The 60,948-nt window shown below is 66.9% G+C and overlaps 1 protein-coding gene across 1 annotated transcript; it reads right to left on the bottom strand.

The window, feature by feature from the left end:
* Window positions 1–1,441: 1,441 nt before the first annotated feature.
* On the bottom strand, window positions 1,442–37,936 carry KCP (kielin cysteine rich BMP regulator). The gene is given in 39 exon segments (XM_074942750.1): window positions 1,442–3,850; window positions 4,303–4,603; window positions 5,307–5,471; window positions 5,675–5,776; window positions 5,977–6,088; window positions 6,560–6,732; window positions 7,069–7,211; window positions 7,895–7,997; window positions 8,566–8,654; window positions 9,231–9,330; window positions 10,357–10,439; window positions 10,929–11,049; window positions 12,397–12,479; window positions 13,288–13,455; window positions 13,779–13,872; window positions 15,722–15,904; window positions 16,368–16,541; window positions 16,698–16,780; window positions 17,664–17,840; window positions 18,015–18,185; window positions 19,780–19,873; window positions 20,445–20,527; window positions 21,709–21,882; window positions 22,749–22,842; window positions 23,415–23,521; window positions 24,469–24,621; window positions 25,047–25,140; window positions 25,450–25,490; window positions 25,493–25,534; window positions 26,142–26,241; window positions 26,637–26,726; window positions 27,226–27,310; window positions 28,225–28,304; window positions 28,774–28,867; window positions 29,619–29,701; window positions 31,709–31,791; window positions 33,910–34,006; window positions 35,461–35,536; window positions 37,927–37,936. Coding segments are annotated over 37 exon segments (4,428 nt in total). The 5' UTR covers window positions 33,998–34,006; window positions 35,461–35,536; window positions 37,927–37,936; the 3' UTR covers window positions 1,442–3,632.
* Between the last annotated feature and the right edge of the window lie 23,012 nt (window positions 37,937–60,948).

Raw genomic sequence — 60,948 nt, 5'->3', positions numbered from 1 at the left:
CGTGTGTGTGTGTGGGGGGAATCATACCTGGTGGTGGCGGTGGCTGTGTCAGGCGCCCGGCTCCCTGGCTGCTGGCAGCTCCTCAATTATGCAGGGGCACCAGGTGTCAGGTTCGGGACATCTGAGCTGCAGTATGGGGGTTGGGCGGGGGGGGCCCATCTCCCTTCCCTGCCTGTGGCTGTGCCAGGCGCCTGGCTCTTTGGGGCAGGTGCCCTCCTGCCCCCATCCTGGCACAGAGGGTGCCCCACCCCAGTGTGCAGCCTGTGTTGCTGGGGGGTGCCAGGCCCTGGGGTGGGACGTGGCCACCCGGTGAGTGTCTCGGGCTGGGTGCTGTGATGGCCTGTCTGACCCAGTGCGATGGGCACAGCTGGGCACCTGCCAGGGAGTCTTGGCACTGGGCTCTGAGCCTGGCATGGCTCTCCCCCCGCCTCCTGGCACACAGCCACTGCCCCCTGGCTCCAGGGCATTGGGTCCCTGGCTGAGCTTCTGGCTGGTGCCTGTCCCTGGGGCAGAATGGCCCATAGGGCCAGGGGGATGAAGGGAATCACCCCCCCCCCACAACCCAACCCTCAGGGCATTTCGTCAAGGACCCTCCGGTGAGGTGGGGGGCTGGGTAGGAACAACAATCCTGAGCAGGTCTATAGCAGCAGCCAGCCCCACTGCCCTCCCAGAGCTGGGCAGAGAACCCAGGAGTCCTGGCTCCAGCTCGGCTCCTGGTGGCCCACACTGAGGCTCAGGAGAGATCAGTTCCCCCCCTCTGCAGATCTCCCACCAAGCTGGGCTCTCCTTTGCCATCACGGGGCGCTGGGCTGACGGCAGCGTTGCTCCGAGGGGCTGGGCTCCGTCTGTGCCAGCTGCAGGCAGCCTCCCCCCAAAGCATCAATGGAACCCGGGGTGGGGGGGGGATGGAGAGAAATGGGGGGAGGTTACAGAGCCAGTGACAAGCCCCCATCCCAGGGAGAGGGAGCTCCGCAGGGTGCCAGGCGGCATCCGGAGACATGCAGCTCGCGGGCACCACTAGTGATTTCACAGCAGCAGGGCCTGGGGGCGTGGGCGGGGCGGGGCAGGGCCGAGTGCCCTGGGAGACGACCCGCTGGCTCCTGGTGAGGATCTGGAGGGCACCTGGGAAGACATGGCCCCAGGTGCCCAGAGCACTGCGGGGGTGCGGGGGATTTCTGCCCACAGAGAGCCCCTGCTGCGATACAGATGGGCATCGCTGGCACCTGGCCAGGGAGCTGCACCCCAAGCCTTGGGGGCCAGGTGGGCAGCGGGGAGCCACTGCTGCCAATGCACCCCTGGCAGACTCCTGGGCAGGGCCACGCAGGGACTCTGAGCCAGCTGAGCCCTGCCACTTAGCTGCCCCCGCACCTGGTGCGACTGCGCCCCATGGGGCGAGCCAGGCACAGGAGGGGCTGGGCTGGTCGCGACCCCGACTCTACGGGCCACACTGGGTCGTGGGCCACGTCGCAGGGCTGCCTGCGCAGCAGATGCCCAGGTGATGGGCCACAGGCCCCCACTGGCCAGAAGCTGCTGCCCAAGGACCAGACGCTTGCCCATGGTTACCACGTTTATTGCTATGGGCACAGGGGGTGAGGCCTGGCCCAGCCCCCACCGCACTAATAAATACACCTGCCCCTGCCCAGCCAAAGGGGGCACAGGGGTGGCACAGTCTGCACCTGGCACCTTGCCCCAAGGCCAGGGGGAATGGCCAGCCCATCTGTGCCAGGACACAGCACCCCGTGTGACTGGCTGATGGCACCTGCAGTGCCCCCCGGCACAGAGCTCGGCCACTGGGTGTTGGGCAGCGCAGGGTACGGACGGGGTGGATCCAGACTGGGGGGGGCTCCATGCCAGCCTGTGTGCCCAGCAATACTAGTGCCAGGGCACCGTTACCCCCAGGGGGCCTGCAGGACTTGATGCTAAGGGCATGGATGGGACACCGAGACCTAGGGGGTATTGGGGATAGAACCCAGGAGTCTGGGCTCCCCACTCTGTGCCGCCGGGGCCGGTGTTCAGGAAATGGTCCTGAAGCCATTGCAGCTGGGCTTGTGGGAGCCATGCCCAGCCTGGCACCCTGCCCAGGCTGTACTACTGCGACCCCCATGGGCATGGAGCTCGGCCTGGGGACAATGGGGAGGGGGCTCCAGGCCTGCCCCACACAGAGGCACTGGTGGGGAGGTGGCAGCGCCTGGCATTTCCTGCCCCTCAAGGCCACTCTGAGCCTGGCCGGGGCAACCTGGGGGGGGGGACCCTTGCCTCCTCCCTGTGGGTGGGGGAGGAGTATTGGAGCTGCCAGGCTCCCTGTGGGTCCCCCACGGGTGCTGCAGGGGTCATATCTGGGGCACCAACTGGGAGTGTGGCTGGCCCTGATGCCATGGCGGAGAGTGCAAATGTGATGTTATTGACATGAACTGGGCCCGTATAGATCATCGTTGCAACTGTCCTGAAGTGGCACCAAATCTTGTATAAAGGGGGTCAAATGAGGTGTCTAAGACAAGGTTGGGGTTTGCTGGTTATGATTCTGCTGTCTGCTTGTGTGTATTGTTTTTGTAGCAGAAATTATGAATATAGGCTCTCTACTGTCTGTAGTTCAAACTTGTCCTATGCTTCTGGGGGACACCCCGGACACGTTGGGGTCAGCTCTGCCTAGCCGGTTGGATGGCCCACGAAGGACCATCTGCTACACACCTGACCCATTGAGAGAAGGCAGATACACCTTGCGACTCAGCCAGGTACGCAGGCACCTGCCTATGGCCAGACCTCTGAGGGTTTTCCAGGCCGTGTGAGGGGCAGCTTGTCTCTGGGACAAGGAAAGCAGAGACCACATGGCAAGAGACTGAGAAAAGCTGCGGCAGCTCCTCCACCTGGTCTTCAATCCTGCTTCTGCCCTCTGAAGGGACTTGGCTACACGGAAGCTCTGAACCAAGGACTGAACGACCCCTCCCAGCTGGGGACGTTCTCCAGAGCCTGGATTTGAACCTGCCGTTTATTCCATCACTGCGACAAGCCTGAACCAAGAACTTGGCCATCACTGGATGTCATTGATTCCATTTCACCGATTCTAGCTCTCGTCTGTATCTTTTCCTTTTATGAATAAACCTTTAGATTTTAGATTCTAAAGGGTTGGCAACAGTGTGATTTGTGGGTAAGATCTGACTTGTATATTGACCTGGGTCTGGGGCTTGGTCCTTTGGGATCGAGAGAACTGTTTTTCTGCTACTGGGATATTGGTTTTCATAACCAGTTGTCCCCATAACGAGTGGCCCTGGTGGTGATACTGGGAAACTGGAGTGTCTGAGGGAATTGCTTGTGTGACTTGTGGTCAGCCAGTGGGGTGCACAGAAACCCCAGCCTTGGGCTGTAACTGCCCAGTTTTCAGCAATTTGTCCTGAACTGGCACTGTCAGTTGGATCCTGCCAGAACCAGCATCGTTACAGTGGGCGTCCCAGGGGCTGTGGGAGGGACCGTGGCTGGCCCCGGGGCCGTGGCGGAGGAAGCGGGCGTCCCAGGGGCTTTGGGAGGGAGTGTGGCCGGCCCCGGGGCCATGGCGGAGGACGCGGGCATCCCAGGGGCTGTGGGAGGGAGCGTGGCTGGCCCCGGAGCCATGGCGGTAGGTGCGGGCATCCCAGGGCTCAGAGGCTGTCGTAGATGACCCGGGGACAGGCCTCGGGCAGGATGCAGTGGGCCTCGTGCTCGACCCGCCCGGCGGGGCACTGGCACCCGGGCACGCAGGGCGTGAAGCAGCGAGACTCGATGGCCCCCAGTGGCGCATCCTTGTTGTAACAGGTCTTGGGGCAGGGCGGGCCGCACTCGTCGAACACGTAGCCCCGGTCCTTGGGGCAGCCGACGGCTGGAGGGAGATGGAGGGGTCAGTGCCAGGGCTCGGGGGGGGGGGGGAAGAGGCAGTCCTGGGATCTGCCTCCCCCCTCAGCTCAGGCTCAGCCCTGAGGGTGAGAAGCCAGAACTGCCCCCGTGGCCATGGGGCCGGCCTGAATTTCCCCCATGGGGGTGGGGCTGTGCCCACCACCTGCCCCTTTCTGCACCCCTGCATCTGAGCTAGCACAGGGCCTGCCCCCCTGCAGGGCTCCCCCCCAATCTGAGCCAGCCCATAATCTGCCCCCCAGGGACTCCCCCCACTGATCTGAGCCAGCCCAGGGCCTTCCCCCTCCCCGGGGCTCCCCCCCACCCCGATCTGAGCCAGCCCAGGGCCCGCCCCCCGACCTGTGGGGGTCACGGCCGGGCCCGGGGCTGCGAGGGTTCGGGTGGGAGGACTGGGAAGCCCTGGCCCCCGCCCCCCCTCACCGCAGAGCGTGGGCGAGCGCCAGCGCAGTGCCAGCCCGGCCTGGCGGCACAGGGCGGCGTAGGCCTCCAGCGCGTCGCACAGGCAGGGCTCGGCGCCAGCCCCGCAGGCACACAGGTCGTAGACGCAGGCGGCGAAGAAGGGCTCCGGGGGCACCAGGGGGTGGCAGGGCTCGAACGCCCCCGACTTCAGCACCTTACAGCGGGCGTTGGCCTCCTTGCGGGCGCGGTAGCCGGCCTCCTTGCAGGGATCCACATCCCGCCCGTCGGCACACGGCCCGCCCGTGCCGTTACCGCTCAGCACCTGCCCCAGAGACGCCGTCAGCCCGGGGAGGGGGGATCGCCCCCAGCACCCACCCAGCCTGGAGACCCAGCAGAGCCCGGGAGCTGCAGGGAGGGAGAGCAGGGGCTGGGGGGCCAGTGCCCTATGGCGGTGCTAGGGCGCGCTGTCCTGCAGTAAGGGGGGGGTTCAACAGGGGGCGTTCTCCCCTGGCAGTCAGTGCTGGCCCCAATGCCCCTATGTGGCACCAGGGGGCGCTGTCCTGCAGGGAGCAGGGGGCTCAGCAGGGGTCACTCTCCCCTGGCAGTCAGTGCTGGCCCCCATGCCCCTATGTGGCACCAGGGGGCGCTGTCCTGCAAGGAGCGGGGGGCTCAGCAGGGGTCGCTCTCCCCTGGCAGTCAGTGCTGGCCCCAATGCCCTGGTGTGGCACTGGGGGGCGCTGCAGGGAGTAGGGCAAGGGGGGCTGCCCGTGTCCTGGCTACCTCCTCCCCATGGCTGTCTCCCTTCTGCATACAATTCCCCCTAGTTGGGGGTCGCAGCCCTCACTCCAGGGCACTCGGGGGTCGTGACGGGCACCCCAGAGGGATACCGAGGGGGAAGGGAGCCGGCTGGGGGGCGTGATGGTGGGGAAGGGAGCCGGGCGGGGAGGGAGTTATGGGGGGGAAGGGGGCTGGGCTGTGGGCAGCCGGAGGACCTGGCTTGCTGTCCCTGGGGTGCCCCCACTCACCCTCCAGCTGTTGCCGAAGGCGGCCTCGGAGCGGGCCAGCTGCCCCGAGCGCAGGCGGGCGTCGTCCTGCGGGTGGCCGTTGAAGTTGCCACACAGGCCGCACGTGTGCCCCTTGTAGGTGCCGGGCACGCTGACCTCCAGCTGCGAGCGCCCACTCCACAGGACCTGGGGGGAGAGGGGAGATGGGCAGCACCCCCCCAACGTGGGGCACAGGGCCCAGCCAGCCGCCGGTCACAGGTGCCGCTCTGCCTGCCAGGCCCCGGGCTGGATCAGCAGCCAGGAGGGGTCCGAAGTGCCTGCGTGACAATGCCCTCCCGCTGGCGCAGCCTGGGTCGGGGGGGCAGAGGACCCCCATGCCCGGCGGTTACCTTCACCCCGATGTTGGTGTTGAGCAGGACGGTGTTGGTTTGGCGCTCGATGTAGAGGTGGGGCTCCTTGAGGAAGGGCAGCGTCACCACCTGGCCGTCCACCTGGGAGGAAAGGGCAGGGGCTCAGCGGGCACCGCAGGACACCGGGGTCCCACCTGTGCGGCCTGGTTCCCTCCTGCCTCCAGGTGACCTCCCATAACCGCACCAGGGCCCTGCCCAGTGCAGGCTCCAGACCCGGCTCCGCCATGGGCAGAGGCTCGGGGTGCAGTGGGCGTCCGGCCTGGCCCTGTCGCCCGTCTCACCCTGACCAGCCAGTCCTGCAGCAGCTGCACCACGGTGTCCCCGACTCGCACCGTCACCTCCTTGGTCCAGGCCACGCCCGGGCGCCCCCTGTCGTCGTTGGTCACGTGGATGCTGCGGGCAGGAGACGGGCACAGGATTTGTGTGGGGGGGGAGGGCTTTCCTCGGCGGGCTAGGGACAGAGCTGGGAACAGAACCCAGGAGTCCGGGCTCCAAATCTCCAACCACTAGACCCCATTCCCCTCCCAGAGCTGGAGATAGAACCCAGGAGTCCTGGCCCCCAGCCCCCTGCTCTAACCCACTAGCCCCCACTTCCCTCCTAGAGCTGGGATAGAACCCAGGAGTCCTGGCCCCCAGCCCCCTGCTCTAACCACTAGATCCCACTCCCCTCCCAGAGCTGGGATAGAACCCAGGAGTCCTGGCCCCCAGCACTAACCCACTAGCCCCCACTCCCCTCCCAGAGCTGGGATAGAACCCAGGAGTCCTGGCCCCCAGCCCCCTGCTCTCACTACTAGGCAGCCTTTCCCTTCCCCCCAGGCTCCCCTCCCTGGGGCTGCTGCCCATGTCTGCTGCGCCCCCTCTCACCTGAAGTCCTCCCGCTGGCAGTCCTGGGCCAGGACGTAGGTGCAGGTGCCCTGGAAGTGCAGGGCGCGCCCGTCGAAGGTGCGGTAGTGGGGGTCGCCGAAGGCCAGGCAGGTGGCGGGGCGGGGCAGGCAGCGAGGGCAGCACGTGCCTGGCATCAGGGCAGGCGTCTCATCCTGGGCACACAGGGGCCGTTACGGGGATGCGGGTGCCAGCCTCTGCCCCCGTAATGCCCATGGCTGGCTGCCCCTCTCCCATCCCCCTCCTGGCTTCCACCCTTCCCACCCTGTAACGCCCGGCGCTGGCTGCCATCCCCCCCAGCATGGCTACGGGACACCTCCCAGGGTAACGGGGTGGGCGCAATGGATCCTGGCAATGGGACACTACTCACCCCCCAGTGGCCAAGGCAAGTCCTCAGGGGGGCCCCTGACCTGCCCCCCGCCATGGCTCAGCCAAGGAGCTCGACCCGCGGGGAGAGGGAGGGCAGGGGCCTAGCTGGGCCCCCCACTCACCGAGGCGCAGGCGGCCGGGGGGCAGCGCTGGCTCTGGCAGTGAACCTCCCCAGAGACGCAGGTGCAGGTCGTACAGGTGTCCACCTGCCAGCGCTCGCTGGCCGGGTACCGCTGGCCCTGGTAGGAGCAGGAGCCCTCTGGGTCTGAGGGCAGAGGATGGAGCCAGCGTTGTGGGGATCCCCCAGGTCCAGAAGACAGCGGCCTGGGGGCAGGCGCCGGGTCCTGGCAAGGTGGCAGGACTGGCATGGCACAGGCCGGTGTGCCGCCCGCCAGACAGTGCGGGAACGTGGAAGGCAGCGTGGCTGGGGGCAGGCGCCGGGTCCTGGCAAGGTGGCAGGACTGGCACGGCGCAGGCAGGGGCGCCAGGTCTGGCCCACCCAGCGCGGGGCCGGTGTGCCGCCTGCCAGACAGTGCGGGAACGCGGAAGGCAGTGTGGCTGGTGATTCGAGCAGGGAGAATCATGGGAGCCAGGACTCCTGGGTCTTACTCCCAGCATTCATCTCTGTGCAGCGTGCAGAGGGCCCCCTTCCCCTGCTCGGTGCCTCAGTTTCCCCACCTGGGACAGAGGGCTGACACTGAATAGCCTCACCGCACAGGCTGTGAAGTTTATCCCGCGCAGACTGGCACCATCTGTGCGTAGCCCCTTTAACCTCTTCCGTGCCACCTTCCGGGATCTGCCAGCGGGGGGCTGGCACTGTACTGGGCACCCCCTGGGGGAGCAGCACGCCCCTAGGGAGCCTGGCATTGCGGAGTAACTGGCCTGCCACCCCTCCCCTCCTGTGGCGTGGGCCCTGCACCCAGCCAGCCCGCCAGGAGCAGCTCCTACCTTGGCACTCATAGCAGCAGGAGCCGGGCATCCGCACCCTCCGCAGGCCGCCCTGGCACTCGACGGGCTCGCACGCTGCGATGTGGCACTCCACGTGGCCGCGCTGCGTGGCAGAGACACCGGAGAGGAGTGGGAGCCCGGCTCCACCCAGCAGCCCTCTGCCCCTCTCCCCCGAGCCGGGCAGCCCCAGGAGCAGAGGGCACCAGTAGCCAGTCTGCACAGGGCACGCCTGGCGTGGGGGGACTGCTCCATCCTTTCCACAGGGAGAGCCCTGCCCTCTGCCCCCCAAATGCAGCCCTTGGCCTCGCAGGCACACAGGTGGGCCTGCCCCCCCACCCGTTTCGTACCCTACGCCCGCTGGCCTGGGAGGGGGCAGCCCAAGCAAGGTGCCATATGGCCTGTCCGGGGATCCCTGCCACAGAGCCAGGACTCCTGGGTTCCCCTCCAGGCCCTGCTGTGGGGCCCCAGGCGAAGCCCCTCCCTGCCCGGCGCCTGGGGAATAGCTGGTTGTTTGGGAAGCGCTGGCTGGAGGGAGAGGGGTAGGGACACAGTCACGCCAGGCTGGGGGCGGGAACGGAGCCTCCAGGGCACAGACACACCAGGTGTGGGGGAGGGGATGCCCCAGGGCACAGCACCAGGCTGGGGTGGGGGCTGCCCCCGCTGGGGCTTACATGACAGGTGCAGCTGACACAGTCGTCCTCACTGTCCATCCAGCTCTCACCATCCGACACCCGGCGCTCTCCAGCCTCTATCACGCACTCTGCAAGGGAGGGTGGGGGTCAGCCGCTGCCCGCAGACCCATGGGGATGGGCGCTGGGAACTGCGTGGGCAGACAGCCGCCCTGTGACCAGCAATGCCAATGATGGCACAAGACAGTTCCTGGGGGGGCCACATGATGGGACGGGGGGATTCTCACACAGTCAGCCCTGTGCTGACCGGCACTTTGCCATCACTAGGCTTCAGAGTTATCAGTCCTGGGATGGGCGGGGCTCAGAGCTAGAGCTGTGCTGTCTGTCTGCAGGGACGGGTGCTTGACAGACAGACAGACCTGGGGGAAGCTAACCCAGCGTCACTGCCTCGGGGTCCCTCTGCTGCTGCTGAAGGGGCAACTGCCCTGTGGCCTCTGTGCGTGGCCAGCTCCGAGCACCCCAGCCACAGGGCTCCGTGCCCAGCTGGGAAGGGGGGGGGACTTGCTGCCTGGAACGCAGGGATCCCCAGATCCCAGCCCCCCGCTTCTTGGTGCCATGCCGCTCCCCCTCCCCCCCACGACGAAGCGTGCTCCGAGGGGCCCCTCGGCGAGGCCTCCGGGTGCGAGCGGGCGCTGGCTATACGTCACCGTCGCAGACGGGGCAGCAGGCGCCCTGGGGGGTGAACTGCTCGGCGGGAGGGCAGCTGAGCTGCGGGCAGCCCTGGTGCACGCACACCCAGGTGAGATCCTGCAATGAGAAGAGCGGGGGCCGGGATGCAGCCAGGGCACAGGGGGCAACCCGGGACGGCAACATGGGCGCACAGAGACCCGTGGGATGGGGCCGCGACTTGGGCACAGACACACACAGACAGACAGACAGACACATGGGACAGGGCGGTGGCACCCCCCCCCCCCACACACACACACACCGGGGTCAGCTGTGGGTATGGAGGCCAGCGCCCGGAGCTGGTCCCCCCCCACGATTCTCTCTCGGCCAGGCCTGCTGCTAATGGGATGAGAGGAACCTGGGGGGCCCGGGGAGGGGTCCAGCAGGGGAGCCATGGGGCGGACGGGCCACACCCAGCGTGCTCTCCATGGCCCCAACCCCTAGAGGGTCACTGGAGGGAGAGCTGGAGCCTTCCCACTATGGGGGGCACCCTGAAAATCAAGGGCCACGGACACCCCACTTCCCCCTGCTGGGCTCTGGCCCCATTTCATGCCACGCGGGGCTGGCCCTGGTCACTCTTTGGATGGGAGACCTCCAAGGGAGGCCCAGGGTGCTGCAGGGAGCGGGGTGGGGGCTCAGCAGGGGGCGCTCTCCCCTGGCAGTCAGCGCCGGGCATCAGTGCTTGCCCAGTGCGGCGCTAGGGGGCGCTGTGCTGCAAGGAATGGGGCAGGGGCGCAGCAGGGGGCGCTCTCCCCTGCACTCCGCGCTGACCCCATGCCCCAGGTTGGTGGTGGGGGTGACATTAAACATGGGCCGTGGGGGGCAGGGCGTGGGCACACCCTAAGGCACCGTGTGCGTCAGAGACAAGACTCTTCGTTCCCGGAATGACTGCGCTGTTCCACGGCTGCCCCGCCCCACCCCAGAGGGGGCTGCATGGCACAGCCCGGGGGTGCAATCTTGGGATGCGAAGGGCTGAGGGCAGGAGGCGTCCGCACCCCCCCGGAGCAGGCGCCGGCATGGGGGTCTGATCACACAGCGGGATCAGGCTCAGCTCAGCCCGGCAGCCGCTGCCCGGTGGAGGGACAGAGCCGGCCCCGGGGCTCGTACCTTGCACTGGCAGGTGTAACACGGGTCGTCAGCCGCCTGGAGCTCGTTCCCGGCCAGCTCAGCTGTGCAGTTACTCAAGGCCTCTGCAAGCCACAAAGGCAGTGGGGTGAGGGGCGGGGTGAGGGGCCCAGGCACAAGGGACAGCCCTGCCCCGCCCCGCCCTGCCCTGCCGGAGGGAGCCAGGGCCAGACGCCCGTGTGACGGGAACAGACTGACCAGTGAAACAGCCCAGCTCCGGCCTTGCCCGGAAGGGGGCACTATGGGGAGCGGGCGCTGGCCATGGGGGAGCTCCCAGCTGCTCTAGCCCCGGTCTGGCCCAGCAGAGGGTGCTGTGGGCAGCGCAGTGGGAGAACCGGCCGTGGGGGCACTCCCAGCGACTTCAGCCCCGGCCTTGCTCAGCAGGGGGTGCTGTGGGGAGTGAGGTGCGGGCACTGGCCGTGGGGGGAGTTCCTGGAGACTCCAGCCCGGCCTTGCCCAGCAGGGGGCACTGTGGGGTGTGTGGGGTAGAGCAATGCCCGCCCCGTGCCAGGCCCTGGCTGAGCCGCTCCGGCGTGTGCCCGCAGGGTACTCACGGGCACAGGTGGGGCAGCAGTGCTGTGGCCCGGGCGGCTGGATCTGGCTCCTGGGGCAGCCGACCAGGCGGGGGCACTGCCTATGGTAGCAGCGCACATGAGGCCCCCCGACCGCCAGCCGCTGGAACGAAAGGCAGAGGCCAGGCTGGTTACTGCCCCGTCCCCCCGACCCCTCACAGCACAGACCCTGTGTCACGTTATTGACAGAATCTGGGACCGTGTAGATCATTGGTGCAACCCAGGTCCTATAGTGGCACCAAATCTGGTACAAAGGAGGTCAAGTGGGGTGTCCCAGAAAAGGCTGTGATTGGCTGGGTAGGATTCTGCTGTCCGCATGTGTGTATCGTTTCTGTAATTGAAGTTGTGAACATTGGCTCTCTACTATCTGCAGTGCAAACTTGTGCTCTGCTTCTGGGGGACACCCCGGACACGTTGGGGTCAGCTCTGCCTAGCCGGCTGGATGGCCCATGACGGACCATCAGCGACACACCTGACCCATTGCGAGAAGGCAGACGCGCCTTGGGACCCAGCCAAGCACGCAGGGACTTGCCCATGTGACTCCAAACTCCATTTTGCTGTAATTTTCCACAGTACGAACAAAGAGGGGACCTGCCACCTGGAGGAGACTATAAAAGGCTGATGCCTCATCTCCACGTGGTCTTCAGTCCTGCTTCCCACCTCTGGAGGGACCTTGCTACAGACTGAAGCTCTGAACCAAGGACTGAACGACCCCTCCCAGCTGGGGACGTTCTCCAGAGACTGGGTTTGAACCTGCCGTTTATTCCATCACTGCGACAAGCCCGAACCAAGAATCTGGCCATCACTGGATGTCATTGATTCCATCTCACCGATTCTAGCTCTCGTCTGTAACTTTTTCCTTTTATGAATAAACCTTTAGATTTTAGATTCTAAAGGGTTGGCAACAGCGGGATTTGTGGGTAAGATCTGACTTGTATATTGACCTGGGTCTGGGGCTTGGTCCTTTGGGATCAGGAGAACCGTTTTCCTTTTTCTTTCACTGGGATATTGGTTTTCATAACCATTTGTCCCATAACGAGTGGCCTGGTGGTGATACTGGGGAACTGGAGTGTCTGAGGGAATTGCTTGTGTGACTTGTGGTCAGCCAGTGGGGTGAGACCGAAGTCCTCTCTGTCTGGCTGGTTTGGTGCCTTAGAGGTGGAAAAACCCCAGCCTGGGGCTGTAACTGCCCTGTTTTCAGCAATTTGTCCTGAATTGACACTCTCCGTTGGGTCCCGCCAGATCCAGCATTGTTACACCCTGCCAGTCCAGGGACGGGGGTCAGAATAGCCCCCCTCCCTGATGAGTCTCCCACAAGACTCCAGATGGGAGAGCAGACCCCCAAAGCCGCGGCACCCCCAGGGCGAGTGCACAGTGTGGGAGGCCTGGGGGAGCCCCCAGCCCGCCGCCTGGGAGGAGAGGGAGCAGTGTTTGCTCCCTGTCCCCTTACCTCACAGGTGCAGATCTCGCAGGGGTCCAGCGATGGCTGGAAGCTCTCCCCGGGGCTGTACGGCCGGCCCTCGAACATGCAATCTGGGGAGAAACCTGTCAGGGCAGTGGGGGGAGTCCCCATTCCTCTCCCAGAGCCGGGGACAAACCCAGGAGTCCTGGCTCCCAGCCCTGCCCACTCTAACCACGAAACCCCACTCCCCTCCCAGAGCCGGGGACAGAACCCAGGAGTCCTGGCTCCCAGATCAGCCACTAGTCATAGAAACAGTAAATGTAGAATCACTGTTGATAACACCTGCGGCCGACGCAAAGCCTGGGGGCGGGGAGGTAAATAATGCTGAGGAGGGGCCGTCCCATGGTGCCATCTGCCCTGCCTGGCATGCTGGGCCCGTTCAACCAAAAGGGGTCAGTGCAGCCGAATGCAAAGTCCCCCATGCAGGACCGAGGGACGCAGGTGCACAGAGCAGGGGCCTGTCCCCCGCAGAGCAGAGACGCTGGGCGGGATCCAGGGCTTGCAGTCGATCAGCGACTCCACACGTCCAGTGCCAGGCTGTGATCCTTGGGCACACACAGGGCCACTGGGCGTGAGGACGTCCCTCAGACACTAACGGGTGCAAGGCCGGACACTCCCATCGGAGCTCCGGCCCCCGGGGCCTGTCTGGGGGGCGCTTTGGTCACAGGTCTCTGGGCTCGATACGGGGGTGAGAGGGGCAGTTCTCTGGCCTGTGCCAGGCTGGGGGGGTCAGACAGTCCCGTCCAGCCTTTGACCCTACAACCCTACGGCTCCAGCCCCGTGCCCTCTTCTGCAGCAGCTGCCCACCTCTGAGCCCCCTGTGCCCACTCCCCTCCCCGCCCCAGTGTGGGCCTGGCAGAGCCGCACCCGCCCTCGCACCTGCGCACAGTGGGCAGCATTCCCCGGGCACCTGGACGGGCTGGAGGCAGGAGCCGAGGCAGCGGATCTGGGCACAGGTGGCGATGCCGTGGGTGCACAGGCAGGACACGCAGGGGGAGGAGAACCAGCTGGTGCCATCGGCGTGCTCCTGCCCATCGTACATGCAGCCTGCGGGCACCGGGAGAGCAGCGGGTCAGACGCACACCAATGTCACGCCTGTGCTCTCTGCACGGTCCATCATACAGGTCGATACGGACCCATGGGTGCCCACTACGCTAGGCCACAGCCTGCAGCTGCCTGACTCGGGGGGGCAATATCGGCCCAATATAGACCAACAGAGGTCACAGACCCCACATGCTAATGAGTCACTATCGATTGACATGGACCACTTGGTTGGGGCGGAGTTATGTAGATGGCCCGCCTCTCTTAAAGGGATAGGCCCTCTGCCCCCTGGGGGATATTGGGCGGGCAGCGGCCAGGGTGGGTCGTACCTTTGCAGCGGGGGCAGCAGTCCCCGGGCTCTATCACCTGGTGGGTGCAGGTCAGCGGGGGGCACGGGGCCATCACGCAGAGCACGTCCCCGCCCTGAGAGGGGAAAGGCAAAGCCGTCAGTGTGGGGGGACCCCCGGCTTGGGATACGCCCCCTCCACCCGGAGGGAAGCCATCCGGAGCACGAGCAGGAGCTGGAGATCGGGGCTGTGGAATGGGTAGATGGGGCTCTTGCCCCAGCGGCGGGTGCCGGCCCCCAGGGTCGAAGGTCGGACACTCTTCGTCCGGCCCGTGTCTTCGCTGACCAGCGGCGTTTGGGTGGAGAATTTACACCAAATCCCTGGTAGCTGCCACCGAGTGAAAAATATCCAGCAAACCCACCCCAGCCGGGGGGCCTGTCGCTGGGCCCCGGGAGAGCGCCGCTTTGGGGGCTCTGACAAACACCTGCAAAATGTGGCAAACCAATAAAATCCTGAGACCCACGCTGAGGGACCCACACATGCCCAGGTGGGGCCAGTACATCTGGGGCACAGCGAAGGGTCCATGGGGGGCTCTTCCCAGAGCAAAGAACTAGCTGGTGCTCACAGGCATTGCCCCAGGCCCATTGCACACACCGTCCCCGCCCCAGCCCCCCAGGAACCTGGCGGCCCCAGCCCACGCAGTGTTAGTGCCCGGCTCCCTGGGGAACGGGGTGGAGGTCGGGGGGATCTGGGTGGAGTGGGGCGCGGGTCAGAGGGGGAATGGGGTGGAGGTCGGGGTGATCTGGGCAGAGTGGGGTGGAGGTCGGAGGGGAGCGGGGTGGGGGTCAGAGGGGGAACGGGGTGGAGGTCGGGGGGACCTGGGCGGCGCACGGTGGGGGTCAGAGGGGGAACGGGGTGGAGGTCGAGGGGACCTGGGCGGAGCACGGTGGGGGTCAGAGAGGGGAACTGGGTGGGTTTCGGAGAGGATCTGGGTGGAGCGGGGTGGGGGTCGGAGGGGGAACGGAGTGGAGGTCGGGGGGATCTGGGCAGAGCAGGGTGGGGGTCAGAGAGGGGAACTGGGTGGGTTTCAGAGGGGATCTGGGTGGAGCGGGGTGGGGGTTGGAGGGGGAACGGGGTGGAGGTCGGGGGGACCTGGGCGGAGCGGGGTGGGGGTCAGAGGGGGAACGGGGTGGAGGTCGGGGGGACCTGGGCAGAGCGGGGTGGGGGTCAGAGGGGGAACGGGGTGGAGGTCGGGGGGATCTGGGCGGAGCACGGTGGGGGTCAGAGCGGGAACGGGGTGGAGGTCGGGGGGACCTGGGCAGAGCAGGGTGGGGGTCAGAGGGGGAATGGGGTGGAGGTCGGGGTGATCTGGGCAGAGCGGGGTGGAGGTCGGAGGGGGAACTGGGCGGGTTTTGGATGGGATCTGGGCGGAGCACGGTGGGGGTCAGAGGGGGAACGGGGTGGAGGTCGGGGGGAACCTGGGCGGAGCACGGTGGGGGTCAGAGGGGGAATGGGGTGGAGGTCAGGGTGATCTGGGCAGAGCGGGGTGGAGGTCGGAGGGGGAACTGGGTGGGTTTCGGAGGGGATCTGGGTGGAGCGGGGTGGGGGTCAGAGGGGGAACGGGGTGGAGGTTGGGGGGATCTGGGCGGAGCAGGGTGGGGGTCAGAGAGGGGAACTGGGTGGAGCGGGGTGGGGGTTGGAGGGGGAACGGGGTGGAGGTCGGGGGGACCTGGGCGGAGCGGGGTGGGGGTCAGAGCGGGAACGGGGTGGAGGTCGGGGGGACCTGGGCGGAGCGGGGTGGGGGTCAGAGCGGGAACGGGGGTGGAGGTCGGGGGGACCTGGGCGGAGCACGGTGGGGGTCAGAGGGGGAACGGGGTGGAGGTCGGGGGGACCTGGGCGGAGCACGGTGGGGGTCAGAGGGGGAACGGGGTGGAGGTCGGGGGGCTCGGGCGGAGCAGGGGGGCACTGCGGGCCGGCTCACTCACCAGGCAGGTGCAGGTGGAGCAGGGGTCCCCCCCCGGGGGGCGGAAGGTGGCCCCGCTCTCGTAGAGGTGGCCCTGGTAGGGGCAGGCACCGGAGCACTGCGGGCAGCACTGGCCGGGCAGGGCGACCGGGTTCCGGCAAGGGGCGGGGGAGCACGGCGCGGGCACACACGTCACGCTGCCATCCTGCGGGGCAAGAGCCGCTGGCATCACACCTGGCCGGGCTCCTGCCCTGGGCAGGCAAGGGACCGAAAGCCCCCCCCAGAGCCAGAACCCCGTCCCTGGGGCCTCCAGCCCCCGCGGTGCCCGGAGGCAGGGCCAGGCCATCACTGGGAAATCTGCGGGGAGGGGCTAGATCTGCAGGGGCACCTCCCCTGGCACTCAGCGCTGGCCCCAGGGCGGCACGCGTGGGCGCGGTCCTGTGGGAGAAACTGCTTTAGCTAAGCCCACGGTCCCGCCCATCTGTAGCTATTACCGGCCTGCTGGCTCCTGGCCCAGGCCCTGCCCGCTGTCCCGGGCCAGGCCCCGGGGTGTCCCCTGCAGAGGCGGCTGACGCCAGGACTGCGACCCCCGTTCCCAGCACTGTGGGGTGCTGTTTGCAGCGGGGCCCCTCCCCAGAGCTGGCTGCTTTTCGGGGGTGGACACTCACCAGGCAGGAGCAGAGCTGGCAGGCGTCCTGAGGGTCGGGGAAGCGCTCCCCGTTGCTGCACGCTCGCCCGTGGAAGCTGCAGCCGTCGCACACGGGGCAGTCGCAGGGGCCCACGGCCGGGTGGGGACACGTCACCCCAGGGCAGGGCAGGGGCCCGCAGGACACCTCTCCCCGCTGCAAGAGGGCAGGGAACGGGGGTGAGCAGGGCAGGCCCCCAGCCATGCTGAGCCCCCCCAGCGCCCCCACTGTGCCAGCTCGGCTCCCTGTGCCCCCTGGGGCTGTGCCCAGCCCTCTCCCCACAGGGCCGGCCATGCCCCCCTGGGCACGTACCAGGCAGCGACAGTGCTCGCAGCGCCCGCCGGGGGCCGGGAAGGTCTCTCCGTCCGCGAGGTCCTGGCCCTGGAAGTGGCAGCCTGGCACCGGAGGGGAGGAAAGACATTGAGAGCGGGGGAGAATCAGCCCCCCACATCCCAGGTGTCCCCCCTCCAGCACTTGGGAGATCTGGCCCCGATCCTGCGCCCAGCCCCATGCCCAGCACCGTCCCGCCGTGGAGACAGCAACGCCCCCAGACCCGGCCTGGGCCTGCTCTCGCCATAGGCACTGCTCCGGGGGCCAGGCCAGGCTGGCATGGCCTCAGGCTCCGCTCCGGGTGGGGCAGGCAGGGCTGGCGTCACGCTGGCCAGGCCGGAGGGAGGTTGAGGCCCAGAACCTGCCCAGGGTCAAGCAGGGCGTTGGCAGCAAAACCTGCTTCCTCCTCCCCACGCGAGCGCCCTGACCACTGGACCACCCTCCCCTCCCCTGGCACCTGGGCCTGCCGTGGGCACTGGGAATGGCCGAACCAGCTCAGCCCATCGGTACCCTGCCCAGGCCTGGCTGCGGTGCCCGTGAGGAACAGAAACGCTGGAGCCATCGATTGGCTCCACCCTGCCCCCTGGTTCTGCCCAGAGCTGGGCTAGAAGGGGGCTGCAGGTCAGGCGTGAGGGGCACCAGTGGGGTTGGGGAGGGGCAGAGCTGGGTTGGGCTAGCAGGGGGCTGTGGGTCAGGGGCACCAGTGGGGCTGGGAGGGGCAGAGCTAGGACAGCAGGGGGCTTCAGATTGAGATTGAGGGGCACCAGGGGGAGCCCAGGGCTGGGCTAGCAGGGGGCTGTGGGTCAGGGATGAGGGGCACCAGTGGGGCTGGGGGGCACTGGCCGTACCCCTTCATTTTAACAAGGCCTGAGGTTCCCCAGCCATGCCTGGTGGTGGCGGAGAGTGGCCATGCCACGCGGTGCCCACCCTCCCCCGAGCCCCACTTACCCTGGCACACGGGGCAGCACCGGCCTGGGGGGCTGGCGGGGTGGCGGCAGCCCGGTGGGTCGCAGGGCGTCTTGGTGCAGGTGACGAAGCCGTGGAGGCAGGCACAGCGGCTGCAGGCGTCCTGGGGGTCCGGGAACTCCTGGCCGTCGAGGTAACCCTCGCCCAAGTACTCGCAGCCTGTGGGGGCCGGACAGAGTGAGCCCGGTGCCAGGCACTGCAGAGGGGGCCAGGGCCCAAGACACCCCCCAGGGGCTGACCCACCCCCCAGCCCTAGCGCCCCAACTGGTGGAGCCCAGCAGCCCCCTGGGCTAGCCCAGCCCGGCCTCCGCCCGCACCCCATGCCCAACCCACCTTCGCAGACCTGGCAGCACGGCCCCCGGGCAGGGAAGGGGCATTGGAGCAGCGGGCAGGCCCTGGGCTGGCAGGAGACGCTGCCCTCCCAGCAGGTGCAGACGCGGCACGGCTCCGCGGGGTCCGGGAACTGCTCCCCGTTGGGCAGCTCCTTCCCCTGGTACAGGCAGCCTGGGGGCAGAGCGGGGGATGGCACCGGGCACAAGAGTGGGGCAGGAACAGAGCCGGGGTCCGGGGGGAAGTGTTCCTGCTGCAGGGGGGAGCAGAGCACGGGGGCTGGGGGTGCAGTGGGGGGTTTGGGGGCCCAGGTCACTGGGTGGTTTCAGGGGACCCAGTGGGGGGCTGGGGGGCCCAAGGGGTATCGTCACAGAAGCGGCAGCAGCCTTGCTGTGAGGGTACGTGCAAAGCCCAGGAGTACTGTGGGGGAATGCTTAGTGGACCCAGGTGGGATTCGAGGGGCCCAGGGGGGCTGGGGAGGCCCAGGGAGGGGGTTCTGGGGACCCAACAGGGGGTACCGTCACAGGAGCGGCAGCAGTCCCGCCGCAGGGGGTGGGCGCAGAACACAGAGGCTGGGGGGCCCAGCAGGGGCCTCAGGGGGCCCAGGGAAGCCCAAGGAGGCACCCGCGGGGGGCTCAGCAGGACCGGGAGGCCCAGTGTGGCCCGTGGGATGCCCAGTGGGGGGCTCAGTGGGACCAGGGAGCCCAGTGTGGCCCGTGGGGTGCCCAGTGGGGGGCTCAGCGGGATCGGGGAGCCCAGTGTGGCCCATGGGGTGCCCAGTGGGGGGCTCAGTGGGACCGGGGAGCCTAGTGTGGCCTGTGGGGTGCCCAATGGGGGGCTCAGTGGGACCGGGAGGCCCAGTGTGGCCCGTGGGGTGCCCAGTGGCGGGCTCAGTGGGACCAGGGAGCCCAGTGTGGCCTGTGGGGTGCCCAGTGGGGGGCTCAGTGGGACCGGGAGGCCCAGTGTGGCCCATGGGGTGCCCAGTGGGGGGCTCAGCGGGACCGGGAGGCCCAGTGTGGCCCGTGGGGTGCCCAGTGGCGGGCTCAGCGGGACCGGGAGGCCCAGTGTGGCCCGTGGGGTGCCCAGTGGCAGGCTCAGCGGGACCGGGAGGCCCAGTGTGGCCCGTGGGGTGCCCAGTGGCGGGCTCAGCGGGACCGGGAGGCCCAGTGTGGCCCATGGGGTGCCCAGTGGGGGGCTCAGCGGGACCGGGAGGCCCAGTGTGGCCCATGGGGTGCCCAGTGGGGGGCTCAGCGGGACCGGAGAGCCCAGTGTGGGCTCAGGGGGTCGGGGGGTACCGTCACAGGAGCGGCAGCAGTCCCGCCGCAGGGGGTGGGCGCAGAGGGCGGGGGCGCAAGGCTGGCGCTGGCAGGTGACGGTCCCGTTGGCACAGAGGCAGAGGCGGCAGGCGTCCGAGGGGTCGTAGAATTGCTGCGTGGGCTGGTAGGAGACGCCCGCGAGGAGGCAGCCCGCCGGGGGCTCTGGGAGGAGACAGGGGCGGTTGGGGGGGGCGCCGGGGACAGAGCGCCCGACTCCCCCAGGCGCTCCCTGCCCTTGGCCATGGCAGGGGCGGGTTTCAAGGCGGCAGAGGGTTTTGCTCGTGGGGTCAGTGCTGGGGGGCACCTCCCGGGAGCCCAGATGGGCCGGGCTCAGCTCGGCCCTGCCAGCAAACAGCCCCATGGTGCCTCCCAGCCCCCCGCCCGCAGACAGATGGGGGGCAGCTGCGAAGGGGCCGTGACCCCCCCAGACCACTCCCCCGGATCCGGCCTACCTGGGCACTGGGGGCAGCACCCGCCGGGCACCAGGAAGGGCTCCGCGCAGGGCAGGGGCGGGCAGCGCCGCGACAGACACTGCACGTGGCCATTCTGCAGGGGGGAGAGGCAGGTCAGAGCCAGCCAGGCACTGCCGGGGAAAGAACCCAGGAGTCCTGCCTCCCAGCCCCCACCCCACCCTGTGCCCCAGCACAGCATCCCACCCATCCCGTGACCCCCGCCCCAGACTGTGCCCCCAGCATCGGGCCTCTGCCCTCCAGCCCCGCCCTCAACCCCACCCAGCCCCCACTCAGCACAGTGTGAAAACCACCGTCCACTGCGACGCCCCGGCCCCTCGCTGTGGCCGGGACGGGGTTAAATGGGCCCCTCCCTTGGGGGCAGTGGCTCAGCCATTGGACTGGAGCCCTGGGCTCTAGTCTCAGCTCTGCCGTGCTTGCCTGCTCTGTGCCTCAGTTTCCTCACTTGTAACGCGGGGAGCAGGCAGAGCGGGGCCGGCGGGGGCGCTGGCTGCACGATCGGTCCCCCTGCCACGGGCTAACGAGACGCAACCGGCCCAGCTTCCCCCCGCAAGGCAGCAGCAGAGCCCGGGCTGGGACCCAGGCGTCCGGTGGGCCACGCTGAACCACCCTCGGGCCAGGGGCCCCGCTCGCCCCCCGGCACTTACGAGGCAGTGGCATTGCTTGCAGCGGTCCGTGGGGTGCGGGAACTCGGCGCCGTTGGGGTACTCCTTCCCCCCGTAGCTGCAGCCTAGGGCAGACGAAGAGGGGACACGGGGGGGCTAACGGAGGGAACCCCGCCTCTAAAATGCATGCTGTCTGCCCCATCCTCCCAGCGAGGGCCCCTGAGGAGCTGCCCAGGCCCCGTCCAGTGGGTCTGTGCCCAGTGCAGCAGCGCCCGATCCGCCCCCAGCCCCGACAGAGCCGTGTCCACTGGGGCTGGGGAAACTGGCCCGGTGGGGTCCCCCGTGGTCGGGGGATCGGGGTCGGGGGGACTGGCCCGTGGCCCCCGCGGGCAGGGGGTCGGGGTCGGGGGGACTGGGCATGGGCAGGGGGGAGGGGGACCAGCTCGTGGTCCCCGCGGGCAGGGGTCGGGGTAGTGGGAGACCAGGCACGGGTAGGGGGGAGGGGGACCGGCTTGTGGCCCCCGCGGACAGGGGTCAGGGTAGTGGGAGACCGGGCATGGGCAGGGGGGAGGGGGACCAGCTCATGGGCCCCCGCGGGCAGGGGTTGGTGTAGTGGGAGACCGGGCACGGGCAGGGGGGAGGGGGACCGGCTCGTGGCCCCCGGGGGCAGGGGTCGGGGTAGTGGGAGACCGGGCACGGGCAGGGGGGAGGGGGACCGGCTCGTGGCCCCTGCGAGCAGGGGTCAGGGTAGTGGGAGACCGGGCACGGGCAGGGGGGAGGGGGACCGGCTCGTGGCCCCCGCGGGCAGGGGTCGGGGTAGTGGGAGACCGGGCACGGGCAGGGGGGAGGGGGACCGGCTTGTGGCCCCCGCGGGCAGGGGTCAGGGTAGTGGGAGACCGGGCACGGGCAGGGGGGAGGGGGACCGGCTCGTGGCCCCCGGGGGCAGGGGTCGGGGTAGTGGGAGACCGGGCACGGGCAGGGGGGAGGGGGACCGGCTCGTGGCCCCCGCGGGCAGGGGTCAGGGTAGTGGGAGACCGGGCACGGGCAGGGGGGAGGGGGACCGGCTCGTGGCCCCCGGGGGCAGGGGTCGGGGTAGTGGGAGACCGGGCACGGGCAGGGGGGAGGGGGACCAGCTCGTGGCCCCCGCGGGCAGGGGTCAGGGTAGTGGGAGACCGGGCACGGGCAGGGGGGAGGGGGACCGGCTCGTGGCCCCCGCGGGCAGGGGTCGGGGTAGTGGGAGACCGGGCACGGGCAGGGGGGAGGGGGACCGGCTCGTGGCCCCCGCCGGCAGGGGTCGGGGGGTCACCGTTGCAGTTATTCGGGCAGCAGGAGCCGGGCAGCGGGCGGGCGCACAGGGCACCAGGGCAGTCCCGCGCCGAGCAGCTGACGATCCCGTTGGTGCAGACGCACAGCTGGCAGGGGTCCTGCGGGCTGGGGAACCGCTCGCCCGCCTCCACCGCGCCCCCCTCCACGCTGCAGCCTGGGGGGGGGCAGATGTCAGTGACCACCAACCCCCACCCTGTCCTGCCCCCCAGCCCGGCCCTGCGCCCACCCTGCCCTGCCCCGCCCTGTGCCCCCCTCCCATCTTGCCCCCCTGCCCCTGCCCTGCCCCCCAGCCCTATGCCCTCCTCCTGTCCTGCCCCCAGCCCGGCCCTGTGCCCCCTGTGCTCCCAGCCCAGCCCTGCCCCCCCGTCCTGCCCCACCACGTCCAGTGCCCCCTCCCATCCTCCCCTCAGCCCTGCCCTGCCCCCTGTCCTGCCTCCCGCCCTATGCCCGCCCTCCCTCCCATCCTGCCCCCCAGTCCTGCCCTGTGCCCCCTCCCATCCTGCCGCCACCCCTGCCCTGCCCCACCCAGCCCCACCCATCCTGCCCCCCAGCCCAACCTGTCCTGCCCCCTAGCCCTGCCCTGTGCCCCCTCTCCCCCCGGCTGGGATCAGCCAGCTGCTCAGTGTGATGGGGCTTCAGGCCCAGCCCCCCAGGGTTGGCTCCCTCACCCCAGCCCACCCCATTTGCAGCCCCTGCGGAGGTGCCCCTGCCTCCCGTGCCCCCAGGGAGCCCCGAGGGGGCCGCCAGCCCCAGGCCCCTCCCCCCAGGTCCGCTTGGCCGGTCCGGCGATGGACGGGGGCATCGGGGGCATCGCACGTCTGCCCCAGGGCAGTGCCCTGGGGTCACAGTGCCCTCTGGGGGCCACTCACTGCCTCTGCAAGGGGCAGCCGAGTCCCCTGGGGGGGGTATGGGGAGGCGGGGCGGGGGGCTCAGCGCCATCACCCCCGTTTGGGGCAGGGCCTCACCGGCAGAGCTGGGTGGGGAACCCAGGAGTGCCCAGCCCCTCAGCGGCACACTCACCCCGACACGTGGGGCAGCACTGGCCAGGCTGGCTCTCCGGGTGGGGGCAGCTGGGCGGGGGGCAGGCGACGGGCGAGCACTGCACGGTCCCGTCCTGCGGGCAGGGGGCCAGGTCACCAGCGGCTCCCGAGAGCCTCCCCCGACCCACCCCGTGGGGCCTCCGGGCCCACCCCCACCCTGTTCTGCCCCAGACCCTGGATCCCCCCAGGGCCTGCGCTCCCAGCCCCCCCCAACCCACCCTGTAGGGCCCCCCAGCCTGCTGTGCCCCTGACCCCGGATCCCCCCAGGGCTTGAGCTCCCAGCCTCTCCTGACCCACCCCATGGGACCACCAAGCTGAGCATGGCTCAGACCCTGCCCCATTAGTTCCAGCCCCCGGCTGGGCTCTGTACCCTAGGCACAGGTACCCTTGGGGGGAGCCCCAGGGCAACCCACCATGGGGGCATGCGGATCAGCCCGGCACTGGGGGGGGTCTGTGCCCGCGCCCCAGGCGGGACCCAGGGCCGGCTCCGTGCCCACACCCTAGAGAGGACTGGGAGGTCCGGCACCACAACCCTGGCAACTGGGGAGGGCGTCCCCACTGCCCCCCAGCGGGGAGGGGCTGCTCCGGGGGCACAGAGGCCCCGGTGGGCTGCCCGCCGCGCTGCCCCGTGGGCCGGCCCCCTCACCGTGCACTGGCAGCGCTGGCAGGGGCTGTGTGGGTCGGCGAAGGCCTGCCCATTGGCGTAGAGGTGCTGGTTGTAGGTGCACTGGGCACAGGTCGGGCAGCAGTCCCCTGGCCGAGGAGAGAGCGGGCGGGTTAGCACAGCGGGGCGCCCCGATCGGCCCGTGGCCACCCGCCCCACGGCCCAGCCCCAGGGCAGGCGGGGCCTGGACCAGCAGGAGGCACTGAGGGGTCACTCCCGGTGCCCGGCCGGCTCTACGGGCTGCCCCCGCTGGATGGACCCACAGCGCCCGGTGTCTGCCATGGGCCCGGTGCCACGCAGACCCCAGGAGCTCAGGGGTGCGGAGCCAGGGCCGGGGGGGGGGCATGGACTGTACTGGGCACTGAGCAGCCACCACCGCATTGGGGGGACCACAAAACGGAAGGGGTGGGGCCAGGTGGGCACCCACAATTGAGCTGGGTGGAGTGGGGGGAAGTGAGGGATGGGGGCAGTGGGGGGGGGTCAGTGGGGGGAAGGGCAAAGGGCACTCACCACTCAGCAGGGCGGGGTGCTGGCAGGCGAGGGGCGGGAGCAGGGGGCAGTGTGGTGGGGGGGGGTCAGTGGGGGGAGGGGCACTCACCGCTCAGCCGGGCGGGGTGCTGGCAGGCGAGGGGCAGGAGCAGGGGGCAGTGTGGTGGGGGGGGTCAGTGGGGGGAAGGGCAAAGGGCACTCACCACTCAGCAGGGCGGGGTGCTGGCAGGCGAGGGGCGGGAGCAGGGGGCAGTGTGGTGGGGGGGGGTCGGGGGGGAGGGGCACTCACCGCTCAGCCGGGCGGGGTGCTGGCAGGCGAGGGGCGGGAGCAGGGGGCAGTGTGGTGGGGGGGGTCAGGGGGGGAGGGGCACTCACCGCTCGGCCGGGCGGGGTGCTGGCAGGCGAGGGGCGGGAGCAGGGGGCAGTGTGGTGGGGGGGGTCAGGGGGGGAGGGGCACTCACCACTCAGCCGGGCGGGGTGCTGGCAGGCGAGGGGCGGGAGCAGGGGGCAGTGTGGTGGGGGGGGTCAGGGGGGGAGGGGCACTCACCGCTCAGCCGGGCGGGGTGCTGGCAGGCGAGGGGCGGGCACGGCAGGGCCCCGCAGACGGGCTCTCCGGCGAGGCAGGTGCAGGTGGTGCAGGGGTCCCCGTCCGGCTTCCACTGCGCCCCCTCCTCGAACTCCTCGTCGGCCAGCACACACACTGGGGGATGCAGGCCGTGAGGGGGGGGGCCTCCCTGCCACAGCCCCCGGGGACCCCCAGACGGCTCACTCCTCCTTCCCCTGGGCCCTCCCAGCCCCCCAGCTCCTCGCAGCCCTCCCAGCCCCCCACCAGGACCCTATCTTTTTGGCCCCCCCAGGCTCCTCCCCCCCCCCCGGGGCCCTGCCCTCCCAGCCCCCAGCTCCGGGCCCTGCTCTCAGGTGTGGGGCGGGTCTGTTCTCAGGGAGCGAGGAGCCTTCCCCGCCAGGCCAGGGGCTGCCCCAGGGCTGGCGAGCCCAGTCAATGCCCACGGGCCAGCAGCACCCAGCGCCCCGCCCCGGCGATGTCCCCGGCCCGCGCAGGGGGCAGCGGTGCTGCACGCGGGCGCCGTCGGGCCGGGGCTGGCCCAGAACCGGGCGTTACTCAACCTTTGCAGAGGGGGCAGCAGCGCTGGGGGTCCCGGACGGGCTGGGCGCAGGACATGGGGGGGCACGTCTCTTCCTGGCACTGCACGTGCCCAGCCTGCGCGAGAGAGCCGGTGTCAGTGGTGGGCGGGCACAGACCTGGGCGCGCCGGTGTCCCCACACAGCCCAGCCATGGCACCCCCTCGGCGGGGCTGCCCCTGCCCCCGTGCTGCCCGCCCCAGCCCAGCAACCCCCCAGGCCTCCGTTGCTCTGCCCTAGCTCGGTGCCAGGGACCCACGTCCCCTGCTCCCTGTGCCCGCGTGGCTGGGCACCCCTGGGCACAGGGAAGGGCTGGTTACGTGGAGGTGAGCCCCCCAACCCCCCCAAACCACGTGTGACTGTCCCAGGAGTCCCCCGGGTCACTCACCGAGCAGGTGCACTGCACGCAGGGCCCGCGGCCCGGGGTGTGAAGGTCTCTCCGTCCCGGTAGGGGCGCCCCTCGTACTCACACGCTGCCCGCGGAGAGAGACGGGTGAACAGCCCCCCACGGGGGGCAGCCTGCCAGCCCCAGCCGCCAGCTGAACCCCCCGGAAACCCCAGGCCAGCTCAGAGAGCCCAGCGCCCCCAGAGAGCCTCTACCGCCCCCCACCCTGCTCAGAGACCCCAAAGACAGCCCCCCCTTTCAGAGACCCCAGCTCCTCAGACTCCCCCCACCTGCTCAGAGTCCTGGCTCTGACCGCCCAGTGGCCCGGGTGGGTCTGGCGGGGGTCTGGATGGGTCGGGCCCCGTGGGCCCCCTCCCAGCGCAGCCGAGCGGGACGGGCACAGGGAAGCGCCAGCCCTGCCCAGAACCCAGCAGGAGGGACGCCCAGACCTGCTTGGGCAACGCTGGAGGCCGGCCCAGCCCTTTAACCTGGGGGGTTCTTGTGCCCCCTGGGGCCAGGCCCTCTGCCGGGGGATGCGGGGGAGGAGCTGGCTCTGCTGGAGGCCCTGGGGGCACCCTCCCGCCCCCATGCCCTGCTGCCAGGGCTAGGGGCTCTCTGTGGGGCCAGCAGCTCCGGAGGCCCCTTGCTGGTCCCTCCCCCCCCGCCGTCCTCCCCTCGCCCCGCCAGCTACTCACCATGGCAGGCTGGGCAGCACTGGCCCTGGGCAGTGCCAGGGTGGCTGCAGGGCACGGGTGGGCAGCTCTTCTCCAGGCGCTCACACGACACCTCCCCGGCCTGCGGGCACGAGCCAGAGCACAGCCGGGCATTGGAGAGGGGCCCCTACTCCCATCCGCTGGCACAGAGCCTCCAACAGCATGGCACAGCCCCATGCCCAGCCGCCCGGCCCCCCCGCAGCCCGTGCCCCGGCCCCCCCACAGCCAGTGCCTTGGTGCCCCGCCAGCTTCCGGCCCTGCCCAGGGCAGGCCTGGCACTGCCAGGCCTCTGGGTGCTCTGCAGCATGCATGGGGAGAGCGGGGCAGGAGCACGGGGGCGCCCGCGGTGAGGCTGCCACGCGGCCCACCCGGGGCACTGGCATCCCTTGGGCAGGGGCTGTGCCATCTGCGATGGCCCATGGAGAGGGCTCCTGGAGGTGCTAACCCCACGGGCACCTGCCCCTGTGCCCGGCTCACCTGGCAGCGGCAGCTCAAGCAGGGCTCCTGCGGGGGGTGAAGGTGGCGCCGTCCGGCAAGGGCTGGGCATCGTAGAGGCAGTCCTGGCACCTAGGGCGAGGCGGGCGGTGGCGGTGCAGCCAGGGCACCCGGCCCCTGGCATCGCGGCCGTGGGGCAGCGACGCCACAGGCGCCCCCAACCCCCCACTGCAAACAGGCCCCCTGAACTCCCCGAGCCCTCCCCTCCCCCTGGCTACCTGCCCCGGCCCCCCATTCGCTCCAAGCAGTGTCCCCCCTTACCAGCCCCGGCCCCAGTCACCGTGAGCAGTGCCCCCCCCCAGCCCCACTCACCGCGGGCAGCGCCCCTCCCCCAGCCCCATTCACCGTGGGCAGCGCCCCTCCCCCAGCCCCACTCACCGCGGGCAGCGCCCCCCCCAGCCCCCCTCACCGTGGGCAGCGCCTCCCCCCAGCCCCACTCACTGCGGGCAGCGCCCCCCCCAGCCCCCCCTCACCATGGGCAGCGCCCCTCCCCCAGCCTCACTCACTGCGGGCAGCGCCCCCCCCAGCCCCCCCTCACCATGGGCAGCGCCCCTCCCCCAGCCCCACTCACCGCGGGCAGCACTCGCCAGGTCTCAGGACGGGCTCCAGGCAGGGGCAGGCGGGCAGGCGGTGGGTTTGCACAACACATTCCCTCTCTGCACGACACAGGTGCCCCCCACTTTAGCAGTCGCTGCCCCAGCCTGCCCCCGCACCCGCCCTGGTCTGGGGGAGCCCCAGGGCCCAGCCCCATATGCTGCCTTGAGACCCGCCCAGCCCTGCCACCCAGGAGCCCCTGCCAGCCCCGGCCCAGCCCCCCACCCAACAGAGCAGCGGGGGCCCCCAGCCCTCTGGGGCCCCCGATGTACGAAGTGGGGATTTTCCATTGTTATGTTGTATGTGAGTCTTACTGTTTTGCATGAATGTTGTGTGTGCCTCAGTTTCCCCGTGTGTCGCACCAATGTCTAGGTGGTGGGAATAAGGGTGTGTGACCTTTGCGGGGTTGCTCCAGCTGCCTGCAGGGATGCTCTGGCCGCCCCTTCCTAACCGGAGACCCGGGAGGGGGCTGGGACCAGGGGACTCTTGGCCCGGGAAGCGAGACAAAGGCCGGAGGAGGAGCAACGAGCAGGGCAGGGGCCGGGCAGCTGGAAGCGAGTGAGTCTCGGCTGGCTTGGGGCACAGGGGGAGGACCAGAGCCCTGGCTTTGCCCTGCGCCGTGTTCCCGTCGACTAATAACCCGGCTGACTGAGGGGTTGGGGGCATGGCCCTCTGGCTGCCCCCGGGGCCCGGACTCGCTGCGGGAAGCGCACGGAGGGGCAGAGGAGGCTGAATGCCCCGGGGTCAGACCCAGGAAGGGGGAAGCTGGGGAAGCTTCTTGCCCTGCAGACAGGCTGCTCCCTGAGAGGAGGCTCCCCCAGAGTCCTGGCTGGGTCGTAGGGAGGAGCTCCAGAGCATCGCCCGGGGACGCCGGGACACCGGCCAGCCCCTCCCCAGGGATGCCCGGGGGAGGCAGGCCCAGCCCCTCTGGTGTGCAGATGGGCAGTGCCAGGCTGCCCCCGTCCGGATCACGCACCGAGCAGGCACACTGGGTGCAGGGCTCCCCGCTGGGCACCGGCTCCACACTGGCAAACTCCCGGCCATCCCACGAGCAGCCTGCAGGGAGAGAGGGCGATGCATCCTGAGGGCGTGCCCCCCCCCAGTTTCCCACCCCCCGGACACAGCCGCAGCCCCCAGCCCAGCACCACCCGCCTGGCAGGGTGGGACGGGCACCCAGGGGGCCTCCTCCCGAGGGCACTGGGCCGGCCCCACAGCCAGGGTATGCAACAAGTTTTCTGGGCCTCAGCCCAGTGCCCACCTCACCCCCCGCCCCACCTGGCACCAGCTGGGCCCCTCACCGGCAGGCCCCCATGCAGGGACCACGGAGCCCACGCCCCAGGGCTGGGAGGGGGGCACTGACCCTGGCATTACCTGGCCTGGGCCCAATAAGACCAGCCATCCAGCAATGAGGGGGGGGCCCAGCCCCCCAGCGGCCCCGTGGGACAGACCCACTTCCCCATCGACCCCGCCCCCCACAGCCCCAGGGAGCACAGCCCCCGCCCCCTGCAAGAAGCCCCTCGCTCACCGTCGCAGACGGGGCAGCAGGTGCCCGGCCGGGGGCTGGCAGGGTGGCGGCACAGCCTGGCACACTGCCTCTTCCTGCACACGGCGCGGCCCTCCTGTGGGGTGGGGGGGCGGGGGGGGTCATAGACTCACAGATTTTAAGGGACCATTAGGATCGTCTCGTCCGACCTCCTGCACATCGCAGGCCACAGAACCTCACCCGACCCCTCCTGTCACAAACCCCGGACCCACGTCTGAGCTGTCCTGGTCCTCAACTCGTGGTTTAAAGACTTCGGGGTGCAGAGAATCCCGCGCCCCACGCTGCAGGGGGAGGCGAAAACCCCCAGGGCCGCTGCCAGTCTGCCCTGGAGGAAAATGCCTTCCCGACCCCATCAGCTGATCCCTGAGCACGTGGGCAAGACTCCCCAGCCAGACCCCCAGGAAAGGATTCGCCGTGGTAACCCAGATCCCACCCCATCTGACACCCCACCACAGGCCACTGGGCACTTCTACCGCGAGTACTCGAAGATCAGTGACTTGCCCATCGTACCCCCTCCACAAACTTATCGAGCTTAGTCTTGAAGCCAGAGATGTCAGGGCTTCCGGGGGCCACTCACAGGCCAGCAGCTCCCAGCCCAGGGCGTTCCCGCCCCACCCAGACCCCCAGACAGACCCAGGGCCCCCCTGGAAAGGGTCCAGCCAAATAACGGGAGGGGCGGAGCCTGGGCTGGGCTGGGGCGGAGCCTGGGAATAGAGCTCTGCCCTGGGCAGCGGGGAGCGCCAGCAGGGGGCGCCCTCAGGCCTGGGGCCAGTGGGGATGGGGGCCCCCAGGCCCTGCCCAGCGACACGGGGGGGGGGTGGCCTTACCAAGCAGCGGCAGCTCTGGCAGGGGTCTGCGCGCGGCGCCCACTCCTCACCGTGCGCCCGCTGGGCGGCTCCGTCCACACAGCCTGGGTGGGAGAGAACCGGCATCAACCGGGCCCCCGGCCATCACTGAGCCCAGGCCATGGCTAGCGGGGGCAGGGAGAGCGGGGCTGCAGGTCGGGAGTGAGGGGCACCGGCAGGGCTGGGGGGGGGAGGGGAGAGCCCAGGATGGGGATATCGGGGGCTGCAGGTCGGGAGTGAGGGGCACCGGCAGGGCTGCGGGGCGCGGGGGGGAGCCCAGGATGGGGATTGCAGGGGGCTGTGGGTCGGGAGTGAGGGGCACTGGCAGGGCTGCGGGGGCGGGAGGAGCCCAGGATGGGGATACCAGGGGGCTGTGGGTCAGGAGTGAGGGCACCAGCAGGGCTGTGGGGGGGGTGCCCAGGATGGGGATAGCAGGGTGCTGTGGGTTAGGAGTGAGGGGCACCGGCAGGGCTGCGGTGGGTGGGGGAGCCCAGGATGGGGACACCAGGGGGCTGCGGGTCGGGAGTGAGGAGCACCAGCAGGGCTGCGGGGGGCGGGGGGGGGGAGGAGGAGCCCAGGATGGGGATAGCAGGGGGCTGGGGGTCGGGAGTGAGGGGCACCGGCAGGGCTGTGAGGGTGGGGGGGAGCCCAGGATGGGGACACCAGGGGGTTGCGGGTCGGGAGTGAGGAGCACCAGCAGGGCTGCGGGGGGCGGGGGGGGGAGGAGGAGCCCAGGATGGGGATAGCAGGGGGCTGGGGGTCGGGAGTGAGGGGCACCGGCAGGGCTGTGAGGGTGGGGGGGAGCCCAGGATGGGGATAGCAGGGGGTTGCGGGTCGGGAGTGAGGGGCACCGGCAGGGCTGCGGGGGGGGGGGGGAGGAGGAGCCCAGGATGGGGATAGCAGGGGGCTGGGGGTCGGGAGTGAGGGGCACCGGCAGGGCTGTGAGGGTGGGGGGGAGCCCAGGATGGGGATAGCAGGGGGTTGCGGGTCGGGAGTGAGGGGCACCGGCAGGGCTGCGGGGGGAGCCCAGGGTGGGGATACCAGGGGTCTGCGGGTTGGGAATGAGGGGCACTGGCAGGGCTGCGGGGGGCGGGGGGAGCCCAGGATGGGGATACCAGGGGTCTGCGGGTCGGGAGTGAGGGGCACCGGCAGGGCTGGGACGTCTCCTGCAGTGGAAGGTACTTGTCTCCTGTTAAAAGGGCCTGATCCTGCCCCCCCCCAGCACCCCTCTTCCCCCACATTGTCCCCTTCCTCCCCTCCCTCCACTCACCCAGCAGTGCCCCCCCAGGCTCACCCTGGCAGTGGGGGCAGCAGGCCCCGGGCAGCTCCTCCTGGGTGGCGCAGTGGAGCTGCGGGCAGACGAGTCGGAGGCACTGGACATTCCCATCCTGGGCAGGAGAGACGCAGCCGGTGTCCGACCCCACCCCGTCCCCTGGGGGGGTCCCAGCCCCTGGGGGTTCCCAGGGGTTCCTGCCCCAACCCATCCCCTGGGGGGGTCCCGTCCTGATCCCGTCCCCTGGGGGGGTCCTGACCCCACCCTGTCCCCTGGGGGAGATCCCGATCCCGTCCCATCCCCTGGGGGGATCCCGTCCCCATCCCGTCCCCTGGGGGGATCCTGGCCCTACAGACCCAGCACCCCAGGGACGTGGAGCGGGGGAGGGGGACTCTCTTGGGGGCTAAGAATGCCAGAGACGCAGAGCCCGACCCCGGGGGTCGCTGTGGCCCGGACGGTGCCTGGCGCTGCAGCCCCAGAGGATCAGGATATGGGGTGGCAAGGCCACATGGCCGCCCTGATGGGAGAGTGGGACCCCCTGGGGGTCTGGCCCACAGAGGGGCCCCTCCAAGGGGCTGTTCTGGAGCTGGGGGAGCCCAAATCCTGGGGACCCCAGCTCTGCCAGTGCCTCTCACTCCCAACCCGCAGCCCCATTAGCCCTGCCCCAGGCTCCCCTCGCCCAGCTCTGCTGGTGCCCCTCAGTCCTGACCCACAGCCCTTGTGACCCCCGCCCTGGCCCCCCCCGGTTTGCTCTGTGGGGGCCCTGGACAAACCCCTGCCCCTGGAGTTCAGGTCTCACCAGGCAAGAGCAGTTCATGCAGGGGTTGGATGTGGCCAGGAAGACGTCTCCGTCCTGGTACCTTTGCCCGTCGTACTCACAGCCTGGGCACAGGAGAGCGGTCGGGTCACACGGACATCCCCCCTTCCCCCCGGGCTGCAGGGAGCCAGGGGCTCAGCAGCGGGCGCTGCGCTGGGGGGTGAGTGGGGCAGGGGGCGCTGCGCTGGGGGGAGTGGGGCAGGAGCTCAACGGGGGTTGTTGTGCTGGGCGGAGCAGGGTGGGGTCTCAGCAGGGGGCTCTCCCCTTTTAATGTCAGCTCCTCTGCAGTCCCTGAGACGTAGCTCCTGGGGTCCTGGATCCAAGTTCCTGGCCCGAATCCATAGAATCAAAGAATCTCAGGATTGGAAGGGACCTCAGGAGGTCATCTAGTCCAACCCCCTGCTCAAAGCAGGACCCATCCCCAACTAAATCATCCCAGCCAAGGCTTTGTCAAGCCTGACCTTAAAAACTTCTAGGGAGGCAGATTCCACCACCTCCCTAGGTAACACATTCCAGTGCTTCACCACCCTCCTAGTGAAAAAGTTTTTCCTAATATCCAACCTAAACCTCCCCCACTGCAACTTGAGACCATTACTCCTTGTCCTGTCCTCTTCTACCACTGAGAACAGTCTAGAGCCATCCTCTTTGGAACCCCCTTTCAGGTAGTTGAAAGCAGCTATCAAATCCCCCCTCATTCTTCTCTTCTGCAGACTAAACAATCCCAGTTCCCTCAGCCTCCCCTCATAAGTCATGTGTTCCAGTCCCCTAATCATTTTTGTTGCCCTCCCGCTGGACGCTTTCCAATTTTTTCACATCCTTCCTGTAGTGTGGGGCCCAAAACTGGACACAGTACTCCAGATGAGGCCTCACCAGTGTCGAATAGAGGGGAACGATCACGTCCCTCAATCTGCTGGCAATGCCCCTACTTATACATCCCAAAATGCCATTGGCCTTCTTGGCAACAAGGGCACACTGCTGACTCATATCCAGCTTCTCGTCCACTGTAACCCCTAGGTCCTTTTCTGCAGAGCTGCTGCCTAGCCATTCGGTCCCTAGTCTGTAGCGGTACATGGGATTCTTCCGTCCTAAGTGCAGGACTCTGCACTTGTCCTTGTTGAACCTCATCAGATTTCTTTTGGCCCAATCCTCCAATTTGTCTAGGTCCCTCTGTATCCTATCCCTACCCTCCAGCGTATCTACCTCTCCTCCCAGTTTAGTGTCATCTGCAAACTTGCTGAGGGTGCAATCCACACCATCCTCCAGATCATTTATGAAGATATTGAACAAAACCGGCCCCAGGACTGACCCTTGGGGCACTCCACTTGATACCGGCTGCCAACTAGACATGGAGCCATTGATCACCACCCGTTGAGCCCGACAATCTAGCCAACTTTCTATCCACCTTATAGTCCATTCATCCAACCCATACTTCTTTAACTTGCTGGCAAGAATACTGTGGGAGACCGTGTCAAAAGCTTTGCGAAAGTCAAGGAACAACACGTCCACCGCTTTCCCTTCATCCACAGAGCCAGTTATCTCGTCATAGAAGGCAATTAGATTAGTCAGGCATGACTTGCCCTTGGTGAATCCATGCTAACTGTTCCTGATCACTTTCCTCTCCTCTAAGTCCTTCAGGATTGATTCCTTGAGGACCTGCTCCATGATTTTTCCAGGGACCGAGGTGAGGCTGACTGGCCTGTAGTTCCCTGGATCCTCCTCCTTCACTTTTTTAAAGATGGGCCCTACATTAGCCTTTTTCCAGTCGTCCAGGACCTCCCCTGATCGCCATTAGTTTTCAAAGATAATGGCCAATGGCTCTGCAATCACATCCGCCAACTCCTTTAGCATCTGAGGGGCTGCCCCGGATTTGGATGCCCTGGGCTCGGGTGCCCCGGTTGTGCTGCCCTGTGCCCGGCTCTGGCAGCCACGTGACAAATGCCCATTGTTAGTTTTAACAAAGACCGTTCCCACCGTCACGGTCCCCCCCAGAGCTGGCTGCACTCCTCCAGCACCGCCCCACGCAGCCTGGCAGGACAGCATACCCCAGGGTCCATGCCCACTGCCTCCCCTCCCCTGCAGACACAGCAGGTCTTGGGACGCACCACTGGGCCTCTGCCAAGGCGTGGGAGCAGGGGCACCCCAGAGCCAGCCTGACCCGTGTGCCCGCCCCAGCAGCGCCTCACCTGGCCGACAGGTGGGGCAGCACTGCCCAGGCGGGGTCTCGCGCTCCAGGCAGGAGAGCTCCGGGCACACGGTCTCCTGGCACCGCATGGTCCCAGCCTGGCAGGGAGCAAATACAGCTGGCAGGGGCAGCCAGACTGCAGGATCAGCCCCGTATGGCCAGTGGGGGGCGCTGCGCCCTGTGAGTCCCTCTCCCCGGGTACAAGGCGCCCATGCCCCAGCGACTGGCACCCCCAACTCCCCAAATCTACTGTGCCCTGCTATTCAGCCCTGACCTGCAGCCCCCTGCCGGCCCAGCCCTGGGATCCCCCCACCCCCTGAGCTCTGCCGGTGCCCCTCAATCCTGACCTGCAGCCCCTGCTAGCCCAGCCCTGAGCCGGGGGCAGTGGTCCTGGGTTTGAACCTCAGGCAGTGGGACCGCTTGCCCCCCTTCCCCTCCTGGTGCCCAGGACTCACCCTGCAGGTGCAGGTGCTGCAGGGCCCCTCCTGGTAGCTCTGCCCGTCCCTCAGCCGGTGCCCGCTGTACAGACAGCCCGCGCACTCAGGACAGCACTTCCCTGCGAGGGGAGCGGGTGCTGGCAGGCGGGTTAGAGCAGGCGGGGCTGGGAGCCAGGACTCCTGGGTTCTATCCCAGCCCTGGGAGGGGAGTGGGATCTGGCGGGTTAGAGCAGGCGGGGCTGGGAGCCAGGACTCCTGGGTTCTATCCCAGCCCTGGGAGGGGAGTGGGCTCTGGCGGGTTAGAGCTGACCACCTGGCACCCTGAACCCCAAAGCACGCAGGCTCAGCCTGGGATCCCCTTCACCCACATTAGCCTCCTTCCTCTCTAGCATTTCCCCAGGGCACTTTGTGTCCCCACAGGGGTCCCACCCCAGCACTGAAATGCAGCCGCCTCTGGGGCAAAGGGCAGCAGCCCCCGACCAGCTGGTGCCAAGGGCAGGATGGGACGAAAAATCGGGCCCCACAGGAGCTGAAGAGGGGCAGCGAAGGAGGCAGGGTCACTCTCCTGGACGTAGCGCCGGCCCAGACTCCGGGGTCCATCCCCAGCTCTGCAAAACAGTGCTGGGAACACACGGGGGCCAGGCCCCTGAGAGACACTTCCCGACTGCCAGGGAGAGTGTCCCCTACTAAGCCCCTGTCCTGCTCCCCCCAGCACAGCGCCCCCCGCTTTTCCCCCTGCCCCCCAACCCCCTGCCCCAGCCCTGAGCCCCCTCCTGCACCCAAACTCCCTTCAAAGCCCACGTCTGTGTGTCAGCCCCCAAAGTGCCTGGGTCCATGTGTCCAACCCACCTCCCAGTGCCTGTGTCCATGTGTCCAGCCCCCCAGTGCCTGTGTCCATGTGCCCAGCCCCTCCGGTGCCCATGTCTGTGTGTCCCAGTCCCCCCTGGTGCCCGTGTGCCCAGCCCCCCAGTGCCCGTGTCTGTGTCCAGGCCCCCCCCGGTGCCCATGCCCATGTGCCTGCCCCCCTAGTGCCCATGTGCCCGCCCCCCTAATGTCCATTTGCCCAGCCCCTCCAGTGCCCATGTCTGGGGCCTGGCAGGGCTGCGGGCGCTCACCTGGCAGCGGCAGGTGGTGCAGACATCCCTGGCGAAGGTGTCCCCGTTGCTGTAGAGCTGCCCGCGTAGCTGCAGCCTGGGAGGGACACGGGCAGAGCATTAGCATGGTAGGTGGGAGATCCCCCGCCCCTGCCCAGAGCCCTGCAAGGGCCCCATCCCACAGCCAGCCAGGGGAATGAGCGGGGCAGGTGCCGAGCTGCAGCCAAGGGAGACTCCAGCTCCCTGCATGCACCGGTGTGCTAGCCATCCATGCTCAGGGCATGGGGCACCAATGCATGCTGGGACCTGTAGTCCCCAGGAGCTCCCTAGCCCCAGCTGGGCTCACCGGGGCAGGGTTCAAACCGTGACCTCCAGCCTGTGGGCACAGCAGCCCTCGGCAACCCCCTGTGATGAAGCGGGACTGTTCTTAATGTTTCCTCTGAATATTGTGGGGATGCCTCAGTTTCCCTATGCAGTCTTAAGTATCTAGGTGGTGGGATAAGGGTGTAGGATCTTTGCAGAGCCCTAGAGGGCAGGTGTGTGCAGGGGTCTGGTCTGGACACAGAGAATGGCCGACACCCTGTTTCCTGGCAACTGATGGCCTGGGCCTTCCCCCCTGCAAGGTGAGAGCTAAAAGTTTGGAGAACAAAGGAATCAGGTGACCTCCTGGCCCGGGAAAGGGACAAAGCCCAGAGGAGGAGGGGCTGGAGAGAGTTTCAGTTTGGGGCTGGCTGGGGACGAGGAGTGAAGTACAGACGTGGTTCTCTGGCTCACTGTCCCCCAAAATGGACCCAGCTGAGGGGTCCTGTTCTCTGCACCTACAAGCTCTGTGTTAGACCATGTTCCTGTCATCAAATAAACCTTCTGTGTTACTGGCTGGCTGAGAGTCCCGTCTGACTGTGGAGTCGGGGGGCAGGACCCTCTGGCTTCCCCAGGACCCCGCCTGGGCAGGCTCGCTGGGGGAAGCGCACGGAGGGGAGAGGATGCTGAATGCTCCGAGGTCAGACCCAGGAAGGTGGAGCCGGGTGAGCTGTGTGTCCTGCAGACAGGCTGCTCCCGGAGAGGAGGCTCCCCCGGAGTCCTGCCTGGCTTCGTCGGGAGCAGTCCCAGAGCATCGCCCGGGGACGCCGGGACACCGCCCCACAGCTCTTCTGACCCGCCGGGCGCCTGCTGGTGTTGGAGACGCCCTGGGGCAGCTGGAGGTGGTGGGTGAACTGGGCAGCCGGGGCAGGGGGGGCACGGAGCCAGAGACGGGAGATGCGCAGGCCCCAGCCACGGCTGCTCCCTCTGCCGACTGCACCGCGCTGCCCCGGCTGAAACCCACTGCCCCAAATCTCCCCACCCCCACGTCAGGACCCCCTGCCTGGGGCGGTAGGAATGCAGCCCCCAGCCCTGCGCCCGGGGGCAGGGAACTGGCCCGCAGGACGCCGAGAGAAGACACGTAGGCACGCACACAACCCTCATTCCCATCCAGCGGCACGGCCGAGGCGAGCTCACCCTCCCCAAACGCCATCTGGTTCCAGGCTGGCAGAGGGCAGCGCGGGCCGGGAGGGGTGAGGCACGGGGCAAGCTGCTGGGAGCCCAGAGCAGGGCGACGCCTGGGAGCTCTCAGGACACGCCCACAGGCTGTGGGCCCGCTGGGGGGTACGTGCGGATGAAGTGCCCTTGGTCCAGGCACTGGCAGAGGAATCCAGAGGGCTCAGTGCTCAAGGCCTGGCACAGCCCCCGTTTGAACACAGGCTGGGGGCACAGGGCTCTAAAACACAACCAGACCGTTCACACCACCCACAGGGACATGGCAGCACCCACGGGCCAGCCCAGTGCCCCTCCCTGCGGCATTGGGTCAGAGCTCTGGGCCTGGCCACCTCCCCATGTGCCCCGCCCCGGGCAGCCCCGCGCCCATCTCCCCGTGTGCCCCACCCCGGGCAGCCCCGCGCCCTCCTCCCCATGTGCCCCGCCCCGGGCAGCCCCGCGCCCTCCTCCCCATGTGCCCCGCCCCGGGCAGCCCCGCGCCCATCTCCCCGTGTGACCCGCCCCGGGCAGCCCCGCGCCCTCCTCCCCATGTGCCCCGCCCCAGGCAGCCCCGCACCCATCTCCCCGTGTGACCCACCCCGGGCAGCCCCGCGCCCTCCTCCCTGTATGACCTGCCCCGGGCAGCCCCATGCCTGCTGGCGCTGAAGGGGACTCCCCCCACCAGCAGTACTAGAGCTGTTACCCTCGCGGCAGTCGCTCAGGCAGAGGGATGAGAGCCGCAGACGGCTGAGCTGCCCCGACGGCGGCAGAGGGGCAAAGATCGGTGCCAGCCAGGCGCTGGGGTGAGAGCTCAGCGCATGGCACAGCTGCACCCAGCCCTGCCCCGTGCAGCACAGGGCAGGCTGGGCATGATGCCCCCGGAGCACCGGCAGCCAGGCCAGCCCTAGGCATGGCCGTAATGGCTGAATGGCACAGCGCCCCCTACAGGAGCCAGGGCCCCGGGCCCCTGCTCACCGAGGCACTGGGGCCGGTCCTGGCGCGCCGAGCACCGCACCTCCCCCTGCAGGCAGATGCAGGTGGTGCAGGCGTCCTTGTCCCAGGTGGCTCCGTCCTCGTGCCGCGTCCCCTCCCACACGCACGCCGGCCTCCGGCACTCGCAGCGCTCCAGGGACTTCACGCGGGCCAGCAGCTCCGAGTTCTGCAGGAGACAGCGGGCGAGCCATGAGCATGGGCTGGGGGTCTAGTGGGCGGGGGGGTCCTGGGAGCCAGGACTCCTGGGTTCTATCCCATCTCTGGGCGGGCAGTGGGGTCCAGCTGTTAGAGTAGGGGGGCAGGGAGGCAGGACTCCTGGGTTCTATCCCATCTCTGGGTGGGCAGTGGGGTCCAGGGGTTAGAGCAGGGGGGCAGGGAGGCAGGACTCCTGGGTTCTATCCCTGGCTCTGGGAGGGGAGTGGGGTCCAGTGGTCAGAGCAGGGGGCTGGGAGCCAGGACTATTCCTGACTGGGAGCTGGAAGGGGGCTGAGTCTCATAGAATCAGGGCTGGAAGGGACCTTGAGACGTCACATACAGACCCCTGCGCTGAGGCAGGACCATATGGACCTGGACCAGCCCTGCCAGACCCCTCAGTGTCAGGGATCCCATGATCCCCCGGAAGCCTGGTCCAGAGCTGAACGACCCTGAGAGCAATAACGTTTCCCCTCCTATCCAACCAAAACGGGCCCTGCTGCGGATTATGCCCATTCCTGCCTGTCCTGCCTTCTGTGGAGAAAACCGGATCCCCGCCCTCTGGAGAACAACCCGTGAGATGTGAAGACTGTTCTCAGGTCCCCCCTCAGTCGCCTTCTCTCAAAACTAAGCAGGTCCCATTTTTTAACCTCTCCTCCGAGGTCAGGTTTTCTAAACGTGCCCCAGAAGGAGTGTAGCCTTGTTCACACCTGCCAGACACTGCTGACCCACACTCAACGTCCAATCTGCTGTAGCCCCCAGCTCCTTTTCACCAGCGCCACCCCCTCGCCGGCCGCTCCCCGGTTTGCAGCTTTGCCTTTGAATTCTCCTGCCTCCGTCTGTATTGAATCTCAGCGTGTTGAATTCAGACCAATTCCCCCATTTGCCCAGCTCACGCTGAATTCTAACCCTGCCCCGCCAAGGGCTGGCAACCCCCCCAGCCGGGTGTCACCTGCAACCTTTAGCAGCGTATTCTCCACTCCAGGAACCAAGTCAGTAATCCATGTATTGACTCGTCCCGGACCCAGCCCTGACCACTGCGGGACCCCACCAGATACGGCCGCCCCGCTGGCCAGTGAACCCGGGCAACGACTCTCGGAGAACCGCCTTTCAATGAGTTTCACGCCCATCTTATAGTAATTTCATCGCGACCACATCTCTCGAGGGAATGTCACACGGGACCGTGTCCAAAGCCTTATTAAAAATCAAGCTACATCAGACCTACAGCTTCTCCCCCACCCCCCAATCGCACCCACTCGGCCAGTAACCCCGTCCCAGAAGGCAATTAGGTTGCTTTGGCATGCTTTGGTCGAGGCAATCCATGCTGGCTGTCCCTGCTCTCCCCTACGTGCTCACAAGCTGATCCTTTCCTAGCTTCGGGGCTGAGGGGTCTCTAATCCCCCAAGTCCTGTTTGATCCCCTTTCTCAAGACAGGTGCCGCGTCTGCCCCTCTCTCGCCCTCTGGGCCCTCACCCGGCGGCCAGGTCTCCAAGATAATCGCTACCGGGTCTGGGATGGCTTCAGCTAGTTCGTTAAGCATCGGAGGGTGAATTTCATCAGGCCCTGCCGACTTGAACACATCTCACCTCTCTAGACGAGCTTTCCCCTGGGCCTGGCCTGTCGGGGCCGGCGTTCCTTGCCCCGGTGGTTCATATGACCCGTGTGAAGTATCCACTCACCATTTACTGCCTTAGTGAAACAAACTGTGGGTGAAACCCGTCAGCCTTCCTGGTGCTGGCCGTTAGCAGCTCCCCGGCCCGGCTCCTTCCCACGGGGGCAGTCTGCAGTGGCCCCTTTCCTATTGTCTCAGAGGAACTGCCCGCTCTCCGGAGCGCCTTTTCCCCGGAGCCTTGCCTCCCGCTGGGCCGCGTCCCCGGGTCCTACCTGCGCTTTGACCATGTCCAGCATGGCCCCGAATCCATCCACCAGCTCCTCCAGCTGCTGCACTCTGTCCTCCAGGGCATCCGGGTGGGGCCGCGCCAGCCCCGGGGGGAACTCAGGCTCGCCGGGCTGCTGCTGGTAGTTGCGGATGTCAGTGAGGGCCGGCGGCTCCGGGGCTAGGGGGGATCCGTGATCAAAGGGGGGCTCGGCCAGGTACCCCTCCTCCGCCAGGGTGTACGGCACGGGGAAGGGGTCTGCAACACACCGCAGGCAGGGCGTGAACGGGGGAGATGGTGCCGCAGCGCTGGTTCCAATCCTGCCAGGGCTGGCACGCGCCCATCCCCGTGGGAACGGGGATCCTGTGCTACCCATGGATGCCTGGGGGCTGGATACGAGGGGTTTGCTGGGGGGAAGCCTGAGTCCCAGGGAACTCTGCGAACCACCCCCATCTGGCGCCACTTCTCCCCCGGCTCCGCTGATGGCCTGTGCACCCCCGGCACCCGCTCTGGGGCCCAATGACTCCAGCCCCTGGGATCCTGGGGGTACCTGGAGCAGTGGGGAGGGGGGAAGGGATAAATGGGAACCCCATGTACCCCAGCCCTCGCTGCTCCCCTGGGGAACCCCTCCCCTACTCGCCCCCACCCAGACATCTCAAAGCCAGTTCCCAGCAGCCGCCAGGGTGCCAGTTAGATGGCTGGTGCACAGCACCGCCCTCTGCTGGACGGATGCAGAGCTGCCTTGATGTGTGTCATGGGCTCAAGACTGCTAATAGTGGGGATTCCCCTTCCAAAGGAGGCCTGCTGTCTGGGAGCCAGGACCTGAACCTGCACCTGCCAGGAAGCTGGGCAAAGCCCTGGCCAGGGCGGGCAACATCCACGGGGCCTTTGGTGACTGCAGCGGGGACAGGCCGGGAGATGGTACAGAGACCTTCCCCAGAGACCTCAGCCGGCCAAGCCCACCTCACCTCCAAGCTGAGGGGGGGGTTTGATACATGGGGGCCCCTCCCCCCGATACACCCCATCCATGCTCAGCTCACACATGTTATGCACACTCAAGCCCATCAACCTGGGGCACCGAATCCCACCCTGCACCCAGCGCCAGCCAGCCGAGCCGAGGGTGGGCCCAGCACCCAGAGCGTAGCCAGAGGAAACAGCTGATTCCCCCTGGCCCAGCAGCCAGTGCCAAGGGCAGCCGGTTGGCCAGCCCCGAACTGGTACCGGCCGCGGTGAGCACAGCTTGGCCCCATGTGCCCGGCCGGCAGCTGGTTCCAGGCTGGTCTCTGCACCTTGCTGGGCTCATATGGGGGAGGGGGGATGTGCTGCAGATCAGAGGGGGCAGGGGAGGATGGGGGGCTGCCCAGGGTCCCCCGGCGCCTGGAGCACTACGCAGCTGCCTGGCCCGGGGACTTGAGCACGTGGGCAGTGCCTGACGGGCAGCGTTCAGAGCTGGGCCCTGCCCGTCTGTCCCACATCCAGCCAGGCCCCGAACTCTCCGCTCCCCACCCGCTGTATCTCCCCAGATCCTCCTTGTCCTCCGGCTCCTGGGGGCTGGCTTCAAGCCTGCATCTACAGCTGGGGGCCCGATTCCATCCCAGACTGACTGTCCAGGGAGGGGGGCGCTGGTGGGGGGAGCGCTCGGGAGGGGGGTTAGCCCACACGCGGTGGCCGGGAGCCTGCACCCGGCGCAGCTGAGGGCCCATCCCCCCGGCCTCAATGGGGGAGGTGGAGCGGAGCCAGCCCCAGCAATTAGCGCCGGAGGCTGCCCGAGGCCCTGCTCGTTAGCGGATGAGGCCGGGGGCAGCCGCGGGGCAGCTGTTGTTATGGCTGCCAGGGCCGGAATTGAGGCCAGTGGGGAGAGACAGGGGGTGGGAGAGAAGAGGAGCCCAGGGAGGGGGTTGGTGGGGGGAGGACAGGCCGGGGGACAGGGCCAGGACTGACTGCAGCTGCAATGCTGAGAACAGAGACCTGGATCTATCCCAGCTCTGGGAGCGGAGTGGGGTCTAGTGGTTAGAGCAGGGGGGCTGGGAGCCAGGATTTCTGGGTTCTATCCCCAGCTCTGAGAGGGGAGTGGGCTCTAGTGGTTAGAGTGGGGGGGAGGGGTCCACGGGCCCGGAGCAGCCAGGCCCCCAGGGAAGGGCTTGGGGGGCCATCATATGGCCAGGCCCCAGCCCCGGTGACCGGCCGATCCCAGATCCCCAGAGGGGAGGGCCTGGTCTGCCCAGCTCTGTCCCAACCCAGGGGCAAGTCCCCTCCCTCACCCTAATCGCCCCCCATTCTCAGCTTCCCCACGTGTCCCCCCCAAGATCTGCCAAGCGCCCCACGGGGGGAGGAGGGGGAAGCAGGATTCTGTGATGCCTGGCACTCTGCTAAGCAGGGGCAATGCTGATTTATGCAGATCTCTCCCTTGTGGGACCCCACCCAGCCCGAGGTGGAGCTGGATGTGCGGGGTGGTCTGGAGTTGCACCCCCATCCCAGCCCCACGGCCTTGGCCGGCTCCTACCTGCCAGGTTCTCGCAGTGCCACGGCCGGCGCGGGAATCCGCTGGGGGAGATCTCAGCCGTCTGCCAATAACCCTGCAGCAAGAGCGAAGCCCGTCAGGCTCCGGGTCGCCCGCCAGCACCAGGGGCGAGAGCAGGCGCTGCCCCCTGCCAAACGTCACTGCACCCACGAAACTGTGGTGTGCACGTGTGTCTCTGGACTGCTGTGTGGGGTGCCCAGAGCTGGGGGAGCAGGGGGCTGCGGGTCGGAAGGGAGGGGCACCGCCAGGGCTGTGTATGGGGGACACCCAGGGCCGGGATGGAAGGGGGCTGCGGTTCGGGAGTGAGGGGCACCAGCAGAGCTGTGTATGGGAGGCACCCAGGGCCGGGATGGAAGGGGGCTGCGGGTCAGGAGTGAGAGGCCCTGGCAGAGCTGTGTATGGGGGACACCCAGGGCCGGGATGGAAGGGGGCTGCGGGTCGGGAGTGAGGGGCACTGGCAGAGCTGGGAAGGGAGACAGTCCTGAGCTTAGGGGGGAGAAGGCAGTGGGGGGGACGGGACCCTCCCACTGCTGCTAGGCCCCAGCTCAGGGAGGACACTGGCAGAGCCCCACGGAGGGCTGCCCGGGTTCCGGAGCCGGGGCGGGCAGGGGCAGCTGCCTGTGGGCGCAGGGCTCACCAGGAACTTGCTGGCGGGGTCCCCGGGCAGGCTGGCGAAGGTGATCTGCAGGTCGAGGGGCAGCAGCAGGCTGAGCGCGTCCCGCAGGCCGCCCCTCTCCAGGAGCACGGCCGGGCGGCAGTCCACGAAGAGCGCCAGGCGGTGGGGCTGCAGGTCGAGGGCCAGCCGGGCCCAGCGGCCCCGGGCGAAGGGGCTGCCTCCGGGGAAGAGCAGCGAGGCGGGCTCCATGCTGGGCCCGGCGCGGCAGTCCAGGCGCAGCTGGTTGGCGCGGGTGCTGGACGCCAGCTGCAGCAGCGGGCGCCCGTCCCGCGCGGCGGCAGCCGGCGACACCAGGGAGATGAGCGTGCCCGCCGAGCCCTGGCTCTGCCTGGCCACGAAGTGGAAGCCCAGGGCGCCCTGCGAGCTGGCCAGCAGGTAGACGGCGTAGTCCCAGGGCAGCGTCAGGTGGGGCACCCGCCGGCGGAACTTCCAGGCCGGCGCGCCCGGCTCGGGGCCCGGGGCCCTGCTGACGCCCTGGACGGAGCGGGTGACGTTCAGCGCCTCCAGCAGGTCAATGACTGCGAAGCAAGCGGGGGGTGGGGGGGACTTAGCAACGCGCATCTCTCCCGCTCCCCGGGTTCTCCCCCGCTCCGTCTCCGTCTGCAGAGCCGTCATCCCAGGCGGGATACGGGGATCTCTGCTGGGAGCCCCCGGTCCCCACTTTCATGCTGAGTCCGATGGTGGGCACCCCAGGGGCACCCCGCACTTTCATGCTGGCTGGACCGATGCCGAACCCCAAGGGGCCCGATCCTGACCCTGAGCAAAGGGGAGCCTGGGACCCTCACGAAACTTGCCCCCAGCCAGCCATGGACCACTGGCCCTGTGCACAGAGACCCAGTGGGAGCCGAGAAGTGGAAGAAATGGGAAGGAAGAGCCACCCCCCTGCCCCATCCCCTCACCCCAGTGCGGGACTTGGGGGGGTCTGGAACCTGCAGCTCTAAAAGCCTGGGGATCTGGATCCTGGTGCTGGTGCCCCTGAGCTCAGAACCCCCTGGGCTGGGGGGCTGGATCCTGTCACTGATGCGCTCGGGCACAGATCCCCCTGGGCTGGGGGGTGGATCCTGGCGCTGGTGCCCCTGAGCACAGACTGTCATGGGCTGGGGGGTGGATAGCCGGGGGGTCGCCTGAGGATTCTCCCCGGCTGTCCCTGACAGCTCTGTGCAGCTGTGCTGGGGATGGCGTGCCAGGCACTGGCCCACGGCCCAGCCAGGGGCTGTGTTCACATGCGGCCGGCAGGAGCCTGGTGCGTGGGAGCCCTGCTGAAGAAGGTGGAGGGGGGCTGAGGGAATCGGGGGGGGCTGCCTAGGGGGCAAGGGGAGGAGAGGCAGAGAGAGAGAGACCTTGGATCTCACTGGGATTCACTCAGCCCCCCCAGCCCAGTGGGGTCCCTGCCCCAGGGCGCCAGCAGCAGGATCCCCCGCAGCACGTCCATCTCCTCCTGCCAGCCCTGCGGCTCTAGAGACCGGGTAGTGGCTATGGGCAGCCTGAGCCACGCAGCCGTTCAGCCCCTCTCGAGTGCAGCCCCCAGGCGCCAGGCCTGGTCTCCTGCTCCTCGAACAGGGGGTCCCCGCACCCCAACCTCTCTCAGCCTGGCCTCCGGCCTGCAGCCCCCTGCTGCCCAGCCGCGTTAGCCCCACGGCCCCCTCCCCAGCTCGGTCCCAGTCGCCTTCCCCCCGGTGCCGAGCCAGCGACAGCGTCAGCCACACGAGGTGCCCAGCGCCGAGGCCTCACTGCTCACACGCCCCAGACGGCTGCCACCAGCTCCCCTCCGCCACATGGCCCCACGGGGCAGGGAGCGGTCACCAGCTCCGTCGTGCTCTGGCAGCGCGGGGAGACCAGGCCGAGCCCGCCCAGGCTTTGCGAGCGGGAAGCTGCAGCCCCGCGGGCTGCACCCCAAGCCCTGGCTGATGGGGCAGCTGGCACGGCTTCATCGCCTTTGGTGCCCTCGGCTCTGCCCGGGCTGCTGCCACAGGCCTATGGGCAGTGCGGCCCATGGCAGGCCGGCAGCGTTCCCTGATATGCCGGGCGGGGGCTCTGCCCCACTCCAGCCTGGATGGAGCTGGGGGGGGGGGAATTCCCCTCCTGACAGCCCCCCTCATTTCGGTTTCCTGTGGGGCTCCCCATGGCACCCTCCTGGCTCCCAAGCGGGCTGATACCAAACCCCAGAGGGGAGGGGCTGTGACACACACGACGCCCGCACCCCACCCGGGGCGGTTACCAACCAGTGCCAACGAGCAGGCAGAGCAGGGCGGCATGGATGGGCACCGCGGTGCAGCCTGTCTGTAGGGGGCGCTGCGATGCCTGCAGGGAGTGTTTCCTCCTGCATGCAACACTCCTGGTTCTGCCAGAGCATATGAGCCAGCAGGGGGCGCGTCTACTGGTTTGGGGGCGTTCCCCCAAAAAGGGCATGTCCCGGCGCCACAGGGTGGGGGCCGCGCCCCAACTTCATACAGACTCTTGGAGAACCCCCCAGTTTCTGCCCCCATCTCTCTCTGCCTTGCCTAGGCAGTACCAGGCACACCAAGCTGGGTGCTGGGCCCAGGAACCAGCGGAGGGGCCCCAGGAGTGGGACTCGGGTAAACCCAAAGTGGGGTGAGCAGCCGGCCCGGCAGACCCCCACCGCGGGATCGCCAGGACTGGGAGTGCAACACTTGTAGGGAATCAGGCCATCAGCGGGCAGGTGTCCAGCTAGGGTGGTCCAGAGGGGTGTCCAGCTAGGGCTGATCCTTTGGAGGGAAGCATCCACCCAGCCTCGGGGGCACAGAGGGTGGGGACAGACGGGCTCCCACTCCCGGTATCAGTACCCATGTCCTCTTGGACTCGCCTGGGTTCAGATCCATCTGACCCCCAGAGGGAGCAGAAGGTTAATGGGGAGACATTGGTGGGGTGGAGACTCGGAGGAAGGTGGATTCATGGCCCTCCTCGCTCCCTGCAGACGAGGGGGACGAGGCAGTAGCAGGCCCCCAGCCAAAGGGTCTGGGAGGGCAGGGCCACACGGCAGCTCCTCATGTGCCACGGAAGAGGCCGGACCTGGTGAGCCAGGTGCTGTGAGACCCCTGGGGTCGGGAGAGACGCTGGGGCACCGGTGGGGCCGAACTTCCCCAGGCCACTGGTTAAAGTGACCCTGCTCCAGTGAGAAGAGACGTGATAAAGTGGGAATTTTCTGGAATATTTTTACGATGCCTGAGTGTGCCTCGGTTTCCCCCTATACGTTGCGTGGTTCCCCAGTGTGGGAAACGGGCTATGTTTGGTTGCAGGGCAGGATTGGGTGGGGGTCACCTCCCTATTGGGCTGGAATGAAGAGTCATTAAGAAACTGGCTGAAACAGACCCAGATCAACAAGGGGGCCAGAGAGACAGGCCTCCTTTAGTACGATAAAGGGAACGGGCCAGCTGGATCCCGGTGTCAGAGACACCGACGCTATCACTTCCACCACAGCTGGGTTTGCCCCTTGTATCTTTAGTGACCCCACATCTGGTGAGATCCCAGAGTTAGGAACAGCTGGAGATGGCCCCGGGAAGGCGTGGGAGGCCCAGCTGCAGAGAGTGCCCGCATTCTCAGCCACATATCGCCGGGGGTACCCGGACGCCGGGGTCCCAGCATGCAGGCCCTCTGGAGTGAACAGGCCCCAGGAGAATCATCACCTGGGAATCCAGCCCAGGCCAGGCCGCAGGCCCTGGGGCTCTCGGCCCTGGTTCATGTCACGCTCTCCCTGCCCCGTCCCCACGCCAAACCAGACGTGGAGCAGGGGGGAATGAAGGGGGCCAGCCTGACCCCAAGGGGAAGAAGAAACGTGACTAGGCCCAAAGTGCTGCCGGGCGCCCCAAGGAAACACGCAGAGCCCGGGGTGGCTCATCCCCTCCTGGGCCAGTGCCAACTCCATTCCAGTGCCAGCCCCAGGCCCTCCAACAGGGAACCCCCCTAGGTGCCCCCAAGGCCAGCCCTGGGCCTCCCAAACCGAGAACCCTCCGGGCAAGTCCAGCAACCCAGGCTGTGCCTGGCCCCGGGCCGCTCCAGCAGCGGAAGCCCGAGCCCAGGGGGCCCCCATGGAGCAGGGGGGCTCCGCGCCTCGCCAGCGGGGCCAGGGCTGGGGCCGCCGCGGGGCAGGGGATTCCCGACGCCGGGAAGGAATCTGCGCGGAGCCGGGCGGGGCACGTGGGTCCCCTCGGCCGGGCCGTCGGAGCGGGGCTCACTCACCGTTGTCGCCGTAGTGGAGCGGGGGCAGCTCGGGGCCCGGCTGGCCGCCCGGCGGGGCCTGCAGGGAGAGCGCCGCCAGCCCGAGCCAAAGGGCCAGGGGCAGCCGCGCCATGGGCCGAGCGCCCGGGGCCAGGCGCACGGAGCGCGGGGAGAAGGGCGGCCGGATCGGGGCCGGGGGCCGGGCCGGATCGGGGCCGGGGGTCCCGCCCTGTACAGTTTAGCTCGGGGAGCCCCCGGGGCAGAGCCAGGCAGCAGCACCGGCCGAGGCGCAGGGCGCACGGGGATGGGGGGCCCCGCGCCACACCCCGCAGCGCAGCCGGGCTCTGCCTTGGGCCGGAGCCGGAGGTGCCGGGGACCGCGCCCGTCCCCTCTGGGGGCACAGCCGGGGCGGCCCGCGGGGGAGCGGAGCTGGTGGGACGGCGGCGGGGGGAGCAGCAGCCGGGCGCGCTCCGGACTCCGTGCGCCCCTCGGTGCAATGCAGCGGCGGGACCCCCTTGCGGGGAAGGGGGCCGGCGCCGGGACCCTCTGGGGGCCGGAGCGAAAACCCGGAGCGGAGCCGGGCGAGAGGCAGCGCGGAAGGGACCCGCTCAGAGCTGGGCAAAGGGGGTGTCTCGCCCCCAGAGGGGGCCGGGGACGGCTGGGCCCGGAACGCGGCACCGCACCGGGCTCCGACTCAGCCGAGCCCCGGGCTGAGGGCCCGAGCCTGCCCGGGCAGGGTCCAGAACCCTGCGGGCCAAGCGCCGGCTCTTTTGAAAATCTGACCCCTGGCTTCCCTGCTTCGGTTCTGGGTGTGAGATGGGGTGTCAGGGATCCCCAGCCCGGTGCTCTGGGACAGGCCCCGGACCCCTTCAGTCGCCAGTCCCCGCAGGGGCACACGCTCCCCTGGCTTCACCGCCTCCTGGGTCCCATCCTCGGCGCCCCCAGCCCCCCTGCGTCCACCGGGAGCTCCCTGCAGCGAGTCCTCCTGGCTTGGACACCCGGGGACCCCCCCCCCGGCGCCTGCCGGGACTCAGCCAGCGGGGACAGGCAGTCGGGTTATTAGATGCCTGGACACCGCCTGGAAAGCCCTTGGTTAGCCCAGAGAACGGGCAGTTGCCCCCTGGCTCGGCCCCGAGCCCCCTGAGCCCGCCTTAGTCCCAGGCCAGGAGCGTCTCCTCCTTCCAGCCCCTTGGTCCCCAGCTGGTCGCACCTTCCTGGCTTCCTGTTGGGGGGGGGAGGGCTCCACGGGCGTTAGTTGCCAGGGGCCAAATGTTCCCTGGGAGTGGCCATTGTCTTCTCGGACTCTCCACGAGGCCCGGGGCCCAGGGCCCAGGCAGGTGGTGTCAGTCACTCCTGGGTCTCTGCAGAGAGTCAACAACCTTTGCCCACCGTGCCCGTGTGAGGTCCTGAGCGTACTATGCGCCGGTACGACATCCTGCATCCACTACGGGAAAGGGACCGAGAGACTTTTCCCATTGGACCGTATGAACTGGAACCATAAACTCACGGAACATTAAATCCCACCAAATGAGGGTAGATCCATCCTCCTCATCGTATCCACTCATTATACTCCACACCTGAACATAGCCATGATATGGACAACACACCCCCATAGCTCAATGTCTGTACTTTGACCCGCTAAACTTTTACCCCCAATCGGGCAGATTGCAGATTATGTGTCCCTTACGCCACCCACTCCTACACCGAATTTCGCACCCCTTGATAGTCTGTACCTTATTCCCTGATAACCAGAAACTTCTATGCTTAAACTCTGTACCGTTTTCTTTTTACTTCAACATCATCTTAATAAAATTATTAATATCCCATTGAAAGGTGACAGGGCCCGAAAGAGTTAATTACCTCCAGCCTGACCTGACGGGCTTGGCAGATCTGGAAACGAACAGCTCTGTGACATGCCGGGCATTGTGAGAGAGAGAAGGGGAGCTGTGTGCTCAGGGCTTGGGATGTCAGCAAACGAGTCTTGTCTATACTATGGCTTTGAGTCAAAGATCAAAACAGGAGTATTAACATTTAGGAATAGGTTTCAGGGTAGCAGCCGTGTTCGTCTGTATCCGCAAAAAGAAAAGGAGGACTTGTGGCACCTTAGAGACTAACACATTTATTTGAGCATAAGCTTTCGTGGGCTAAAACCCACTTCATTGGATACATGCAGTGGAAAATGCAGTAGGAAGATATATATATACACAGAGAACATGAAAAAATGGGTGTTACCATACAGACTGTAACGAGAGGGATCAGGTCAGGTGAGCTATTACCAGCAGGAGAGCAGGGGCGGGGGGGAAGAAAACCTTTTGTAGCGATAATCAAGGTGGGCCATTTCCAGCAGTTGACAAGAACGTGGGGGGTGGAGGGGGAATAAACATGGGGAAATAGTTTTACTTTGTGTAATGACCCATCCACTCCCAGTCTCTATTCAAGCCTAAGTTAATTGTATCCAGTTTGCAAATTAATTCCAATTCAGCAGTCTCTCCTTGGAGTCTGTTTTTGAAGTTTTTTTGTTGAAGAATTGCCACTTTGAGGTCTGTAATCGAGTGACCAGGGAGATTGAAGTGTTCTCCGACTGGTTTTTGAATGTTACAGTTCTTGACGTCTGATTTGTGTCCATTTATTCTTTTACGTAGAGACTGTCCGGTTTGACCAATGTACATGGCAGAGGGGCATTGCTGGCACATGATGGCATAGATCACATTGGTAGATGTGCAGGTGAACGAGCCTCTGGTAGTGTGGGAAGACACTTGAGTGAAATAGCCACGGCATAGAGATACAGATTGAGGGGTGGTCAGTAGTCACTGCACCCCACTGTTGAGTTCTCTGTGGCTAATACCCCTCCCCCTGCACCCCACCCCAGCCCTCAAAAGTCACTCCAGCAGTGCAAAAGACACTCTGGTCCCATGGTGAGAACAGGGGGCTGGAGGGCAGGTGCCAAGCTGGTCTGTGACTCAGTTTCCCCACCTATACAATGGGGCTAGCAATGCTGTAACAAAGCGATGGTGGTCACTGTGCTGCCCAGCCGGGCCTCGCAGAGCTGCATGAGGACAGTGGGGGGTAGAGCTTGGTGTTCTCCCATTCCAGAGCCCCTGCTACTGAGCTAAAGGAGAATCTCCATGAGCAGTATAGGGCTTGGGACACAGCTGAGCTGTTCTGATTGCAGCCACTCGAGGGCAGTAGGGCACATGCACACTAGCCAGTTGGCAGCAATCCTTGGCTGCTGCCCAGCGGGGCTGGGACGACGAATGAATCTTTGCAAAGCGGTTGGAGCTCTCAGGGCCTCGCTACAGGACAGGCAGCTCCATATCTTGTTAGCTGAACCAAGAGAAGGGCCAGGGTGGCTTGACCCCAGTCTGTGAGTATCTATGACTGGGCTCTGCAGCCTAACAGAGGAAGATCTAAGGCGATCCCATGGCTGGACGCTGAAGCTAGGCAAATTCAGACAGGAAATAAGGTGTAAATTATTAACGGTGGCAGGACATTGGGAGAATGTATCAGGGTCAGCACCTCTGCTCTAGCCACTAGATCCCAATTCCCGCCCAGAGCTGGATATAAATGCCTCACATCCCCAACCCACTCTACGCCCCTCCCTGAGCCTGAACCCAGGCGTGCATGCCACTCTAACCCTTCCCGCCTGGCTCGAGTACGCCCCCGAGCGGCCGCACTAACCCTTCCCACCGAAGGCCCCAGGACTGAGACCTCGACCCGAACTCTACACGAAGCCACAGCCTTCAGCAGGTGTGAAACAGCAGCGCAAGGCCAAGCTGCCCTACGGAGGGCGGGGGGCTTGCCTGAACCTCTCGCCTCTGACATAGCCCTCCGGGAATGCAGGCGGCACCTGGCTCTGGCTGGGTATCTCCTGGTGGCGTCTGAAGGAAACAGGCCGGGGCTTGCTCACAGAGTCAGTCTGGGGTAGCGATCAGGGTGTATTTGCTACAAGATAGGACCTGTTCTGATGGGTGGATCCCACTGGCCCCCTAACAGCAGGATCGAGGGGTCCCGGCACATCCCTGCTTTGTCCCCCTTTCTTGAGAATCTTGCCCCCAGACGTGATTCGGGATCCCCCTCCCTATGGCACCTCTTCTGATGGGTTTTATGTTGATCTTCCTTCTGCTGTAATCTCGGGCAGTCAGGTCCCCCAGGGTCTAGCTGGGTAGTGGGCCTGGACTCCCCTCCCACCAACAGACCTGGATCCAATGTCTCCTGGCAGGTGGGACGGCTCCGGGCCAGGGGGGCCAGAGGAGAATCTGAAGGGGTTTGATTGACTTTTCCTCATGTTCTGCTTCCCTCTTACTGGGGGGAACAGGGTGCTGGCTGTGACGTGAGTGATGCCGCCGGTATCCACAAACCTCTGAAAGGTCTCGGGGGAAACTGAGGCCCGTTGTGGGAACCAATTTGCTCTGGAGGGTGGTCTCCCCTCTGCAGCTGTGCTCAGCATGGTGTCGAGCCACCTGGCAACTTCAGTGACTCCTGAGAAACCATCAGACCTCGGACGATGGGCTGTCGAGGTGCCCTGACTGCCGGCCCTGGCTTGGCCGGTGGAGCGGAGAGCTGAGACGGAGCTGGCGGCTTGGCTCTCGTGCAAGCCCATATCCCTCAATTCTCAGCTCTCTGTTTAGCTGTTTGCCCAGCCCAGCCCACTGCTGGCCCGCTCAGCTCTGGCCCTGCGTGCTGTATCCACGCAGTGCCCCGCAGGCAGCCTGGCAAGGAGTCCATGTTGCACTGAGGCCAGGGTAACCCGTTGGGACCCCTTCAATGACAGGCCTTGGTGGGAGCCCCGGAAAGCACCCGGCGTGGTGTCATAGAAGCCTTCTGAGCTGACGGCCTCGCACGGAGTCGTGCCATGAGCTTGGCACATGGGCACAGACAGGACTCAGGGTCCCCCCACTCTGCCCAGGCCTGAATGGCTGCGTGTGGTGAGGGGTGTCATGGACTCACAGACTGTGCCCACTCTTGGCCCCATGCGGTCTCTGGGGGGTGTGACGTTATGAGTGTAAGAACGCCACCCGCTCCTAAACCGAATTTCGCACCCCTTGATAATCTGTACCTTATTCCCTGATAACCAGAAACTTCTATGCTTAAACTCTGTACCGTTTTCTTTTTACTTCAACATCATCTTAATAAAATTATTATATCTCATTGAAAGGTGACAGGGCCAGAAAGAATTAATTAACTCACAGACTGACTGGACCCAAGGCCGAACTTTAAAGACTGGTTAGGGAGATCTGGACATGAACCGAGCGGTGAAATGCAGCCGACATTGTTAGCGGTAGAAGGGGAGATGTTGGCTCAGGTCTTGTGATGTCAGCAAACGAGTCTTGTCTATTGCTATGGCTTTGATTCAAAGATCAAAAAAGGAATATTAACATTTAGGAAGACACTTGAGTGAAAGAGGATTGTTGTCTGTATGTCTCTTTGAAGGTTGGGATAGACTGTGTCTGAAGTGTTTAATGGATAAATGACCCTGTGCTAATTGCCAGGATGTTTGGGAGAAGGAAAGTTAAGCGTATTGTTTTCTCAGGCCAAATGGTTGCAGGAAATGTATAAAAACCCTGGGACAGGATCCTTCTTCATCTCAGATCTGCTTTGGGTTCAAGAGGGGGAAACCCTGAGCCATAAGGATGGAGATCCCTAGTCACTGACCAGAGTCACCCTGAATATGGACATTGGGCTATAACCTCTGGACTATTTCTAAAAGGACTTTTGGCAACTACGAGCTCATCTCTGCTCTGTATCTGGACCTCAAGAATTGAACTCAAGTATTTATGTATCTTAAGCTTTTAACCAACACGCTCTCTTTTCTTTTTTAATAAATGTTAGTTGAGTTAGTAAGAATTGGCTGTAAGCGTGAATTTGGGGTAAGATCTAAGTTATTATTTGACCTGGGTCTGGGGCTTGCTCCTTTGGGTTGGGAAGGACCTTTTCTTTTATATGATGAAATCAGATTTCCAGTAACTGCCATCATATCTGACGTGTGTGTCTGGAGGGAAGCCGGAGGCTGGGCACTTGAAGGGAACTGCCTTGTTTGGACTTCTGAGTAACCAGTGAGGTGTGAAAGAAGCTGGTTTGGTAACTCTAAGTATTGGAATATCCCCCAGCTTTGGGGTTTGTCTGCCCCGTTCTGTTTCCAGTTCACCCTGATTGAGCGACCTCCGCTGGCTCCCACAGGAAGCACCGTCACAGGGGGTGCCCCTTTCAGTGAGGCAGCCCTTCTCCCGGGGGTCCACTCTCTCTCGGGGGTTAAGCCCCTCCAACTCCTGGAGCCGCACATCCCTGAGCCTTAGCACACCTGTTTCCCGCTGTGGGCCCCCTCAGAGAGTCCACTTGCTCTGGACCCCCGGGGCCTCCACCCCCCTGTTCTCTAGCCCGGAGTGACCCTCAGCCAGCGTAAAACAGGAGGGTTTATTGAGCGTTGAACACAGCACGGGAAACTCTCAGGGCCTCAGGCCTGGCCTCCCCCAGCACAGCACATCCAAGTCTCCCCTGCATCCAGGTGGGCTCTGCCTGCTCCCTCCCTCCAGCCCAGAGCCCCCCTGCTTCCCAGCTGGGCACCTGAGCTCACGGCCCCAAGCCCCACCTCTGTCCATTGTCTTCTGCCAGGTAAACAGGGTCGCCTGGGCCCCCCTCCTCTCTTCGCAGCCCATTGTCCTCCCACTGGCCAGACCCGGCTGGGACTCCTGAGCTGGGCTCTGGGTCACCAGGTCACCAGTTCTGGGGTCTCCATTCTCCAGCCAGTGGCTGGGGTCCCAAGTTCCCTCGCCGGTCCTCTGTAACAACAAACTCCCTCTCCCATCACCTCGTTAAACCCGTAGCACCTAGGGAAACTGAGTCCCACCCCCTCTGCATACAAACCATAGGAAAACCAAGAAAATCCCCCATAGGAAAGAAGGAAAAACAAGAAACTCCCCCACTTCATCACACGGGGGAGGAGTATCGGAGTTGGGATCATGCTGCTCTTCCTTTGGGGCCTAGGAATGCTGTGGTGGGGTGTGGCGGGGGCTGGGATCGCCGTGCATGGGGCTGGGGGCGTGGCAGGGCTGGGATCGCCATGTTTAGGGCTCAGGACATGGAGGGGGCTGGGATTGCCATGCGTGGGGTTGGGGGTGTGGAAGTGCTGCGTTCACTGTTCTTGGGGCCGGGGGTGTGGCAGGGGCTGGGATAGCCGTGCGTGGGGCTGAGGACATGGTGGGGGCTAGGATGGCCTTGCTGGCGGCTGGGATCGCCATGCATGGGGCTGGGACATGGTGGGGGCTGGGGTCAATGTGCATGGGGCCAGGGGCGTGGCGGGGACTGGGATCACCCTGCATTGGGCTGGGGCCATCGTGGGGGCTGGGATCGCCCTCCGTGGGGCTGGGGCCGTCGTGAAGGCTAGGATCGCCGTGCGTGGTGGGGGCTGGGATCACCCTGCGTGGGGCTGGGGCCGTCGTGGGGGCTGGGATCACCATGCGTGGGGGGGGGGGGGGCTGGGATCGCCCTGTGTGGGGCTGGGGCCATTGTGGGGGCTGGGATCTCAGTGCATGGGGCGTGGCGGAAGCTGGGATATGACAATCAGGACCTCTCGCTACCCACTGGGGACATTTCTCTCCCCCTTCAGGGGGCAGGGGCAGGGGGAAGCTTAGCAGCAGAAGAGCCCGACACCCCTGCTTGGTGCACCCTCTGCGCCCAGCAGTTACACAGAGCGTGTCCCCATCTCTGTGGGACCAGGGAACGTCCTGGGAATCAGGGGCAGGCTGGGATCCCGAAGGGATCCATTCGGGGGAACATCTGGGGCAGCTGGCAGCCCTGTGCTGGTCAGATACAGAACCCAGTGGCTGCGTGTCATAGGCCCCATCCTGCTAGCGGAGATTCTCCTGCAGCTCAAGGGAGAGGGGGCTCAGGGGTCCTACCCGCACCGGCATGGCCAGGGGCTCAGGGGTGTTGCTGACTGGCTGTTGTGAGCTCAGTTTGCCCACGGATCGGTCGCTGTCGGGCAAGGACGGGGCCAGCGAACTCACGCCCACCTCCAGCTCCCACTCACCCCAGGTTGCAGGGCCGACACAGCAGGGACAGGGGAAGGCGGGTGCCGGGCACCGCTGTGGGCGAAGCAGGCTGGAAGGAGGGGTCCGGAGGAGACGGGGGGGCGGCTGGTCCAAGGGCAGGGAGGATGGAGTGGGGGAAGGGCTGAGGGCCCCAGTGGAGGGGTGTCTGCTGGGATCTGCTCTCCCTGCGGGGTGCACCCCAGTGCGGCCAGTAGCAGAGCCCCCTTCGGTCTGTACGGGGTCACCCCTCTGTGTCCAGATGCTGCAGCTCCCGCCACGAGCCCCCCGCGCCCTGTGGACCCCTGCCAGGCTCCTTCCCCCGGGGCCGGTTCGAGACCTGGCTCCGTCCCCCCTCCACCGGCCATGCAGGAGCCAGGCGAGCGTTCACCTGCTCACCTCCCTGCCGGGCTCGCCCACTAACCCCCCGCTGGCCCCCTTTATCCCGGGGACGTGTCCCACCCCGCCGGCCCTCCAGCTGCTGGAGCCCTAATCCTCTTTGTCCTCAAAGCTCATTAGCGAGAGATCAGGGCTGGTCAGAATGGACACAGTTACTAATATCACTCTTCACCCGCTGCAGGACCCCCCCGCCTCCACCTCCCCCCCCCGCCCAGGGTCAAGGGGCCTGGAGTCAGGGGGAGGGGCTGGATGGTGGGGCCCAGCCGAGGGGGCAGGAGTTCCAAAGTGTCCCCGTCACCCCCCGCCCCATTGGGAGCTGAGCTCCCCTGCCCCTAAGTGAACAGAGGGTTCGAGCCCGTCTGGCAGGAGGTGGGATAAGAGGCCAGGTACCACGGTGAGGGGTCCAGTAGCAGCAGGGCGAGACAGCCAGCCCAACGGGCAGACTGAGCATCCCAGGGGGTGGGAAAAGTCAAAGACTCTGGGAACGGGACACACCTCTGTTTGTGCCGTCAGCGGAGCCCGGCCCCCCGGATCAGCCGGGCTGGGGGGCACTCGCACCCGGGACCCTGGAGACAGCTCTGCTTTGCTACAGGGTAACAGCTCTGGGCGCCTGGCAGGAGATTCAGACCTGAGATGCCCCAAAACTGTCTGGGCCTGACGGGTGCCGCTCCCCCGGAGTGCCAGGAGGTACCCACGGCTGGCGGTGCCCCGGCGGGAGCTTGGGGATTATTCAGCGTTGGGCTCGTCCCCTGTGCCAGCCCCACTGGGCACTGTAACTGGCACCAGTCCAGCACCTCCCGTGCTGACCCTCCCCAGGGGACCCCCCCTTGGCATCGGGGGCAGGTGCTGAATGGGACCCACCGCCTATATAGTCAAACCGGCCCAGACACAGATCAGCTGCAGTGCCAGGGCCCCCCCGGGCCAACTTCCCAAAGCTCTGGGCTCATCGGGCCAAACTCATCCCTGCTGTAACTCCACCCGCGTTTCTCCTCCCCCCTCCTCGGCCTCGTTAAGCTGCCGTGGTGTGGAGCTGTGGGGGTTGGTTTGTGGGTGCTCCCCGCATCGCAGCGTGGAGCTGAGGGCGACGCAGAGGGCCCCGTGGCCGGGCGAGGGTACTGCCCGGGGGGCTGCAGGAGAGGGCGCTGAGGGCGACGCAGAGGGCCCCGTGGCCGGGCGAGGGTACTGCCCGGGGGGCTGCAGGAGCGGGCGCTGAGGGCGACGCAGAGGGCCCCGCGGCTGGGCGAGGGTACTGCCCGGGGGGCTGCAGGAGCGGGCGCTGAGGGCGACGCAGAGGGCCCCGCGGCCGGGCGAGGGTACTGCCCGGGGGGGCTGCAGGAGCGGGCGCTGAGGGCGACGCAGAGGGCCCCGCGGCCGGGCGAGGGTACTGCCCGGGGGGGCTGCAGGAGCGGGCGCTGAGGGCGACGCAGAGGGCCCCGCGGCCGGGCGAGGGTACTGCCCGGGGGGCTGCAGGAGCGGGCGCTGAGGGCGACGCAGAGGGCCCCGCGGCCGGGCGAGGGTACTGCCCGGGGGGCTGCAGGAACGGTCCCGTCAGGGGGCCATCATCCTGCACGAGCGTCTGAGAAGGGCCTGGTGCCCCTGAGCATGGCGTGCCCTGGCGTCTGGCGGCCGCAGCATGGCTCTGTCCTGCCGGGGAGCTTGGGGCAGGGATCCTAGACCAGGCCGAGCTGCCCTTGCTCCTGCAGGCCTGTGCAGGTGGAGCTTGTCGTGCACGGCTCTTGTTTTTCTCACTTGACTCTGGCTTCTCCAACCCCATGGGCTAGGTCCAGGCGGGGGAGGAGGGAGCAGGCCCGGCCCCCGCAGGCTGCAGGGGGACGGAAGAGCTGAACCTCACCCCTGGGGAGGCCAAGGGAAGTTGAAGCCGGTTTGTCTGTCTCCTGCCGACTACGTCTCTGGCTGTGGGAGGAGCCCGCCCGAAGCAGCTGCTGTGTAGAATCGCTCCCAGCTTGGCACATGTAGCCCCCGTGTGGGTCTAGTCCCACTGCCGGGGCATGCACCCCCCTCCCCTGCTCCCCCAGGAATATCTCCTGAGGCGGCTGGACACGGACCCACCCTGGGGTTCTCTCTAGGCTCACCCAGCCCGGGCTGCCCCGTGGCCCCAGGTGGGGTCTCCCAGTGCCTGCGCCAAGTGTCTTATTATGGGCCTGCGCCGCTCTCCCCCCAGCCGCAGCTCCGGTGATCCAGGGCCCGGGTCCAGTGGGTACAGAGGGGGCAACCCTGGGGGAGTGCACCCGCTCCTGGGGGCAGGTTTCCTTGTGCCTGTGGATGCCCAGACAGCAGGGGCACCCTCTGAGCATGGCCACTCGGGGAGCCCGATTGATGGGGCTTTGCTTCAAAACTTGCCCTGACCCTAGCAGAATTTGCTGGGGCTCCAGAATGGCCCGTGGCTACTGCAGGAGGCTCCTTGGCCACCGGGACTCACTGGCTTTTGGGGGCCCGCAGCAGGTGGCCATGAAAGGTGTTGGTGGGCCAGCTAAGGACAAGGCAGGTGAAGGCAAGTGGTAGATTTGGGGTGTTGGGGTTGCCATCCCAGCCTGGAGTCCCCCCGGGGACCACCTGTCACCGTTTGCCCCAGGGGGCCCAGCGGGGGTGAACGCTGAGCTGTGCCCAGGGTGGGAGCGGCCCAGGAGACGCCAGGCAGGGCAGCCCCATGGGACTGGGGCTGTTGCCGGCATTTCGAGCAGCAGCAGGAAACGTGGAAGAAGATTTGAGTAAAACCGGGCATTTGCAAACACAGCGCGGGCCCCGGGCCCCATCCCCCGCCCCCAGAACTACCAGTGGGGGTGGGGAGAGAAACACCACACGGTTCCCACTGAGGTTTCCTGAGATCCTTTGTGGGGGCAGGGCTAGGCCACCTTTTGCAGAAGTTATTGTCCCCCAGACCTGTGGGTCTCAGGGCACCCTGCGCCCCGGGAATGGCTCCTTGAAGGGGCAGGCTCTGCACAGGTGCCCCCGCAGCGGGCAAGGAGGAGTAAACCCGTCGGGACTCCGCTGGGCTCATGGCTCGCGGGGCGGCCCTGGCTCTTCAGCGGCACCCATGGAGCAGCATCTGCCACACCAGCACCCTTGTGAAGCCAGGAGGGGGAGCTCCTGGGTGGGGTTTTGGTAGGACCTACACAAACCATTGCTAGTTCTTTCCTTCTGTGTCTCTCTCAGTGGTGGAGTGGAAGTTTCAGGCTTTAAGAAGCAGGAGCAAAGTCAAATCTGGGGCCGCCCCAGTAACCCTCGGCCCGACTTGTACCATCTTCCAGGGGAAGATCCCAAAGCGCGTCACCATCCTGAATGAAGCCCGAAGCCCCTCTCTGGGGGCGGGACATTTCATCACCCCCAGTTTACAGAGGGCGCCTGAGGCATGCGGGGCAGGGAGAGATTTGCCTGTGGATGTCGGTGGTGGAACCTGGAATAGAACCCAGGAGTCCTGGCTCCCAGCCCCCCATCTCTAATTACTAGACCCCCCTTCCCTCCCAGAGCTGGGGATAGAACCCAGGAGTCCTGACTCCCAGCCCCCTGCTCTCATCACTAGACCCCACTGCCTCCTGGTCCTGCCAAGCTCCTGGCCCTGCAGCAAGGCAGCTGGGTGTCGTGCCGTGGCCCCAGTGGAGCTGAAGGCCGGCACATGACGGAAAAGGGATCAATCCATTAGTGTCGGGCGAAGCCGAATCCAATTATGGGCCTGCAGGAAGGGCATTAGCCGGCCGCCCACCCGCCCAGGCCTCACAGGGTTAACGCTGAGCCTCTGAGCAGCCGCAGCAGCTGGTGCCCGGCGTGAGCCTGTCTCTGCCCAGCGCCCGCCGGTGTGGAGCGCCCGGCGTGCCGTGGGGCAGTGTGGGGCAGCGGCACCCCGGAGCTATGGTGGGGCGAGCGACGGGGCCATGAGGCCCAGTGGCTGGCGGGGGCGGCTGGCTCCTCGGCGCGGAGCAGCGTGCTAGGCAGCAGGTGACACGTGGGACCCTCACCCGCAGGTAAGGCGCTTGGGGCCGGGTGGCAGCCTGGCCCCTCTCCCCCTGGCTCCCTCCACTGCCCCACACCACCAGCCGGGGCTCCTGCACCTGGCAACCCTTCCCAGCTCTGGATCCCTGGCACCGTGACCCCAGCATGGGCATCCGGGGGGGACACGCAGCTCCTTGCCCATTCCCCACCCTTCTCTGGGAGCGGGGGGTGTGTGTGTCCGGCTGCTAGATCAGGGGATGTGTGGGGGGACCAAGGGCCAGGATGCCTGGGTTCTATTCCCCTCACTGGGACGCTGCTCTCCCCTGTTCTGTGGGTGTCCCTTTGCCCCAGTCCCTCCCCAGGGGGCTGAGGGGCATTACCCCCGGCCTGGGCGGAGCCTGCTGTGAAGGCAGCCCTGCCCTGGGAAATGGAGTGGGGGGGGCAGATGGAGCCGCTCCCCATGGATGGCTGGGTGCCCCCCCTCAGCCGTTGCTCTAGGGGGCTGGGGGAACAGAAGAAGCTGGTCTCCAGTGGATCGTGGATCCTGGTCTCTAGTGGATCTGCCCTGGCTGGCGTGGAAAACTACCCGCTGCTTCTCCAGGGGCGGACCCATCCCCGAGCCCCAAGGGCACCTGCTGGCTCGGAGCCCTTCAGCGGGGAGGGGCCCAGGCTGGCGGCTCTGGGGTGCAGCCTGACACTACGGGGAGGACAAAGTACGTGACGGGCAGCGTGTGGGGCGCTGGTGAAGGGGGAGCCCTGCTCTGCAGCTGGCGCATGGGGTCAGGCACGAGAGGCCAGGGATGTGTCTACGGCCCAAGTCCCGCCATCCTGCTCCCTTCGGGGAAGCGGCCTGAATACAGAGCCCCCCCGGCAGGCGTTTAGGGGGGTCTCCCCACCCGCTGAGGCATGCTGGGAAAGTGACAGGAGAAGGGCCCAGCCCCACCTCTCACTTAGAGAGAGTCTGGCGGGCTTCAGTGGTCAGAGCAGGGGGTTGTGTGGTCCAGTGGAGTGGGGCTGGGGGCCAGGACTCCTGGGTTCTAATCCCAGCTTTGGGAGTGGAGTCTAGTGGTTAGAATGAGGAGGACTAGCAGTCAGGACTCCTGGGTTCTCTCCCCAGCTCTGTTTGGGGCTCCCTGTGTGAGCTGAGGCCTGTGCCTTCTGGTGTTTCCCCCTCTGGCCCACGTCCAGCCC

Source organism: Natator depressus, chromosome 1, assembly GCF_965152275.1.
Source record: "Natator depressus isolate rNatDep1 chromosome 1, rNatDep2.hap1, whole genome shotgun sequence".
In the NCBI taxonomy this organism is placed as follows: domain Eukaryota; kingdom Metazoa; phylum Chordata; order Testudines; family Cheloniidae; genus Natator; species Natator depressus.
This window is presented reverse-complemented; position numbering and strand designations above follow the sequence as displayed.